The sequence below is a fragment of the Vitis vinifera genome, chromosome 14 (genome assembly GCF_030704535.1).
Source record: "Vitis vinifera cultivar Pinot Noir 40024 chromosome 14, ASM3070453v1".
NCBI classification, from domain to species: Eukaryota; Viridiplantae; Streptophyta; class Magnoliopsida; order Vitales; family Vitaceae; genus Vitis; species Vitis vinifera.
Genome location: NC_081818.1, coordinates 7,380,416 through 7,452,504, shown reverse-complemented (window position 1 = coordinate 7,452,504; position 72,089 = coordinate 7,380,416). Strand labels below are relative to the sequence as shown.

Genomic DNA, 72,089 nt, shown 5'->3' with positions numbered 1-72,089 from the left:
AAAATTGTAAAGTAGTTAAAAGATTATCCATCTTCAATATATTGAACAAACAGATTTCCATGTATAGCCATGAAACAAAGTCCCAGCAGATGTGCACCCTACCACCAAACCAAAATCCTACTAGAGGGTCTAGATCCACACTAACACCAATTCAGTACATCTTCCAAGGCTTCAGAAACACGGTAGGATATGGGCTCTATTTGGATCTCAGAAACAACTAGGTAAAACAAAAATGGAAGGGCACAACCAATTCATGCTGTTTGATTGTGATGGAAAATAGGAAGGCGATTAGGAGAAAAATGTGGGAAGTAAGGGAAAGAACAGGGCAAAAGAATAGAGGGCTCAATTTGGTGCTTTATATTTTCTTTCTTTGTTTTTTCCTTTCTTTTCTCTTTCCATCCCTTTACCATTCACTTGCAGTTTATGACAACCAAACAAAGCCCTAGTGAAGAGGAAGTTGGAGAAAATATGGCCTTTTGAATCCACCTTGATATGTGAGGATTAACCAAGTTGAAGGCTAAAAGGGTCAAGTGAGGGAGAAAGGTTCAAATTAATTTTTAACACCTGTCATGTACTTCAGAAAATGGTACCTAAATACACAGTTCTAGTCCCTAGGGTTATACAAGTTCAACAGAAGCAGCTCCAGGGATCAACAATTTCCATGATGGGTAATGTGTGCACTCTTACAGGTATAGATATTTCATCTAATCATGCAACATTTTTTAGGCTGGCCCCTCAGTGAGGACACTAGTTAGTATGTCTATAACTTATTTATTAGTGGTGGGAGAGGATGTCTACAACCATTAAATAATGGCTCACTTCACTTCTGCCATCACTTTCTTCTTTTCATTCCTTTGTTGTAAGCAAAAAGGGGCTTTTGAAGGATTTATACATTGGTTTACATATCTGATCCATACCCACACTCTGTTAATAGATCTTAGAGGGTCCCTAACTGTGTAACTTCTGTAAACTGAAGGCAGTACCCATCCTGCATGCTCCTATAAGACCCAAAATGTGAAAATTTGACTAAAATCAACCACAAGCAAGTGAAGGCCTTTCAGTTTTAGAGACTCCAAGGTTTGAGTGTGAGAAGCCATGACAAAGGGAGAGCTAAATAGCAGGATGCAGTCAAGAGGAGATGCACTACTTGATATTATCAATGCCACGAAGAGTTTGTCTTCAATATTGTGTCCTTTAAGAGTCAATATTTTCAAGACATCTAAGCCGCTAATGAATTCCCAAATTTTCTGATGATGTATATCAACATGACTCAAGGTACATATAAACGGGAATCCAAATGTGTTGCCCCTTGGTGTGGACAGAAGAACATCTACTGAATTCTTGATTGAACTTGTTGTCAAATACTCCATTGTACAAGGAAAACCCTGTTACTCTATGAAGATTGCAAAAAGGAAATAATGTAATGGATGTTGCCAGAAGATTGTAGTGGCAGATCTTCATGATCCAATGATCACTATAGAAAATAGAGGATAAAATGTAAAACACTAAACAATCTCTATGTTGTGGTGGATTTACAGGCCCAAACAGTAGACGACTTAAATATATATCTGGTTTTACGAATGCAGATGAGTATCCTATATTTACTGGTTTTGGAATTAAGTTCATGTTCATGCTAATGCACAAATCTATGCAGCTGGACCTATCCACTTGATCATCCTATCTACTCTGCAAGTAAATGACTGTCTGCCTGAGAATTATAAAAGCATTATACCTTCTTTATCATGATCCAACCCCCATCCAAGAACAAAGATAGAGCCTCAGAGCTGCATATCAATGAACCAAAAAGAACAGTGCTGTGACTTCATTGCTTGACAGATTCTACCATAAAACCAGGTAGTGATAATGAAAAGAAAAAACATTTCAAGCAAGGAAAAGTTGTGAGGTTCAAGGTCACAAGGATGGATTTGAAACAAGCAAGCCATTCAACATACTCGCTTATTGTTCTGAGCTACACTATTGAAAGGATGAGAGAATGGTGCTAGGTGAGACCATAGATAAAGAAAGAATCAATTCCGTGTTTCCTCATCAGCCACTCATGAGCTCCTTTTTAACAGGAGCTGGATTCCCTTTGGAATATATACCTTAGAGGGTGTTCAAAACTAGATCTCAAAGAGGGTGTGCAGGTGAAAGTCTTCGGCATGTCTTTCATGCAAACTATTACAAGTTTCATCACCAGTGTTTCATGTCGTTTCATAAGGCATTGATCCTCATTCAATGCATTTGATCCTCCATCAAATCTACAAGACAAATATATCAGTACATATAATTTATAACCTACTCTATGCCCCATGTCAGCCATAGTCTCAAGTATATAACTTCCTTTACTTCTACGTGCAGTGCCAATATTGCAACCATGGAACTATCCAGTACACTGTTTATCTCCTGTCAAGATTATAGAAACGGTTATAGGAGAGATTATATGAGAAATCATAGGAAAGATTTTTGGAAAGATTGCAGGAGAAATTTTGGTAATATTTTTTATTTATTTCATTTTCTTTTACTGTTATAGGCTAATAAATACCCTTGTAGCTTCATTCAGACTCTACAGAAAATGAAATAAATTCTGTTCTTTTCAACAAGGTATCAAAGCACAGTTATCCTAACATCACCATCTCTCCTTGATGCCTAGCTGTCCACTTTCATCTTAAAACCTCCCTACCTTAATGCAAATTTCTTTTTTCTTCTTTTCGAAGTCTCACTTGGATCTTGGTACTTGAATTGTTTCTCATACATCATGGGTGAACATATGCCAACCAAAGACTCGGTTTTCTATGGCTCTGTGATTAGTGTCAAATTAAGTGGACTTATCTCCTATGGTCTAGGGTAGTAGAAGTTTTCTTCAAGGCATGTGGTAAAATTTCTAGCAAAGTTAGTTGATACTAGGGAAGAAGCTAAAGCACAAATTCTGACTTAGCTTTGGAATAGTATGGAACTAGAGGTATTTAATAATGTCTCGTCTCAATTCTGCTAAAGATATTTGGAATACATTAGCTGAAATATCTGTCAAAAATGTCTCTCTTATTTATGAACTCTATCAAAATTTCTTTTCCTGCCAGCAAGGTGATAGATTAGTTCAACAATATTATTAAAGGGCATGTGGGAATAGTTGGTTGTCATTAGGTCTTTACCATAAAGGATAATCCTAATGGTATTGTTGATAGATTGAAGGCTTGTTTGGTGGCCAAAGGAGTCACTCAGGCATACAGCCTTAACTGTATTGAGACTTTTTCTTCTATGGCTAAATGGAACTCAATACAAGTTATTGTACCTATGGCAGCAAATCTAGACTGACCCTTTTGCCAACTCGTGTAAAAAATGTCTCCTTTTGCTGATTTATGACACTCAACGGGTTTCTCACTTGCATGCAATCATACCAATTTTGAAATATCTCAAAGGAACTCCTGGTCGTGGTCTTCTCTATCAATCCTCAGGACATCTATGTATTGAAGGATACCCTGAGTCTGATAAGGCAGGATCTCCCCATGATAGAAAATCAACAATTGGCTATTGCATTTTTTTTTTTTTTTTCCTTTTTGAGGTAATATCATAACCTAGAGGAGCAAAATACAATCAGTTGCAGCGCATTCTAGTGCAGAGGCAGAGGCAGAGGCAGAGTATCGGGCAATGGCAAATACAATATGTCAGTTGGCTTGATCTGGATCCATGATCACAGTCGCAGATTCTCGAACTGATGCACTAAAGTCGTCCCAAACAGGAATGATTGAGTGCAACTGTACTTGTTTAATCTTATCCAATTCACTTACATCTAAACACTTCCCAATTACATGTTCAAGATAGATGAGGGTAGGTTATAAGAAAGGAAAAAAAACCTTTAATTAACTAATGGAGATCTGAACCTACATTCCAAAAGAAATCATGACAATCATGAACCCCCAAATTACGTCAACGAAATTAAGAAAATGGAGCTTCTTTACCTAAAGCAATTACATATAGCAGGCATCAAAGATTTTATAAGCACTCTGAAAACCAAGGCAATTTAAAAAACAGTGTTCTTGGACTCTTACTCCCACTCCTGTTCTTGCTTTCCCTCTCTACCCTGGTTACATAAGTCTAAGGGAGTTTCAAGCTACCGACTTTCACTGACAAAGTCTCACAACACTGCTCTGCAACCAAGCAAAAGACTAAATAAGACACTAGTACAATATTAGAATTTAGACACAACAGAAAGAGTAGTTAGCCTGCCACACAACCTACAAGATAGGAACTGTACTGACTTCTTTCACAATAATGGCCCATTTCTCATCTCAGGTCATTAGATTCCACCCATCTTAAAAAAATTTAAACCAACAATCATTTTCATTGTTGTCCTGTATCAACTTCCATATGTAATAGAAACAATCTCACATCCAAGGCCATCCTTAGACTATATATTCCCATGCCATTCCCTATTCCTATGATGCATTTCCATGCCTATATTTTCTTTCAACAACCAAATATTTCACCTTAAAGTCCCAACTATGATTGCTCTAACACTTAAGCATTTCACAAACATCATGCATTCATCTTGAGATCAATTACTGGGAGTCATATATCTAACTATGTTAAGATATTGCTGTAACATTCTCAGGATTAATATTTTTCTATCTTAAGAAATAATACTAACAAGATGTTCATAAGTTAAAGTCATAAAGGAAACAAGGGCAATCAGAGTAGTGCCTTTTTTTCTCTCTCTGTATCAAGCATAACAGCTTTTTATGACAGTTGACAGAACATTCCATTAATCATTTTAATGGATTCTTTCATCCAGCAAGTATAACAATGCTGCAAGAAATATAACCAATTTGTGAGGGAGTTCATCATTAGAGGGATTTCAAGCTTTGCAATAAGTTTTGCAAAAGATCCCTTGACTAAAATTTTCGACAACCACCCAGCCACACAGACTTTATAGGCTGATCTTCTCTTGATATAAAAATGGTATACAACTTTCATTTTTTTTTTGATAAGTAGTATACAACTTTCATTTTAATGCATAGCATATGACACCTTGAGTCAATAACTACTTTAAGATCCATGTAAACCTCTTTGCTGAATATGACTCTCCCACTTTAACTTTTTTGAATCTAGCTCTTATACAGGTTGCTTCATCAAAACTTGATATCATGTGAAAGTTTAAGATCTAGTATGGGAAATACCTGTTGTCTTTAGGAACTCTAGGTAGCCTGCATAGATTTTTTAATATCTGTGCGACTAGGACAATCTGAAGACACATGTCCTAACCCACCACAATTATAGCATTCAACCGTTTTTCCCTTTAAATTACCCCAATCCTTTTCCTTAAATGAATTTTCAATTCTTTTTCCTTTCTTTGAGTCTTGTTTCCTAATGAGATGGGGTCGCCATTAAAATTGAATAAAATCGGAAGATCAATAGGAGAACTTAAGTCCAAACAAGAATGAGACAAATTAAACAATGAGGGAAGTGAGGCAAATGCTTGGGTCCCTTACAACATTTTTAATGGGGTTAGTCCTGACAAATTTCATAGGATAGCCACATGTAAACACGTTAAGGAAGCTTGGGACATCCTTGAAGTAACCCATGAAGGCACTTCACCTGTGAGGTTGTCTAAAATCCAAATGCTGACCTCCAAATTTGAGAGCATTAGGATGCAAGAGGATTAAACTTTCTCTGCATTCCATTTTGAGCTTAGTGATATATTGAACCCTTGTATTAACCTTGTGGAGATAATACCTGAGTCCAAGACTGTAAAAAAATTTCTAAGACCTCTCCCTGAGAGATTTAGACCCAAGGTTACGATCATAGAGGAAAGCAAGAGCATCGACTCTATGAGGTTTGATGACTTGTATGTTCGCTTTAGACCTATGAGATGTCCCTACTTGATGATTAGAAGCCTCGGGAAACCATATCTAAGGCTTCTAAGAATGGAGGACAAGATACTGAAACTTTGAGCCTGTAGGAATGGAAAAGCTTGTTTTAATGTCTAAACGAAATTGCATTCCAGACCTATTCTCCTTGCATCTTTAAGAAGAATTCCATACCCTCTATCATCCATAGTAGATTAACAAGGTCAGAAAAAAAATTTCACAGCAAGGAAGCAACTCAGAGGAAAAAGAAAAAAAATGGGAAAATGAAAAAGAAAATAAAATGAAATTACCTGATAAGAGCGTATACAAGAACTAAGTCCAGAGAACAAGAGACGACCTCCACTTCCGCTGGGTGTCTAAGATTTAGATAGGGTTGGTTTGTTTTTCCTAACCTTGTTCCTTTGATATTAATATATTATTAAGTAAATTGGTCACATTTAATATTATTAAGTATAATTTTGTTTCTTTTTACTTAAGCCTTTAATGCAAATTGTTTTAAGACTTATGTCATTTTTAAAATTATTTATTTTTTGTTATAATTGTAGGAATGAATGTCACCACATTAATGTTAATTAAGTATTATTTATGACTTCCATTAATACTTATTAATGGAAGTCATTAATGTTATTTATGAGTTTCATTAATATTCATTAATGGGGATATTAATGGAAGCCATTTAGAAAGCCTATAAAAGGGCTTCCCATCCTGAGAAAAGAAATTCTCTTCCTCTCATTCTCTCTGTTTTTCATTTTCTCAACTTTCTCAACTCTCTTCTTTGATTTCTTCTTCCCCATTATATAGCAAAGTAAGATATATTTCATCTTTACTACTTTGATTTGCATTGTATTTGTCTTTGTTTTACAACACGTTATCAGCACGAATTGCTCTAAAGGTAATTCTCGTATCTTAAACTTGAAGTTATTTATATAAAATAAAATTTTACATATTTATATTATTGTTGATTTGTTTTGTTACATATTCTTAAAAGTTATAAACAAATTATTTGATTTTGTTTATAATCAAAGTTATAACAATGCTATCAAGTTATTATAATTGATTCTAATAATATTGTTTTGTCATATATTTGAAATTATTTGACAATGTCGAATCTCACAAAACTCAAATTTGTGGCACTGGACATTTCGAGAAAAAACTCTCTATCTTGGATCCTTGATGTTGAAATACATCTTGATGCAATAATCTTGGAGCTATGATCAAAGAAGGAAATCAAGCATCCCTACAGGATCACACAAAAACATTGATTTTCTTTCGTCATCATCTCCATGAAGGTTTAAAAAAAAAAAAAAAAAAAAAAAAGGTTTTTGATGAAAAATCACTAGTCTCATCCAACTAGATTTGAATCGTTCCCTGAAGTGAATACAATATCATTCCAAACTCGTGAACGTGGATGAGAACGTGGTTATGGTCGTGGAAGAAATCCTCGATACCATGGTTCTTATAATAATAATTCTTAGAAAATGAAAGTCTCATTGCACCACCATAAGTGGAACAATACGAAATGGAACAATACTGAGGCAAAACAAGAAAATGGGAAGCGTTTACAAGATAAACCTCCTAAGAACCATGAGAATAATTGTTATAGATGTGGTATTAAGGGGCATTGGTCACATACCTGTTGTATGCCCAAACATTTGGTCGACTTTTACCAAGCATCAATAAAAGCAAAAGGAAAAGAGATAGAGATGAACTTTATCGATGGTGATGGATTGGACCTAACCTACTATGATATTAATTTATTTGGAGGTCCCAATGAAAAAACAAACCATTTGATAAATGATAAGAAAATTAACATTGACTGATGTTACTTTATATATGAAATAATATATTATTATGTCTTATATTTACATTTGATTTTCTTTTGTTATTTACATTATGCCTTGTTTTTTTAGTTATATCTAAAATCTATGTGTTATTTGGTCTCAAGATGAATGAGGATGATGTATGTCTCGAAGACTGTGCAACCACCCACACGATTCTTCGAGATAAAAGATATTTCCTCGAATTGACATTAATAAAAGCTAATGTAAGTACCATATCTGGTACTACAAACTTAGTTGAAGGCTTTGGAAAAGCAAACATAATGTTGCCAAATTGAACTAGATTCCATATAAATGACGCTCTATATTCTAGCAAATCCAAAAGAAATTTGCTTAGTTTTAAAGATATCCGCAGAAATGGATATCATATTGAAACTATGAATGAAAATAATGTAGAATATCTTTACATTACTTCCATTATATCTGGCTAGAAGCTTATAATGGAAAAACTCCTGGTTTTCTCATCTGGGTTGTATCATACAACTATAAAGCCTATTGAATCATATGCTGACATGAACCAGAAGTTCAACGACCAAAAGTTTTTGTCCTTTGGCATGACAGACTAGGTCACCCAAGGTCTTCAATGATGCATCAAATAATCGAACACTCACTTGGGCATCCACTAAAGAACCAGAAGATTCTTTCGCCCAATGAATACTCATGTGCTACCTGCTCACAAGGTAAATTGATAATCAGACCATCTTTTATTAAAGTCATACCTGAGTCACCAGTCTTTTTAGAAAGAATACATGAGGACATATGTGGGTCTATCCATCCACCATGTGGACCATTCCGTTATTTTATGATCTTAATAGATGCTTCTACTAGGTGGTCACATGTTTGTCTCCTTTCTACACCTAACGTTGCCTTTGCTAGACTCCTTGCACAAATAATAGGATTACGAACACAATTTCCAGATTATCCAATTAAGATAATACGTCTTGATAATGCTGGCGAATTTACTTCTCAAACATTCATTGAATATTGCATGTCAGTAGGGATAAATATTGAGCATCCTATTGCTCATACTCATATCCAAAATGGTTTAGCAGAATCCTTCATGAAACGTCTCTAATTAATAGCTCGACCATTACTAATGAAAACCAAATTACCTACTTCCGCCTGGAGACATGCTATTATGCATGCTACAACTTTAGTCCGTATTCGACCTACAACTTACCATGAATACTCCCCTTTACAACTTGTGCTTGGAAAACAACCAAATATCTCTTACTTACGAATCTTTGGTTGTGTAGTATATGTACCAATTGCACCTACATAATGCACTAAAATGAGTCCCCAACAAAGACTTGGGATTTATGTAGGTTTTGATTCTCCATCTATCATAAGATATCTTGAACCTTTCACAGACGATATTTTTACAGCCCGCTTTGCAGATTGTCATTTTAATGAGAGTGTTTTCCCGTCATTAGGGGGAGAAAAGTCGATTCCTGAAGAACGACGAGAAATTAGTTGGAAGGCATCTACTATGACCCATCTTGATCCTCATACAAATCAATGTGAACTAGAAGTTCAAAGGATCATTCATTTGCAAAATCTTGCAAATCAATTACCAAATGCATTCATTGATACAAAGAAAGTGACAAAGTCACATATCCCGGCTACAAATACTCCAGCACGGATTGATGTCCCTATAAGACTGTTAACAAATGAATCTAAGATACGCCTGAAGCATGGTAAACCTGTCAGCTCAAAGGATGTAACTCCCTGGAAGAAGAGAACCCAAGAAAAACTTGGCACTCTAGAAGAGGCCATCAAAATGACTGATCAGTTTAAAATTGATAAATCTATAGCCTTAGAAGAGGCACAAATAATGCAGAAAGCCCCTAAAGAGGCACATATTGAACAAGAAGCCCCTGAAAAGGCACATATTGAACAAGAAACCCCTAAAGATCCACATATTGAACGAGAAACCCCTGAAGAGGTACAAATACCTGAAAATTGTGAGATCTCAGTAAGTTATGTACACACGGGAGAAAAATGGGATCGAAATAATATTGTTATTAACAATATTTTTGCTTTCCAAGTGGCCTCTGAAGTCATAAGAAATTATGAAGATCCCAAACCACGAAATATGGAAGAATGTCGACATAGAAATGATTGGCCAAAATGGAAAGAAGCTATACAGGCAGAATTAAACTCATTAACAAAACGAGAAGTTTTTGGACCTATAGTCCAAACACCTGAAGATGTAAAACTTGTTGCGTACAAATGGGTATTTGTACGAAAGCGCAATGAGAATAATGAGATCATAAGATATAAAGCGCGATTAGTAGCACAAGGTTTCTCGTAGAGACCTAGTATTGACTATGAGGAAACATATTCTCCCGTCATGAACGCAATCACATTTCGTTTCTTAATTAGTTTGGCAGTCTCAAAAGGACTGGATATGCGTCTCATGAATGTTATTACAGCATATTTATACGGATCCATGGATAATGATATATATACATGAAAATCCTTGAAGGATTTAAATTGCCTTAAGCAAATAATACAAAGTCTCGTAGCATGTACTCAATCAAGTTACAACGATCTTTGTATGAATTAAAGCAATCTAGACGCATGTGGTACAATCGCCTTAGCGAATACTTGCTAAAAGAAGGGTATGTGAATAACCCTATATGCCCATGCATCTTCATTAAGAAATCAGAAACCGGATTTGCAATGTATGTTGATGACTTATATCTTGTCGGAACTCCTGAAGAGCTCACAAGAACAACAAATTACTTGAAAAAGGAATTTGAGATGAAAGATATTGGAAAAACAAAATTTTGTCTCAGCCTGTAGATCAAGCATTTTCCAAATGGAGTCTTAGTACATCAATCAACATATATTAAGAAAGTTTTGAAGCATTTTTACATGGATAAAGCGCACCTTTTAAGTTCTCCAATGGTTGTCCGATCATTTGATGTGAAAAATGACCCATTTCGTCCTTGTGAAAAGGATGAAGAGTTACTTGGTCCTGAAGTACCATATCTTAGTGTTATTGGTGCACTTATGTATCTTGCCAATTGTACACGTCCAGACATTGCTTTTTCTGTCAATTTATTAGCAAGATATAGTTCCGCTCCAACTCGAAGACATTGGAATGGTATCAAACATATATTGCATTATCTTCGTGGAACTACTAATATGGGTTTATTTTACTCAAGGGAATCAAAGCAACAATTGCTTGGATATGCAGATGCAGGATATCTTTCATATCCACATAAAGGTAGGTCACAAACAGGGTATGTGTTTAATTGCAATGGTACTACTATTTCATAAAGATCTATCAAACAAACAATGGTGGCCACATCATCAAATCATTCAAAAATACTAGCAATTCATGAAGCAAGTTATGAATGTATATGGCTAAGATCTATAATCCAGCATACTCGGGAATCATGTGGACTCTCCTCTATCAAAGGTGACCCGACAATATTATTTGAAGATAATGTTGCATGCATTGCACAAATAACAAGGGGTTATATTAAAGGAGATAGAACTAAACATATTTCACCAAAATTCTTTTATACACATGAACTCCAGAAGAGTGGTGAAATTGATGTGTAATAAATATGCTTAAGTGATAATCTAGCATATTTATTCACAAAATCATTACCAACCTCAACATTCAAGAAGTTAATACACAGGATTGGAATGCGTCAATTCAAGGATATCGACATGAGGGGGAGTATGCTTGTAAAAGGGTGTTAGTGTACTGTATTCTTTTTTCCTTCGTCCAGGTTTTCTCCTACTGGGTTTTACTGATAAGGTTTTTAACGAGGCAGTCCTAATATACCAAGAAAAGAATATTGTACTTTTTTTCCTTCGCTAGGTTTTTCCTATAAGGTTTTTTACTAGCAAGGTTTTAATGAGTCATATTCTTTCAATGTGGTGGACAGCCAAGGGGGAGTGTTATAATTGTAGTAATGAATGTCACCACATTAATATTAATTAAGTATTATTTATGACTTTCATTAATACGCATTAATGGAAGTCATTTGGAAAGCCTATAAAAGGGCTTTCCGTCTCTTGTAATATACATCCCGAGAAAAGAAAGAAATTATCTTCCTCTCATTCTCTCTGTTTTTCATTTTCTCAACTTTCTCAACTCTCTTCTCTGATTTCTTCTTCCCTATTATATATCAAAATAAAATATATTTCATCTTTACTACTTTGATTTGCATTGTATTTGTCCTTGTTTTACAACATTTTTAAAATTTATCATTTTTTAAGAAAATTGTATCTTAATGAAAAAGTATAAAAAATATATATATATAGATATACATATATAAAAGAATTCATGAAAATAAATAAGACAAATAAGGGTTAAAAGGTAAAATAAAGATGTAAACTTACAAATAAATTAATTATTTTTACTTATTACTTAAATTTGTTTTTAACTTTAAGTTATACAATTAAGTTATTTTACTAAATATACTTAATTTACTTAATTATTTAAATTAATTTTTTAAGTTATTTTAAACTAGTGTTAAATATGAAGTTGAGTTTTTTTCTTTATGTCCTAAAGCAAGTTATTTGAAAACTTAAAATTTAAGTCATTTTTAAAATTATTTGTTTTTAAGCTTATCATTTGTTAGATTTTTTTTTTTTTTACTTTTATCTTGACCGAAAAAGTCACTTTTTGTCATTTTTGAAAATTTTGTATAAATATTTGAATGAAAAAAAAATTAATAATTAGCAAAGTTATAAATAAAAAATAAAAATCAAATATAATTGAAATAAACCCTCAAAAAACTTCTTTCTAGCTAAGCTCAACCCCTTTAAATCTGAATTTTTTTCTTAAATTATTGCCTAAAAATGAGATCAACAACATAAAAATCACTGAATTTGGGTAAGAAATTGATCTAAAATAAAACCACAAAATTCCAAAACTAAAACCAAAATTCTACCTTATATAACTACTATTTTTGCTTCATAATTTATCAAATTCTTAATGAAATTTAATTAGGGACATTTGTGTTTTGGACCTAGTTGGGCCCAAAAATTAAGCTTTTGGTCCATATAAGTTCACTATTTAAGCCCAAGACCTAGAGGAAGTGTGAAAATTAAGAAGAAGGATATGAATTTTTTATCTTTCCAAAAATGACCTTTATTGACTATGAAAAAAAAAAAGTAAAAAAACATTAATTTAAATTTTATTCCTTTTATAAACCTCAATAAAATTTAATTTAATTTAGTAATTTGGAAAAAAATACATCATTTTCCAAAAAAATAAAAATAAATTATTATTATTATTATTTAAAAATCAAACATCTTGCAAAAAAATAATAAATTTTCATAATAATTATTAAAAAAAATTAAGATAAAAAAGTTTGTCAAATATTGTGGTAGAAAATACTCAAAATAGCTTTGAAGGGTATATTGGTATTTTCATATTTTATATCCTTTATATTAATTATGCAATTTTTATGAACCAAATCTTAATTTTTGGGCTCAATTCCGTCCAAAACACAATTGTCCCATTTAATTATTTATATATTCCTTATTAAAAAATTAAAATAAATAATATTAAAATCATAAATTTGGATTGTAAATGAATTTCAACCACTTATCATATGACAATTCCACTTCGATGAAAATTTTAATTAAAAATTCAAAACATAATTCTTATTTTTCTAAATACCCACTTCCAATCAATTCTAAAAAAAAGGATTCATACTCTTTTCTAAATTAAAAATTAAAAAATTAATGAATTAATTTCAATAATAGAACCATAAATTCCAAGGTACAATACATGAAAACTAGTGTTAATTTAGAAAAAATTTCACATTTTCTTAGTAATCAAACAAAAATTAAAATTTTAATTATTATCTAATTCTCAATTTCTTAATTAATTAGATACTTAATCCTTATTAAATTTTCATTATAGTAATAAATTATGATGTTTTTTAATATTTAGGAATATGTCAAATTATTCTTCTTCTTTTTTCAAATTACTAGATTTGAAATTTTGAAACTAATAAAATAAGAAAAAAAATATATATAGTAATTAATTTTATAAATATTTTTAATATGTAAAATTAGATAAATTTAACACTTAATAGTATTAGAACATTAGTAAAAATAAATAACTTAATATTTAACAATATTCAAATGCTAGTTAAATAGAAATAACCCAAAAAAGAATTTAATGCAGATATATTTCCATGTCCAATAAGTGATCCAATAAAAAGAAACTCCAAAAATGCAAAATCTTATACAATTTTACTAGTGTTTGTTATTTTATCAATTATTTTAAAAATAGTGTAAAATAAGTGATAAATATTCAATAAGGGTACAACTCGAGTGTCGTGGGTTGAGTTGATGGTTAACTTAAATTAAGCAATAATCAACTTAAGTCAAACCCAACCCACCTTCTAACCCAATGTACTTAATCCAAGTCCAATCCAATATCATTTTTTTTAAAACTAAGGTTGAGTTTGGATTAGTTGGATTAAATTCAAGTTAATCGAGTTGTATGATTGAAAATTCATTATAATTTTTTTTAAATTTTTTTTACATATATTTATATCAAAATTTAAATAGTAAATGAGACAAAATTTTAAAATAATAAAAAAAATTAAAAATAAATATATATATCTTCTTTGAAAAAATGAAAAATATATAATATAATTATAATTGAACATTTTTCCTTTAAAATCTAAAAACAAAATGAATTGTATTATATAACATAATATAAATTATAAATATTAAATTTTGTTCTAGTTAGGTTTGAGTTATCTGAACATTGGCTTGAACTCGATCAAAATTAAGTTATGATCAACCCAAACCCAATATGAGTATTTAAATTGGGTTCTAATTGAGTCATATCAACCCGTCCAAATTGCACCCCTATTATTATGTAGTTTTACTTTATATAAACCTAAATAATTCATATAGAAAGGATGCTTTTCATTTATTTCCTATACCGGTTTGGTGATGGATGTGACTCAAAAATAATCAAAATTTTGGCTCTACTATTATTAGAGGCAAAGTTGAAATAGGAATTCTCACTTTATCTCATGCATTAAAGTGTCTAAATTTTTGTTATACATAGAGTTGTCCAAGTGCCACATGATGCTTAGGAGAGTCCAAAGTCTGCACAAAAACAAAATGGGCTTCAGCTTCCACCATTACAATGGTCTGAGGCAAGACAAAGACCCAAACAAACCATTGTAGCCATTAGCATTAATAACAACTACCCCTGGTTCAGCTGCAGTATGCATGTTCTTGTCAACCACCACTTTCTTTCCAATAACTTTTATCTCAATAATTATTCAACAAATTTGAAAAAGAGGACAAGTTACTTTTATAAAACAGCCGATTCACCCCACCATAGAAAAACCGAAACCGAGTGAGCAGCACAAGTGTTCTCTTTTTCCCCTGAAAACCAGAAGCATCCAACATAGCTTTTCAAGACAAGCAACCAATATCCATTTCATCTTGCATTAAAATTTCTTCAAATACATCATACACATACCCATCCAACCCTTTTAAATTGCCCCACAACCCACTATCCCAAAAAGAGAGAAAGTGTGCACCCATCAATGTTCTGGTCATCCACCACTAACCCCACCACTGATATTAGGAGAACACATCAATTTAGCTTTTGACAAACTAATTCCCTTAGAATTGACCATGGCAAAAACCCAAAAAAAAAAAAAAAAAATGAAGTGCCTGTAGTTTTCTTTCCTGGGCATCATCATAATCACTCCTCCTTTGACAAAACTGGAAAAAAGAATAGAACAGTGTCACCATCGCATCTTCCATGATTGTTCTTCCAATAAGGAGTTAGAAACTAGATTTGGAGTAAGATATTCCCAGGATGGGGGACCAAGAGAAGCACCATAATAGGGTTGTATGTCGATGAGCATATGCATATGTGATCACATACTCTTTGTTCTGATCTATGAGGGAGCATCGGATTCAGGCTTGACTAGTGTTGATGGTTCAGGTTGGTGTGTCCGGAAGATTGCCGAGGCCAGTGAGATAGGCATGATGCAAAGTGCCTTGGACTGAAGGAACTGCATGGCAGCTCCCACATCTTCTTCCATCAGCTTAGCTACTTGTTGTTCTGTTCCATCTGTTGACCACTTCTCCCAAGCTTGCTGATTGCTTCCACCCTCAGTGCCATCTCCCTATCTCACACAAAAATCACCCTTATATGGATGGGAGAAAGAATTGAAAATCTTGCAGATGCAAGAAAAACAAAAATAGCAAGTAATGAACTAATTTATAATGGTAAAGAAAATGTGAAGAGGTATAAATTGTAGTACCCGAAATTTACAAGTTGAACATGGAGTTTTATTACCTCAATTGATAACAAGGGAACATCAGCTACCAGCTGGGCTACTGCACCTGCTCCACCAAGTCTGCTCATGCTCAAAACCTGTTTAAATTCAACAATGAAAATTTATAAATATGACAACAAATAAAAATGCAAATAAAAGCACTATAAGTGAATGTGGTGGTGATAGCATTACCGTTTGTAGAATTATTATACCCATTCATATGGTTTCATCGTATAAGTATTACACCTACTCATATGACTTCATTGTATGACTATCATATCTATTCATATGACTATTGCATAATTATTACACCTAGGCAATGTGACTTCATTGCACGCCAGTGGTTTCAGCATCAGACAGAACTCTATTCATTTGACATTGTAATTATTTCATATAAAGACTGCTTAAAAGTCATCAATGATTTCTAGAATTTTCAATATGATTTGGCCCCACAATGAAATAAGGGGAATGTTAAGACTTTGGTAGACATTTATCAAGAAGCTGGTGACAATATGATTTCACTAAATGCTCTGCAAATATTTGGAGAAAAATGAAGGATTTGCAATTATATATATTAAAACACAGGATATAAAAGATTTCTCATATGGTTTTAGGCCTTTGTCACAGGCTGTCAAGTGTGAAAATGAGGGGTTTCCCACGTACAGCCACTTTTGTGATGTGGGTGGGGTCTGTCACCAGTCCACCCTTGCGGGAATTCTGTAATTGCACCTGCACTAGGTAAATGGCCTCTGCTCTTCCCTAGATCATAGACCTATTGGTAATTGGAACGCGCATACCTTGACTTGAAGCCGTAAAAACTTCACATAATCCACAATTTCATCAAGCATAGCCGCTCTATCAGTCTGTGCAAACAACAGCAATATATCAGTATTTTTAACAGATTAAAATACTCAACTTTTTCCCCCCTTTCCACAATGTGGCAGCCTCTACTTTTTCTTTCCTAAGATTTTGCCCCATGAGGATATGGTTAAGAAGCAGTAAACCATATGAAAAAGAATGTTGATTATCAAACACAAGTCATTGGATGGTTGATATTGTTTGCTAATCAAAATGGGAACCAAGCAAAAGAGCCAATCTATTATTAGCAGAACATATTTCAAACCTTTCCTGTCAAGACTTCTTTTACCGGTCCACAGAGCATGTGCAAATGGAAAAGTTGTCGTGAAATATATGAAAAACTTGTATCTATAGGGGAAAACAAAGCATTTGAGTTCATTAAAAACACTGGTTTACTTGATTGCATGATCTTGTAAAGCAATGAAGATGACACCTACAAAGGTAGCAACCATAAAATCACTTGTACTAAATCAATGATGACATAAAATATCCCCCAGACAACTACCAGACAAAATAATTCAGAAACCAATTGCCAGAGGAAGGAATCTAAAGCATTAATAAAAGTTTTAAAAAATGAAATGCGGGATTATAGACAATGATTGAAAAGGAAATAAAGATTAATACAATCAGATTGAGAATGGGCCTAAGAACAAAACAACTGCACTGAAGAGTCACTGACCTTGTTGGCACTAGGAACCAATTCCTGCAAAGCCTTCATTCTCTCTGCTATCCTTTCTCTACGTAACTGCATCAGAAGAGAGAGCATAATGCTGGTATGCAGTAGCAATGGACAGAAAACAATGGCATATTGACAAGAAGTGAAAGAAATAGAGAACTGTTATCAATGTGACAGCTGAAACCCAAATATTATTGGCATAGAAGATCTCACTTAGGTCTAAATAAATGTTGCCATCAGCAACATTAGTGACAAAGAGGCATGGCCTCTTGATGCGTGTGCATCCTCAATTTTTCCAGTTAATAATGCATGATTAGAGAGTCAACCATGTTGGCAACTACCCTCAGTTTATCTATCTCGAATCAGTAAGTTTGCAAATTGATGCACAAATTTTTTCTTTATTGACCTTCGTACATGTAAAGTTATGCATTCTTTTTAATTTTCTGATTTAACTCTTCCACCTTGCAAATATAGCCATTTTGTCAGATGTTTTGGAGAAGGGAGGAACAAGGCAATAGAGTAGATAGGCTAATATTTTCCCTCTGACACAAGTGGTTAGTTTAAGCAACATATTGGCCCATTTTTCTAGTGTATAGATTTAAAAACCGAAAAATGAACAGGCATGATAAATACTAAACCAAAAAAAAAAAAATTGTTCTTCCTCATGGTATGACACAATCAGAAAATCTTACATAAAACAATAAGCACTAGAAATTAAGCATAATTCTCAAACACATAATTTTTTGTTTTGTTAGTGATATATTTCTAGTTTACCCTCTCAGCAATACTGTGGGGATCTGTGGCTTGCCCTCGTCTTGCTCGCACCCTAGGGCGGATGGCAGGAGGATGTGGTTGAGCAGCAACTGCACTAGAAGTTGGTTGGCCATGAAAAGGCTGAAAAAGGATTCAACAAACAATATGGATGACAATTTGAAATTGGAAACACTTTTCTCCCCATGGTCAAAAGAATAAAATAAAAGCCACTGCATAGAATAGATAGAAGATATATATAATTCCGTACTCATGGAAATGCTTCTTTTCTTTTACAAATGATCTGATCCATGTGTATTTAAACAAATTTAATGCATTCTTACCATGTTGGGTTAATTAAGCCTCTAATTTTAATACAATGACATATTGATATGAACCCCGTTAAAACGTGACAATCTAGCTACAAAACTAGCTGAAATACACTACAAATAACACTGCATCAATATTGGGCAATTTCTGTTGCTGAAACCCTGCATCATCTCATCATAATCTCGAAACAAGTTTCTTAAAATTGGGTCAAATATATTGCTTGTAGCATGCAGGTTGGACAGAAATCTCAGCTGCCTCGTATTATTATAACAAGGAACATTTTGTCTTGAGTGCATAAAACTTGATGAAATGCAGAGACTACACAAGTGAGTCTAAACAAAGTGCATGTGAGCCAACTAGGAATCACAGGTTACTAAAGCAATTCAAAATTTTCGGGCATTTCCAAATTAGGCCGGCATGCAGCAATTGACACGACACAAGTTTAAACTAAGACCACAATCAAAACATGAGTTTGGATGAATCAATCAAACATGACAGCCATCTGCTGAAGACAGAATATTGACCAGGTCCCACAATGTTGTGAACTGTCGGTTCAATTCCTGACCGAGGTCAAATTTCTCAAGTCAGATAGGAATATATTTTTCATCACCAATGTCATGAGACAGCTAGTGTAATACTTCTATATCCCCACATGACATGGTGATGTCGGTATTTGATGAATAATTTTAATGTCATGCCCTATAACATTTTCCATTAAAAAAATACCGATGTTGTATATTACAATTAGTTTTGTTGATTTACTTCTCCAAACAGACACATGAACATTATAAAAGAAGAACTCCTCGGACAAGCAATTTGTATTTATACATAGCATTTTCTCATATAGATGATCCTAGAAATACTGAAAGGTAAAGTAGAAATGGTTCATCACTCAAGGAATAATTGCAAAATACTCCACACGGTTGAAAAACCCACACGTGCACGGCACATTCCGCGAGTCAGAACTGTTGTGCGGCTTTTCACAAGTGAAAGGCTTTTCCACGCGCTCTCTCAAATCCGTGGACGACACTGCACTGAATAAAGCCCTCTATTTCCCTCTAAATCCCAAACAACCCCTCATCCTTTCAGCTTTTTTCACACCAAAGCCTCCAATTTCCCAGAAAATAAACCAGCACACTGAGGGCATTTTTGTCCCAAAGGACTGCTGAATCCCTAATTCGAAGCATGGTGATAGAAAAACAAAAAAGGCAAAGAAACCCCACTTTAGAGTTGTTTCTTTCTCCACAGAACTTCATTTTCTAGGAGAAATTTTTGATGGGTATGGAGGAATTTTATTTTTTATTATTATTTTTTTCTGAGCAACCAAACAAGATGTTAAGGGCAACATAGTCATAAAAATTGAAAAGAGAGAATAATTGAACCTGAGGAAGGTGTGGGGGAGGAGGAGCAGGGGCTGGTGGTGAAGGGCGGAGTGACTGTGGCTGCAACTGTCCAAAAGCTGGAAACAAGTTTGTCAGATGCACCGATTCTCTCTCCTGTCAACACAATACAAACAAATAAACAAAACACCTCCAAAACAAGGAAAACTCTGTTTGTTTTCATGGAAAATGTTTTACCCTGTCACTCAAGTCAACTGACAGGAGGAAAATTAATCATAACAATTTCAAATCTTTGATTTACAAGAGGCTGTAATTATTGAAGGCCATGCCCAGGTCCCAAACAATAAAGTACCGAATATTCGAAATTCTGATTTTTCTCTGTTCTTTTTTTATGCCTTTTAACATTTTCTCACCAACCAAACAGGGCGAAAGAAAGCTTTTCCAAAACAAGGACCAGCTCCACCGGAAAACCCATGTTCCGAGATTCCCACATGACAATTCTACCCCCAAAGGAGCACAAAAATGACAAAGGAAAAGCAGATGCCAAGAAAACGACAGGAGGGCAAACAAGTCCACTCGCTGAGAAAGAAACTCACAGTGATTCCACATGAAGAAGAAGCAGCAGCAGCAGCATTATTGGTAGCACCACTTTGATCCCTGGCTTTCAAAAACCCATGTTCCAAATTCAACCCCAAAGGCATACCCATACCCATACTCATATACCCAGAAGCAGCACCACCACCTCCACCACCACCACCACCACCACCTCCTCCACCACCACCTGAGGCCAAGGCCAAATTCCCATCGTGGGCTCCAAAGGCAGGGTCAGAGTAAGAAGGGACGGCCAAGATTTGCTCGAAGAAGTCATCAGCCAAGCCCTCATGTGGGTTGTTGCTGTTGTTGTTGTTATTGGCCATGGCAGTGGCGTGTTTGTTTGCAGTAATAATGGTTGAACCAACAGAAAATTTTAAGGTTAAGAGGGAAGAGGAGTTATTACATTTTACATTTGGAGGAGAGGCTCCGTGCTGTCGTCCTTGGGTCCTTGGGTGTGTTTGATTTTGTAGTGTGTTGTTGAGGTGAGTGGTGTCTGTGTTGAGAGAGAGAGAGAGAGAGGGAGAGAGAGATGGAGAATAGGAAAGTGGATTGTTTACGTGTGGGTTGGGGATGAGTGTGCCTACTGCCACGCGCTCACAGCCCTCTCCCATCTGCTTAAATGCTAATCAAGTTGTATTTTGTGGAAAGTTGAAAATTATTGGACTCTAAAGAAAAAAGAGGTATTTTGGTATAAATAGTATTATTTTATTTTCAATCGATCTAAACATACAGGTAGTATTTGCCACGTTAGAATAAAATTTACAATAAATGTTTTTATTCATATTATTATTTCTATTAACTTATTTATATATAGTAATAAATGACAAATCAAATATGTTTGTTTTTTTAGTTTTTATTAGAAGTAATTTGTTTTTTGACTTTAAGTTATTTTTTCATGACTTATTTTGAATTTTTTATTCAATGAAAAAATTGAAAGGATGTTTGTTTTTTTAATTTTTTTTACTGAAAATAATTAATTTTCAGACTTTAAATTGCTTATTTTTTTACTTTTAATAATTTTTTATAAATTTTTTACTTAATAGAAAAAAAATTAAAATATTTAGTTTTTTTTTAAATGAAAAAAGTAATAGTTGATTTATAATTATTTTTTAATACTTAATAAAAATAAAATACTATAAAAATAAACAACCTTATACTCACTATTAAGCATTAAAATTATATTTAGAATTAAGTAAAAAACAAAAATACAGCAAAATATTTAGAGCTTCTTTGATTGTTGTTTTTGAAAATTGTTTTGAAAAATAGTTTTTGAGAACAATTTTTAAGAATAGTTTCTTGTGTTTTCAAAAAAAAAAAAAAAATTATGTTTGGGAACTGAATTCTGGAAAACAAATTTTATTCTCAAAAATTAAAAAAAAAAAAAACATGTTTGGTTGATAATTTTCATATGCGTAATTCATTTAAATTAAAAAAAAATCCATTTTAAAATTTTTTTTTAATACCAGTTATAATTTTTTTGAACAAATGATGACTTTGTCATCATGTGAAAGTATATTAATTTCAATAATTTAAGGAAACAGAAAGAGTTTACGGGTGGAGGTGTGGTGGTTGGGTGGAACTCACCTTTGTGGAAACACAAAAAGCAGTTAAGAAAACACAGAAAAAAAATACGAAAAATAATTTATTTTTTAAATAGTGAAAAAATAATAAAAACATGAATGAAACACACCCTTAACTTTTTTCTAAATAAAATAATAATAATATTTACCTTTTTAATGTTTAATAGAATAAAAACTACAAAAATAAATAACTTAATACTTAATACTATTAAACACTATTTAGATTTAAGTGTTACGAGACTTAAGTAAAAAAACAAACATCACAATGCGTTGGATGCCGATTTATACACTTAATTAATGGCATGGGTAAGTGAAATTATATCTTATGATTTTAATTTTATATGTGATGAAACTTTAATGAAATTAAGAAGATTTCAAGTCCGACAACTTTCCCTTTTTTTAGCTGAAAACTTGACATCAAAACTCATGATTTTTAAAGGATAATACTAGTACTTTACTTAAGTCAGAAGTTTAAAATCAAAAGTCACGTGTTCTAAGGGTAATATTGTTATTGTAAAAAATTTATTATAAACTTTAACATAAAAATTAGTTAAAAGTCATGATTTCTAAAAGGTAATATTAGTATTATATAAATTTTATTATTATTATATATATATATATATATATATATAAAAGCTTTTTATATAAATTAAAATATAATAATTATTTTTATGTAAGGAAAAAAAAAATAAAAAGGAAAATGGATGAAGAGAAAAAGTTAAAGGAAAAAAAAATTAAGTTAATAAATTATTTTTACATATTTTTCAAATTCATTTTCCCTTGTTTTCCATTATATCAAGATTTAATAATTTTAAAATATATAAATTTACAATTGATTTTAATTATATTTGATTTTCTATCATATTTTTCATAATAAAATCAAATATAAGAAAAATATTTTCCTTAATTTTTTTTCTTTATTTAATACTATCTAAAAACTAAACATGACCTAAAAAAAATGTTTTCAACTTCTCAAAATTCAATCCAAACATCAACTTAATCCTTTTATAATTTTAAAAATAAACACAAAAGAGAGAAATAACCCCACAAAGTGTTTGTTTTTAAATGAAAAAAACCAAAATATTTGATTTTTTATTTTCAACTAAAAGTAACATGTTATATCAACCAACATAATTAAATCAAACATATTTTCAACACGTTCAATTTAATTATATTAGTTTATATCAGTAAATTATTTTTAATTGAATGAAAAAAGTTAAAATATTGAATGAAAAAAGTTAAATATTTTAACTTTTTTTATTCAGTCAAAAAAATAAACAATATTTATTATCGTTTTATTAATAATTGGACTTGAAAATGTTTTTATATTATGAATATAAGTATGTAATTAAGTGTATTCATAAATAAATACAAAGAGGGGCAAGTCCCAAAAGAGTGGTAGGACAAGTTGGGGGGAGTAGTTTTCATAGGGATGGAAATGGTGATAATGAAGAGTCAATCATTTCATAATAAATGGGGGACAAATGCACCAAATGCTTAAATTCATGTATTTGGAGGACATCAGATGGTGGGAGGGTCCAGCTCCTCCTTATGTTTTTCTCATGCTGATGTGCCCTCTCTTTAATCCCCCTCTGAATAAGTAAATCATGAATCTAACAATAAGAACCCCAATCATTATCAATTGAAACTCAATCATCAATCATTCCCTTCCTGAATTTTTGTTCACAATTTCATAATTACTTTAGAAGATAATTAAAAATAAAAAAAACAAAAAAAAACAGAGATTAAACTTGGACTAAAGTGAGCAAGTGGCAACAACCAACGACACCAAAGAATTGAAAAGGTAACAAAAAAAATGAAGGAAAGAGCAATATTTTTCTAGTATAACTCAAATTGCGGATATAGTGGAGTATCAATTCATTATATATCCGAAAGGATATCAATGAAAAAAATATCATATACATATTTTTTTATTACATGCTTTTATAGCATTCGCGATCGGATCTATTTATTTATACCCTCATTTATCAATTACCGATCTAGATCACATCTTTCATGGGTATCATATCATACTCTAGAATTTTCCCATAAGTCTATTTGATACTTTTGATGACAAGGAAAATATTAATAATGTTAAGCCATTTAAAAATGAAAGATTCTAATATTTAAGATCGATCCAATTGATTCAACTAATAAAATTCATTTTGAAACATCCAATAATTATGGGCATAGAGATATGGTGGTTACCCAAAAATTCTATAGGTTGCCATAGGTTATATTTTACCAAAACAACACTAGTTTAGTGTTGATAGAGTATTATATAATGTTAGTGTGGGAATGTTAGGCCCAAAAAACAAGGGTCATCATGCCCTAAATCCAGACAGATGTTGAGATGTTGAGATGCCCCACCTGGGGGATTGCATAATGGTGATGGCAGCAAGATGATAAGATAATAGTCCATTACATGTCAACTTTACTGTGGAACCTCTCTAGAAGACTCTACCTAAAAGCAACAGATTAAAAATTATATTCAAATCTAGCGGCTGGACAATGCCAATAATGATTGAAATGCCAAGGAAAGGAAGATTTCTAGGGAAGCTGCTGAGGGAATTCATAAAACAATCATGGGTTAATGAACCATGAAGCATGGTGGGTCTAGGTTGTTTGAAGGAAAATTTCTCACATAATTGATCTAGACTAGAACTCAATTATTATGTTGTACAAACCCCTGAGAAACAACACTAAAACCATGGCCAAATATATAGAGTAAATTATAGTTCTACAACCTCATAAACTCTCCTTTTTGCTTGAGACTTCCACATCCTTTTCCTTCTCTTCACTTAATGTTGCAGGTGTCTCCACTGGGGCCTCTGTGACGGAAGCAGGTTCTTTTTTCAGCTCAGTTTCAAACTCCTTTGCTGCCTGCAACATCCAAGATACGCATTAAAATGGCCGGGCATGGTATTATGAAGTCAAATATTATTCAAACATTTTGATAATAGTAGGTGGAGTAGCGGTTTTAAGCAACATACAAAAGTAGCAAAATACCTAATAGACAAATCCAGACAATGAAACCTTGTCAATCATGTCTGGACGAAAGCCTCAATAAAGATGAAACCTTTATCGTTTCTTTTCCTTTTCCCTCGTTCTTTTGAAGTATAGAGGATTGATAAGAAGGGGTGTTTGGGTCCCATTAAAATTTAATGAGCCCTTTGTCTTCTATGTAGGATTTGAAACACACTCACTAGTAGTGCAATATGTAAGACATCAGCAAAAGTCAATGAGATGTCCAGACCAATTAGGGCATTCACCACTTGTACTTAAATAAAACTCATGTCTACAATATATTTATGCAGGAAGAAGCTATATAGCCCTTGTCACTCACATATCAGACATGAACAAGCAAATAAAAAACCAAAGAAAAAGAAAATGCTTAGTGGTAATCCTTCCATTAAGAAAGTAAAATAATATATTGGGATTTAAAGAAAAGGACAACCACCAAAGCCAAGTCTATCAGACAACCTAGTGTGGGCATTTCAATATATATATAGATCAGAAGAAGATAGCAATTAATAATAATAATAAATTCAAGAGCAATTATTATTATTAAAAATAATAATAATGTGTACAGCACTAGAGTACCCAGGCTGTGTGCACTCAGAGGGTCAGACAACCATGAAAGTTATTTTCCTGAAATAAATTATTGCAGATGCTTATAAATGGTCAAGGTGTTTGCTTTTGAAGACAGAGGGCATAAGCAGCCACCTACATCAAAATGAAAAAATAATAATAATTTTGGTTCAAAAATGAATTCCCACATGAAGAATTTCGAACATAAATTTATAATGTCAAGATTCCAGGTAACAAGGAGAGATCAAAATGACAAATTATTATTTTGTTGCAAAAACGAATTCCCATATAAAGAACTTTAAACATAAATTTACAATGTCAAGGTTCCAGGCAACAAACGGAGGTCCTGCAATTTCAGGACAAGTTTTCAGCAAGTTTATATCCAACTGCAAGGAAGTCAAATACTGCTATTCTCTGAGAAGACCATGAGTGCCTTCACCATTTCTGAAGAATACCAATTAAGAAACCAAATATTCAAAGAGGAGAACGAGAAATGCCTTTTAGCTTTTGGACTTTCAACAGCACAAAAGAAAAGAGAAAAAAAAAAAAAGAAGGTAGATGTTTTCCAGTTGCATTTTGAATGGAGATTTGATTTTGAATATAGGTTATATCTTTGTGTTAGTCTCAAAACGAGTGCATGTTCTGTTATCAAACAGATGGATAGGTATTTTCCAATGTGTGCTTTATGTAAGATGTTGATGCTTGGCATTGCTGGGGACACCTTTATTTTACCATCTAGAAGGAAATGTCTTACTGTGATGAAGTTTGCATTGCCCAACAGAAGCTATAGAAAGCTACTCATACACACAGAATCAAACTTTCCTTATCTGGCCAAAAAAGAATTAATAAAAATGTTATGGGACAAACCTTCAATTCTGTTGTTTCTAGGAAATCGTTTCTTGGCAGAACAGGATGTAGAAGACTAGCTTCAAAACTCACCCTAGATTTCTTGTGTTGGAACCCAAGGTTGTGATGGGACCCCAAAATTAGGCTAAAATGTTGACCGGTAAGTCTTCAAGGTTTAATTATACCAACTTTAATAGGTCATTAGGGGACCAAAGAAGTTGAATAGGGAAAAAAACTGAGTCCGCTAGGTCAACCCTGTGAGTAGACCAAATGAATGAAAAGGTTACTGCTCCTGGCAATTGACCCACTGGTGAATCAGTTGGCCAACCAGCCACAGAAATAGAGGGGGATGCACTGCATTTTATTCATCAAAACCATAAAAAATACAATCTACAATGATTTGCCTTTTTATTCTACTAACTCCGCAAATAGGAATAGAAACTAACTTCCTAAAAAATAGGAAGCACCCTTTATTCTCTCACATGTCTAAACAATAAGAATGCTAATAGGAAGAGATCGAGGTTGGGGTGTGTAGGGCTTATCAGACTCTGTTGACAGAAAATGAGGATTGAAGACCGTGCATTGGGGGTTTACGGTTTGGAGTACTGGGGGGAGAAAGGTCTAGAAGTTTAGAGGTGCCTTTTTCGAAAGAAGTGTTTGAAGCCCTGTGCAGCCTCACTAGCGACAAAGCGCCAGGTTCAGACAACTTCACCCTGGTGTTTTGGCATTTTTGTTGGATTTTACCAAAGCTGAGATTATGGCTTTCTTTGAAGAATTCTTTCATCTTGGCATGTTCCAGAGGAGCCTAAATTCCACTTTCCTAGTTCTGATTCCAAAAAAAAGGGGATGTAGAAGAGTTGAAAGACTTTAGACTGATCAATTTGGTTGGGGGACTGTACAAGCTGCTCGCTAAAGTTTTGGCAAATAGACTGAAGTTAGCTGTAGGGGAGGTGGTTTCTAAGAACCAGCATGCCTTTATTCAGGGTAGACAGATCTTGGACACTGTGCTTATTGCTAGTGAGGCTATAGATTCTAGGTTAGAGAATAATAACCCTAGTCTCTTTCTAAAATTGGACATTGAGAAAGCATATGACCATGTCAACTGGGATTACCTTCTTTCTATTATGTCTAATATGGGGTTTGGTCAAAGGTGGATTAGTTGGATCAAGCAGTGCATTTCCACAGCTAGCTTCTCGGTTTTAATCAACGGAACTCCTTCGAGCATTTCCACAACACTAGGGGCTTGAGACAAGGCGACCCCTTATCTCCTTATCTTTTCATCTTGGTCATGGAGGCTCTCAATCAGCTGTTGTTCAAAGCCAGACGTGGGGGCTCCATTGAGGGGTTTAAGGTGGGAAGAAGTAGTAGAGAAGGGAGGGATTTGCTCCATTTTCTATTAGCTGATGACACTCCAATTTTTTGTGAGACCAACAATGACTAACTGAGATACTTGAGTTGGGTGTTTATGCGACTCGAGGCGATTTTTGGTTTAAAAGTGAATAGAGATAAAAGTGAGGTTATTCCCGTAGGAAGGATTGAGTCTTTGGAGGATGTTGTTTCAGTGATGGGGTTTAGAGTAGGGAAGCTTCCCACTTCTTATTTGGGACTTCCTTTGAGTGCCTCTTTTAAATCTTCAAGGGTGTGTGATGTAGTGGAAGAGAGATTCAAAAAACGATTGTCTATGTGGATGAGACAATATCTCTCTAAGGGGGGGAGGCTTACCTTGATCGAAAGCACCTTATCAAGTCTTCCAATTTATTTCATGTCTCTCTTGGTCATTCTACAGAACGTGTGTGCAAGATGCGAAAAGATTCAAAAGGATTTTTTGTGGGGCAGTGGTGCCTTAGAGAAAAAACCTCATTTGGTGAATTGGAGTTTGGTTTATGCTAATAAGGAGGGAGACTTAAGAATTCGTAGTCTTGTGGCCCTAAACAAAGCTTTCCTTAGGAAGTGGAGTTGGAGATTTGCTGAAGAAAGGGAGTCCTTTTGGAAACAAGTCATCATAGGCAAATTTGAGTTAGAGGAAGGAGGGTGGTGTTCGAGAGGAGTAAGAGGAGTCTATAGTGTGGGGATGTGGAATGCCATAAGAAAAGAATGAGAGGGCATTCATTGTAGATCCCGCTTTATTGTAGGGAATGGGAAAAGGGTTAAGTTTTGGAAAGACTTGTGGTGTGAAGACCAATCACTAAAAGAAGTTTTCCCTAATTTATTTCTGTTAGCGATTAAGAAAGAGGAGTGGGTTTCAGAAGCTTAGGAGGAGGACAGGGAGTTAGGTAGTTGGAATCCTCGCTTTTCAAGACATTTTAATGATTGGGAGATGGAAGAGGTAGAGGGCTTGCGTTGGAAACTTCAACCTTTGGTCATGAGAAAAGATGTAGAGGGTATTTTGAGTTGGAAAGAAAGTAGGAATGACATTTTTTCTGTTAAATCCCTTTGCTACTCCTTCACGAGGGCCTCAAGTGATTCTTTCCCTTGGAGTATTATTTGGAGGTCTTAGGCTCTAATAAGGGTGAGTTTTTTTGCTTGGGAAGCATTTTGGAATAGAATTTCGACCATCCACCAGCTCAAAAAAAGGGGATGGAATATGCTGAATAGGTGCTACTTATGTAAAGAAAAAGAGGAAACCAGTGACCATCTAATTTTGTTTTGCAAGAAGGTTAGAATGTTTTAGAATTTGATCTTCTCCCTCTTTGGTGTGCAATGGGTTTTGCATTCCTCGATTAAAAGGAATTTGCTTGGTTGGCATGGCGCTTTTGTGGGCAAGGGAAGAGAGAAGGCATAGAGGGCCGCCCCTTTATGCTTAATGTGGAAATTATGGAAGGAAATAAATGAAAGAGTATTCAATGATGTCGAATGATCCGACCAAGCTATCAAATATTCTTTTTCGTATACTTTTGTGAATTGGGCTAGAGTGTATTTAGAGAATCATTCGTTGTCTATGATTAATTTTATAGAGTGGTTGTTTGTCTAGTAAAGGGAAAGGTTTTTTGTCTTCTATTTGCCTAGTTTCTTGGGCGTTTGTTCGTATACTTTATGTGTACTGTTTTTGCCGCTTCTAGGCGTTTCTAATACAAGCTCTTATTTACCTATCAAAAAAAAAATATTGGTGTCCATGGGACGAAAATGAGTGCTCACAAGCATATAAGAAACATCAATTTATACAGTACTATATTACTTTAACATCTAAATGTTATATAATGGTTATCACACCATATATAAATAATGGAATTACTAAATCAAAACAGAAGCAAAAATAAAATTGCACAGTACTATACCATTTCACTTTCTAAATATAATATAATGGTTTACATAACACATTCAAATAATGAATTGCTATAATCAACCAAAAGCACAAGGCAACCTGTATAATTAGACTTAGAAACCATTGGTTTTGAAATATATATATATATTTGAGCTAGAAAAAGGATTTCAGAAATACACATTCTTTGGTTTTTCAAAAATACATATTGGGGCATTTTCTAAATACTTCACAAAACAAGATGGATAAATTAAGAAATTGAAACAGAATAATTGTGTTATATTTATAAATAAATGAACAAAAATTCAGTTAATTAAAATGGTCTAGAATCTCTAGGTTCTTTTCTCTGATTTTTTAAATAGTGACTAAATTACAGAAATGGCCACAAAATATATATTCTTCAAAGTTTTTCTGTGGGGAGCCTGTACGGATATATTTTTTTTTTTGATAGGAAGCCTGTGCAGATATTTTAAACAGGTTCAAGTTAATCTAAAGTCACTAGCACATTATATCATGCAAATTTGAGCTTTTAAAACTAAGCAGGTTTAGGTTGGTTAGACATGATGGATCTAGACTTGGAACCCTTGACCTTGAGCAATCTAGCAGCCTGTGTTTCCACCCTTTTTTATTTTTTTTCCCCTTTTCTTTCCCCATTTTTCTCCTTTCTCACAGCCCACATCAGTTTTGTTCAGTAGATGCGGCGTGACATAAAGGTGTAAACTGCCATATTCCCTCAATTGAGCAATTTCATCTGCCAATCTCCTATAAAAAAATATATTTCGATAACCAATAATTGAAAAAAGAGGCTCAAATTTCACTCTTTGGCTCACCTAAGAGATAGCTATCAAACTATCATACATAAAAGTTAGTTTGGACAAGAACTAGTTAAATACTCATTTCAAAAAGCAAGTATAAGGTCTTGTTAATGGGGTCTCTTCCTCCTATTGTCATGAAGCCAAAAAAAAGAAAGAAAGAAAAAACACTAAGCCCCAAACTCCATCATGGAACACACAAACATATGCTATATTCTTTTCCTGAGCTCTCTATGCTACTTTTTTTGCCATCTATTCAACATGTTTTCCTTTACCATTTCCAATCACTTATCCTCAATCCAAACAAAGAAGCAGTGGATTCCAAAATTGATCTATACAATATAACTGCAAAGCAAAACTCAATACTCTGACAACCAGCAGAGGAACATAATCAATGCCCAAAACTGACGTAGCTATAGAAATAGCACATTTCATGGACTCACCAGCTGAAAAAAGGAGCTCTGTGAACATCTAGAACTGGCTCAACCCAGCAAAGCCTTACTTTAACCATTCTGCTTTACTTAGGCTCATATCTTGTATCAAGCAATGAGAAATTGTGATTTTTTTCATGTTATGACCTTAAGTTCCCAATCCACATGCCAGCAATTCAGCTTTATCTAAGGTTATGTATACAATGCATTACAGGGCATAATGTCTTTTCTCACTGCCTCAATCAAATTTCTTTTGGCCTTCCTCTGGCCTCGAGCCCCTTCAATTTGAATCAAGTCACTCCTCCTTATCAGGAGATTCCCAAATTAAGCCAAACAGTGGTTTAAAGCTCGCATCCCAAACCCCAAGAATCCATTAGATTCATTGCCCTTCTATGTTTTTTTTCCTAAATTTTCTCACTTACAGAAGAAATGATCAAGATTTTCCACCTAAGTTCCATAATCAAAACCTAAGTTCATCTCCTAATAGCCCTAAAAAAGAACACAAAAAATTGAACGAAACACAGGAACCGACCTGTTGAAAGCTTTTGACAGTCTTTCCAATGCTGCGGCCGACCTCCGGCAACTTCTTGGGGCCGAAAACGAGTGCTGCGACGCCGGCGATGACGACAAGCTCCGGCACGCCGAGACCAAACAAGCAGGTACAGGTAAGACGCTTCTGGGTTCGGATTCGGGTCCGGCTCCGAGCCACAACCAGAGTCTTGGCGTTGAAAAAATTGGAGTGAGAAGAAGAGAAGGAGAGGGTTTGCGTGGGTTTTGGAATTGAAGAGAGATAGAGGGCGGCCGCCATTTTCTTCTTCTCTTCTCTTTCTCGTTTCCTTGCTTGTAAATCTTGAACAGAACAGAGTAAGATAATATCATGAATGCGGTGTCCTGGCCCTTGGAAGCATGTGTACGTTGTGGACCCATGTCCCTTTTTTAAAATAAATAAATAAAATTAAATACGTATTTTTTAATGGCGAAAATATATAAGTTTTTATTTTTCTTCTTATTTCATAGTTAGATTACAACTCAGGTACTGGATCGGGCTAATAAGTAATCTAAGCCTGAAGTGACAATCAATCTCAACTAAATTCAACCCAAACTTTAACTCAAAATATTCAATCTAAGTATAACTCAACCTCATTTTTTTAAACTCGAGTTGAGTTCAAGTTGTTTATGTTAGACTCAAATTTGTCAGGTTAGACTCGGATTAATCATGTTGAATTCAAGTTGGTTGGATTATATAATTTAAAATCCACTTGTAATATTTTTCAAATTTTTTTAATCATTTATATAAAAAAAAAAAGTTAAATAGTTAAAACAAAATTTCAAAATAGCAATAAAAGAATAAACATAAATTTATATATTTTTCTAAAAAAAGGAAAAAATATATGATATAATATAATTTAATATTTTTTTCTTAAAAATAGAACAAGAAAATGAATATTATTACATATGATAATATGCATTATAAATATTATAAAAAATTAAATCAGGTTTGGGTTAGACTCAAAGTTATCTAAACCTTAACTCGAGCCTAATCTAAATTGAGTTCAAGTTAAAAAAAAAAAAAAAAAAAAAAAAAGCCTAACTCAAATTCAACCTAAGTATTGAAAATGAATGTCCAAATTTACTCAAATGTCGAGTTGAGTTGGGTTTGGGTCCAATCAAGCTAGATCGGGTCAACCCATTCAAGTTGCACCCTTATTTATAGTAAAATCCAATATGAAACAAAATATTTTTTAATATTATTTTAAATACTTTCTTGGAAGTAAACATGTCAAAATTGATGCATTTTACTTCATAAATCACTTAAGTGGATAAACATGACTATCATATTTTTTTAATAAATAACATATAATATTATTAATTTATAAAAATTATATATGTAATGTTAAATTTATTTAAAGATAATTAAAAATGAAACTCAAAGATATATTGCCTCAATAAAATGACAAAGCTTAATTCTCCTTTAGTAAAGCAACAAATTTAGAAAAAAATTAAAATAAAAGTTGGATTAGTAACATAGAACTATATAAATTGGACCTACAAGTCTACAACTACTTAAGAATAAAATTTTAAAATTTTAAGAATTAGTATGATTTAAAAATAATTTTTTTGTTTTTAAAAATAGAAAATGTTAAATAAATAAATTTCAAATCAAATTATACTTGATACATAAAATTTATTAATCTATAAACATAATTTGAAAATTAAAAACCGAAGTCAATGACATTAAAAAGTTGATTAAAACTCATTTTGAATAACTTGGGTAGTTTCTTCTTTACATATAATAATATTTTTTTAAAAATTTTCGATAGGCTGAATAAAACTTCAAATCAAGTCAAATTTAAATGGTGTTTGGTAAATCAATTTAATAATTTAATGTTACTTAATAATTTAATTAAATATATTAAATATATTAAGCATGTTTGGTAAAATAACTCAATATTACAATTTAAAATTATTTTTAATATTAAATCAAAATAATTAACTTATTATTATCTCAAATCCATTTTCCCTACGCACATTAATGAGAGGGTATTTTAAAATTATGATTCTATTGTAAATAAAGTGGTGAACGACCACATTGAATAAAATATTAATGGTTATTTATGAACTCCATTTACTCATCTTTAAGATGAGTAATGGGAGTTCATATGGTGAAGCCTTTATCCCATGTAAGAAGCATCTAGAGAAAAAGAAGTTTTCATTCTTCCTCTCATCATCTCTTTCTTATTCTCTATTTCTTTCATTCTCTCAACACTTCTCTTCTTTGATTTCTTTCTCCCCTTTATATATATTATTAAAGTAATATATAGTCATCTCTACTTTTATTTGAGTCACATTTATTTTCGTTTTACAACATGTTATCAGCACGAATTGCTTTAAAAGTAATTCTCATATCTTAAACTTGAAGTTATTTATATACAATAAAATTTTACATATTTATATTATTATTGATTTGTTTTGTTAAAGGTTATAAACAAATTATTTGATTTTCTTTATAATCAAAGTTATACCAATGCTATCAATATATTATTGATTCTAATAATATTGTTTTGTCATATATATGAAGTTATTTGACAATGTCAAATCTTACAAAACTCAAATTTGTGTCACTTGACATTTCGGGAAAGAACTATCTATCTTGGATCCTTAATGCTGAAATACATCTTGATGCAATGAACCTTGGAGCTACGATCAAAAAAGGAAATCAAGCATCCCTACAGGATCGCGCAAAAGCATTGATTTTCCTTCGCCATCACCTCCATGAAGGTTTAAAAAATGAGTATCTTACGGTAAATGACCATTTTACTCTATGGAGTAATTTAAAGGAAAAATATGACCACCAGAAAACTATGATTCTCCCAAAAGCTTGGTATGATTGGATGCACCTGAAATTGCAAGATTTTAAAACTGTTAGTGAATATAACTCTACACTTTTCAAAATCAGCTCTCAATTAAAGTTGTGAGGAGAAAAAATCATAGAAGAAAACATGTTAAAGAAAACTTTTCTACGTTTCATGCCTCAAATGTGCTCCTGTAGCAGCAATATCGAGAGCGTAGATTTACAAAACATTCTGAATTAATATCATGTCTTCTTATTGCTGAACAAAATAATGAGCTTTTGATGAGAAATCACTAGTCTCGTCCAACTAGATTTGAACCATTCCCTGAAGTGAATGCAATATCGTCCTAAACTTGTGGACGTAGACGAGAACGTGATCATGGTCATGGAAGAAATCTCCGATACCATGGTTATTGTAATAATAATTCATTAAATTCTCATAAAAGGAAAACCTCATTGCACCACCAAAAGTGGAATAATAGAGGCAAAACAAGAAAATGAGAAGTGTTTACAAGATAAACCTCCTAAGAACCATGAGAATAATTGTTATAGATGTGGTATGAAGGGGCATTAGTCGCGTACCTGTTGTACACCCAAACATTTGATCAATCTTTACCAAGCATCAATAAAAGCAAAAGGAAAAGAGATAGAGATGAACTTTAACGATGGTGATGGATTGGACCTAACCTACTATGACATTGATTTCTTTGGAGATCCTAGTGAAAAAACAAGCCATTTAATAAATGATGAGAAGATTAACATTGATTAATGTTACTTTGTATATCAAATAATATATTATTATGTCTTATATTTACATCTGATTTTCTTTTGTTATTTACATTATGCTTTTTTTTTAGTTATATCTGAAATCCATATGTTATTTGGTCTCAAGATGAATGAGGATGATGTATGTCTCGCAAACTGTGCAACCACGCACACAATTCTTCGAAATAAAAGATATTTTCTCGAATTGACATTAATAAAAGCTAATGTAAGTACCATATCTAGTACTACAAACTTAGTTGAAGGCTCTGGAAGAGCAAACATAACGCCACCAAATGGAACTAGATTCCATATAAATGACGCTTTATATTCTAGCAAATCCAGAAGAAATTTGCTTAATTTTAAAGATATCCACAGAAATGGATATCATATTGAAACTATGAATGAAGATAATGTAGAATATCTTTACATTACTTCCATTATATCTGGCCAGAAGCTTATAATGGAAAAACTCCTGGCTTTCTCCTTTAGGTTGTATCATACAACTATAAAGTCTAATGAAGTTGTCGTGAACCAGAAGTTCAACAACCCAAAAGTCTTTGTCTTTTGGCATGACAAGCTAGGTCACCCAGGGTCTTCAATGATGTGTCAAATAATCGAACACTCACATGGGCATCCATTAAAGAACCAAAAGATTATTTCTCCCAATGAATACTCATGTGTTGCCTACTCACAAGGTAAATTGACAATCAGACTATCTTTTACTAAAGTTTAGAAAGAATACATGGGGACATATGTGGGCTTATACATCCACCATATGGACAATTCCGTTATTTTATGATCTTAATAGATGTTTCTACTAGGTGGTCACATGTTGTCTCCTTTCTACACGTAACGTTGCTTTTGCTAGACTCCTTGCACAAATAATCATATTACGAGCACAATTTCCAGATTATCTAATTAAGACAATACATCTTGATAATGTTGGCGAATTTACTTCTCAAACATTCATTGACTATTGCATGTCAGTAGGGATAAATATTGGGCATCTTGTTGCTCATACTCATACCCAAAATGGTTTAGCAGAATCCTTAATCAAACGTCTTCAATTAATAGCTCGACCATTACTAATGAAAACCAAATTACCTACTTTCGTCTGGGGACATGCTAGTATGCATGTTGCAGCTTTAGTCCATATTCGACCTACAACTTACCATGAATACTCCCCTTCACAACTTGTGCTTAGAAAACAACCAAATAGCTCTCACTTACGAATCTTTGGTTGTGTAGTGTATGTACCAATTGCACCTACACAACGCACTAAAATGGGTCCCCAATGAAGACTTGGGATTTATGTAGGTTTTTATTCCCCCATCTATCATAAGATATCTTGAATTTTTGACAGATAATGTTTTTATAGCCTGCTTTGCGGATTATCATTTTAATGAGAGTGTTTTCCTGTCATTAAGAGGAGAAAAGTCTATTCTTAAAGAATGACAAGAAATTAGTTGGAAGACATCTACTATGTCCCATCTTGATCCTTGTACAAGTCAATGTGAACTAAAAGTTCAAAGAATCATTCATTTTCAAAATCTTTCAAATCAATTACCAGATGCATTCATTGATACAAAGAAAGTGACAAAGTCACATATCATGAGTGCAAATACTCCAGTACGGATTGATGTCCTTATAGGATAGTTAACAAATGAATCTAAGATACGCCTGAAGCGTGGTAGACCTGTCGGCTCAAAGGATATAACTCCCCAGAAGAGAAGAACCCAAGAAAAACTTGGCACTCTAGAAAAGACCATCAAAATGACTTATCAGTTTTAAATTGATAAATCTATAGCCCCAGAAGAGGCACATATTGAACAAGAAGCCCCTAAAGAGGCACATATTGAACAAGAAGCCCCTGAAGAGGCACATATTGAACGAGATGCCCTTGAAGAGGCATAGGTACCTGAAAATTGTGAGATCTCAGTAAATTATGTACACACGGGAGAAAAAAGGGATCGAAATAATACTATTATTAACAATATTTTCGCTTTCCAAGTAGCCTCCAATATCATAAGAAATGATGAAGATCCCGAATCACGAAATGTGGAAGAATGCCGACATATAAATGATTGGCCAAAATGGAAAGAAGCTAGACAGGCAAAGTTAAACTCATTAACAAAATAAGAAGTTTTTGGACATGTAGTCCAAACACCTGAAGATGTAAAGCCTGTTGGGTACAAATGGGTATTTGTACGAAAGAATAATAAGATCATAAGATATAAAACGCGATTAGTAGCACAAGGTTTCTCGTAGAAACCTGGTATTGACTACAAGGAAACATACTCTCCCGTCATGGACACAATCACATTTCATTTCTTAATTAGTTTGGCAGTCTTAGAATGACTAGATATGCGTCTCATGAATGTTATCACAACATATTTATACAGATCCATGGATAATGATATATACATGAAAATCTCTAAAGGATTTAAATTTCCTGAAGCAAATAGTACAAAGCCTCGTAGCATGTACTCAATCAAGTTACAACGATCTTTGTATGGATTAAAGCAATCTGGATGCATGTAGTACAATCGCCTTCTCGAATACTTGCTAAAAGAAGGGTATGTGAATAACCCTATATGCCCATGCATCTTCATTAAGAAATTAGAAACCGGATTTGCAATTATTGTAGTGTATGTTGATGACTTAAATCTTGCTGGAACTCCTGAAGAGCTCACAAGAACAACAAATTACTTGAAAAATGATTTTGAGATGAAAGATCTTGGAAAAACAAAATTGTGTCTCGGCCTGCAGATTGAGCATTTTCCAAATGGAGTTTTAGTATATCAATCAACATACATTAAGAAAGTTTTGAAGCATTTTTATATGGATAAAGCGCATCCTTTAAGTTCTCCAATGGTTGTTCGATTACTTGATGTGAAAAATGACCCATTTTGTTCTTGCGAAAAAGATGAAGAATTACTTGGTCCTGAAGTACCATATCTTAGTGCTATCAGTGCACTTATGTATCTTGCCAATTGTACACGTCCAGACATTGCTTTTTTTGTCAATTTATTAGCAAGATACAATTCCACTCCAACTCGAAGACATTGGAATGGTATCAAACATATATTTCGTTATCTTCACGGAACTACTGATATGGGTCTATTTTACTGAAGGGAATCAAAACAACAATTGTTTGGATATACATATGTAGGATATCTTTGAGATCCATATAAAGGTAGGTCACAAACAGGGTATGTGTTTAATTGCAATGGTACTACTATTTTATGGAGATCTGTTAAACAAACAATGGTGGCCACATCATCAAATCATTCAGAAATACTAGCAATTCATGAAACAAGTCGTGAATGTATATGGCTAAGATCTATGATCTAACATATTCGGAAATCATTTGGACTCTCCTCTATCAAAGGTGACCCTACAATATTATTTGAAAATAATGTTGCATGCATTATACAAATAACAGGGGGCCATATTAAAAGAGATGGAACTAAACACATTTCACCAAAATTCTTTTATACACATGAACTCCAGAAGAGTGGTGAAATTGATGTGTAACAAATACGCTCAAGTGATAATCTAGCAAATTTATTCACAAAATCATTGCCAACCTCAACATTTAAGAAGTTAATACATAGGATCGGAATGCATCAACTCAAGGATATCGGCATGAGGGGAAGTATGCTTGTAAAAGGGTGTTAGTGTATTATACTCTTTTTTCCTTCGTCCAGGTTTTGTCCTACTGGGTTTTATCGGCAAGGTTTTTAACGAGACAATCCTAACATACCAAGAAAAACTTAAAGAATTATAAGAATATTGTACTCTTTTTCTTTAGTTAGGTTTTTCCCATATGGTTTTTTACTAACAAGGTTTTAATGAGACATATTTTTTTAATATGGTGGTCATCCAAGTGGGAGTGTTGTAAATAAAGTGGTGAATGACCACATTGAATAAAATATTAATGGTTATTTATGAACTCCATTTACTCATCTTTAAGATGAGTAATGGGAGTTCATATGGTGAAGCCTATAAAAGGCTTCTTACACCCCATATGAGAAGCATCCAAAGAAAAAGAAGCTTTCACTCTTCATCTCATTCTCTCTCTCTCTTATTCTATCTTTCTTTCATTCTCTCAACACTTCTCTTCTTTGATTTCTTTCTCCCCTTTATATATATTATTAAAGTAATATATAGTCATCTCTATTTTTATTTGAGTCACATTTATTCTCGTTTTACAACAGATTCCACATTCTTAACTCATTTGTTATAATAAATATTTTATAATTGCCTTATGTATTTACAATACACAACATATGGATGTTTTATCAACAAATTTATTATTTAAAATTAATAAAAGAAAATATAAGTTAAAATCAACATGATAAATATTAGTTAAAATCATAGTAAATTTATTGATTTAAAATAAATTTTAAGCCAACTTTACCAAACAACCTTAACACTTAAATAAAAAATAAGTAATAAATTTTAAGTTAACAACTTAAGAACAACTTAACTTAAAGTCAATTTAACTTATTAAGTTATAAGTATTAAGTTTCACCAAACACTCACTTAATGTGTTAGATCATTAACAAGTTTAATAATTTTTAAGAATAACTTGGAACTCAAATAGTGGTCGAATTAATTCAAAAAATTTATGAACAAATATATATATATATATATATATATATATATATATATATATATATAAACAAATAAATTCCAAATTATGCAAGACTTAATGTGTTGGATTCATTAATAAGTGCACTCATTTTTAAAAATAATTTAAAACTCAAATAGTGAAAAATTGTTCCTCGATGACTTTATTACTATTATTATTATTATTATATTTTATACATTTTCTTCTTAAAGAAATAAGCTTCAAACCATGTGAAACTTTGTATTAAATTTATTAATGAGTTTAATAATTTTTAAAAATAATTTGAAATTCATAAAATTGATTAAGTTAATTACAAATTAAATCAAAGTATTACAAAATACTTTGTCTCCATAATTGAATACTAAATTTGTGAATGTAATGAAAAATATGACTTATTTACATATTAAAAAAGTTAAGTTTTATTTTTAAAAATTTATTTTAAATAAAATATCATTGACAATTATTATTATTTATTTTTAACTAAAAAATCAGTTATGCTCTTACAAAGATATTAATATCCATGTTATTATAACATATATTAAAATAAATTTTTTAATACAAAATTATAATTTATGATTTTATTATAATGCTACTATTTATATTTTACTAAAAATCATTTATTTTTAAAATTTATTTGTAATCACAAAAGTATTTTCATTTTTAATAAGACTTGAATTAAATTTAATTAATATTACATAAATTGAATTTACAATGTTTTCAAAAAATTAAAATGGAAAATTTATTTTTAAAGAGAAATTATTCAAATAAGTGTTTTTTTTAAGTATTTTAGAAATAACTTACCAAATACCCTTATTTTTATAAAATATTTTTAAAAAATATTCTTTAAATTAAAAACCAATTCTAAAAATAAGTATGGGACAAACATTACCAAACCAACCATTAAATTTTCATCAAGACAAATTTAGACTTGCTAAAACTTGAGGAAAAACACAATTATCACACCTTGATGATTTGATATAAACAATTATATCTTATAATTAATTAACATGAAATAAACATATTTTTATCTTTTCCAAAGAACAATGCTACAATATCAATTCAATATCTGTTGAACTTGTAATCTCGATCGTTAAAAGTATACAATGAATGTAGGGAATTGGATAGAGATACAAATATATAAGATTAGGACAAAAAAATGAGACTACATCCAAATAACTAGTAAATAGATTCAAAATATAAAAGAATAGAAGAGGTATAATAGGAATGAAACATAAGTTGGCTCTAAGATTGAATTGTATACACAATTGTTTCAATTTTTCATTTCTAACCGATACAACGAGACCTTTTTGGAAATTTACCCTTTTTATCTTTTTTTGACCTCATTTTGATAAAAATACTTTTATTGTTTTCTTGTAAAAATAATCATTTCTTTTAAAATATATTATAAATATTTGAAATAGTTAAAGACATTTATATTAAAAATGGTTACTCTTCATATAAAAATACGAAAGGTCACAGATATGAGAATTATTTATCCCTTTTAACTGATTAATTATTTTCTAAATTCTCACATATAAGAGAGGGGTAGCATTTGGAACATCGCCGGCTTCCATGCCGAGCGGTCGATGTCCAATCTTCACATGCGCTCTCTTTCAAGGCTAGCATTTGATACGCTCTTACACTTCAAACCAAACTCCATTCACCATATCAAACAGCTTCACGCCCACTTGATAACGAATGCTGTCAGTTCACCCCCTCTTCTCGCCAAACTCATCCACCATTACTGCGCTTTCTCATCTCCGCACTACGCATACACATTCTTCATACACTTGCGCTCTCCAAACCTCTTTCTCTTCAACACTTTGATCAAATGCCTCCCACCCAGCAGCTCTATTCTCGTTTTTGCCGACTGGGTCTCTCGGGAAGCCTTGGTTTTCGATGATTTCACCTACATTTTCGCTCTTGGAGCTTGCGCTCGATCACCGTCTTTGTGGGAAGGGAGGCAGATACATGCCCGGATACTGAAACAAGGTGTTTGGTCCAATGTTTTGGTGCAAACTACGGCCATACATTTCTATGCAAATAATAACGATGTGGCTTTGGCAAGGCTTGTTTTCGATGAAATGCGTAAGAGAAGTAGTGTTACATGGAATGCGATGATAACAGGATACTGCTCCCAAAGAGGAAAAGTTGTATGCTATGCACGCGATGCGTTGGTGCTGTTTCGGGCCATGTTGGTCGATGCTTGTGGCGTAAAACCGACGGATACTACTATGGTTTGTGTTCTCTCCGCGGCTTCTCAATTGGGTGTGCTTGAAACCGGTGTTGGTGTGCATGGTTATATAGAGAAGACGGTGTTGGCTCCTGCGAACGATGTTTTTGTTGGTACTGGGCTTGTTGACATGTACTCCAAATGCGGGTGTTTGGGCAGTGCTCTGTGCATTTTTTGGGGAATGAAGGAAAGGAATGTCTTGACTTGGACGGCGATGATAACTGGGCTAGCCAGACATGGGAGAGGGAAAGAAGCATTAGAACTTTTGGACGAGATGGTGGCCTATGGTGTGAAGCCTAATGCAGTGACTTTCACTAGCTTGTTTTCTGCTTGTTGCCATGCTGGGCTTGTGGAGGAAGGCCTTCAGTTGTTCCACAGCATGCGGAGTAAGTTCGGAGTGACGCCTGGAATTCAACATTACGGCTGCATAGTTGACCTTCTTGGCCGCGCTGGGCATCTGAAGGAAGCCTACGATTTTGTAAGGGGAATGCCAGTGGAACCCGACGCCATCTTGTGGAGGAGTTTGCTAAGTGCATGCAAAGTTCATAGGGATGTTGTGATGGGTGAGGAGGTTGGGAAGCTGCTTCTGCAGCTCCAGCCACAGCAAAGTTTTGCTGATTTGGTAGCTGCTAGTGAAGACTTTATAGCATTGTCGAATGTTTATGCTTCTGCAGAAAGGTGGGAGGATGTGGAGACGGTGAGAGAGGCAATGAAGGTTAAGGGGATAGAAACTAAACCTGGCTGCAGTTCAGTTCAAACCAGTGGCTAAAGCTTCTCCTTGCGGGGCTTGTAGCTACTAGGTATGGAACTCATCATACACATTGGAAGTCCAAGGGAACTGCCTTACAAAACTATCACATGCTCAAAGGTGAGAAAATTGTAGCATAATTCACAATATATTTAAACACAAAGAATAGGAGTTGTTTCATACATCATGCAATGACAATATACTTTGCAAGAAATATTGCAACACAATCAATTGTTCATGAAGACATTTTCAACAAAAAGCTTCATCCTTGGGATGCTCTGCTTGTTATTGCTGGTTTCCACTGCCCTGAGGCCCATTGACAGCCCCACGGATCCGCTTTTGCAGATGCTCCAAGCTAGCCACTCGCTGCAATGATGCAGTTCGGCCCATCTTGTTCCCTGCTGCTCCTGCAGCTGCAGGATTCTGCAGCACGCTTTCAACTGAAGAAACGTCTGCCAAACCGTTATTGATTCTTGGGTCATGGGTGGATATAAGGTTATCAGAAGGAGATGGATAAAAGTGCTGCTTTGGTTCATCTTGCACAGGAACAGCAGCATCTGCTGATGTGTCAGATGGGCTTCCATCAAATGAATGCATGCCCGCCATAGATATCTCAGACATGGTTTGGAACAATGGGTTCAATCCAGTAACTCTTTTAACCGTCTCTTCAGCCATCTTCACCTGGCAATATAACCATACCACAGTATGATGTCAGTTTGCTACGTTTTGTTCACACCCGAAAAAGAAAACAGCAGGATCATTAATTTTTATGTTCAGCTTCCAAGTTGCAATAAAATCTGAGGATAGTACTTGGCTTGGGCTAAGGCAAATACTGCAAGTTTTAAAGAGTGCCTGGTCGTAAGCTCACAAAAATTTTGATGAATGCCCTACCTTTGCTCTCAATGTTTCCACATCAGCTTTTAAAACCCTATTGTCAACAGCTGCTTCATTGTACTTTTGGCTTATATCAGTAAGACGCTTCAACAAAGAAGAATTTTCAAGTCTTAATTGGGCAACCTACAAAAAACCATGAAGAAATACTTAACAGAATTCATGAAGGGAAAAAGAAATGCAGGGATGAAAAAGTACAAGGAAAAACAATACAAGGGACACAACCTGTGTCTCGAGCTCAGTCAAATGAGCCTGTTTTCTTCTTCTTGAGCGTCTAGCTGATTCTCTATTTGAGAGCATTCTGAGAAACACCAAATGAATCAATGGAAGCAAATTGAATTTGGCAACTGAAGTATCCCAAGCATGAAAATGGCCCATAAGTGGGTATGTTATGGGTTGATGCATCTGATATGTTAAGACAATTCTTCTAAGAAAATATATTTGAAAAATAAACCATTCTGGAGCAATTGAGCTGAGTTCATGTCCATGAACATGGTCTTTTATGCACTTTTATGATTATTTAAGGGGGCATTTTTCTTTTAAAAAAACATTTTCACCAACAAATTATTTGTAACCTTTTGATCCAGCAATCTTGCAGTTTATAGTGCAGGAAAATGTTTCAGTAGTGACAAATGGAAGTCAAAACAAAATTACTTCCTACAGTTAAGTGATATACAATGAAGATCTGGAACATGTCAAACTTGCTACCCCAACTTCTGTACACAAAACTACAGCATACACCAATGCCTCTAAGCTAAGTAAAATTTTCAGCATGTTAAACAACAGAGACCATTGTTACCTCCTGACACGTTTTGCATCGGCAGGGTCCATATTCTCAATTGTTTCTGTTTCTCCTTCAACTTCATCGTCATCTGAATGTTCTCTAGATGATTCACTTGTTGTAGGCCTCAACTGAGCCCCAGCTTTCTTTTGCATGGCAGGTAAAGAAGGAATTCCAAGTGGTCCACCAGCCTCCTTATCTGGTGCTCCGGATAAATCATATCCAGATCCTGTGCAGATAATAATGATTAATATAATACTTCTGATGATAACTTTATCCCTTCAAGCTACATTAAAAATAAACCTGTTCCATGGAAAAACTGTTACAGGGAAAAACCCAATTCATGCATGAACCGTTAAGGTGAAAAACCCAATACTTGCATGAAAATAGTCATGAGGGGCCATTAAAAGAGCAAAAATATCTGCATTCAGAACTGATAACAATATCATCATAACTCATGATCATAATCATCATTGTCACCAACCATTGGCCATTCCATAACTTAACTTCTTGAGGTTGGCAATGCAAGTCAGGTTGTTCCAGCCCACCAAATGCAATGAATAAAATTTCACCTTTGGAATTTCAAATCTTTCCCTTGATAACTCCAAGTCCTCTTTGGCTGTCTACTCTATTTGGTGCCCCCAATGCATCAGCCACAAGAAGAGCAAGATCACTAAAATTTGCAATGAAAATCCATTTTCCACTCCAACTTTTATGCAGTGACAAGATTCAGACCCCATGTGTATGCATGATATAGAATTCTCAACTGCCATTGTATAGATACTAATCCAGAAGTATGAAAAGAATGAAAGACTATAAATATATGGATATGCAAACCTTTACAAGGAGCTTGAGATCGCAACTGAGAAGTTTTGGAAGCCTGTGAGCCAGTGTCAGCTAAAGCAGCAGAATCTTGAGGTTTTACAAAAGATGCCTATTGACACGAACAAAAGCATTTAAGTTAACCAGAGCTGTATCCAAAGGAAAAGTGCAAGGTTTTGGATCCGTAATATAGAAAAAGTGAAGGAAGATTTCTAAAATCCTATGCTTTCAGTGCAAAAAGCAGCTGTCAGCCTTAGCTCAATTGGTAAAGGGATGATGTGAATGTCGGATTGGGGTAGACGTAGATTTTGAACAACATGTTCTTATACATGTATCAAAAAGGAAATATGAAAGTCAAATAGTAGAAGTTGTAGATCCCAAGTCGTGATTATATATTATTTATTTTAGATCAAACAAGGGATTCAATATTCATGCATGGAATAGATGAATAGTAATTGAATCTAAATAGTGAATTGAGATTTGAATGATAATAGTTAATGAGTCGTAAGGGCTCATAGTTGTAGGTTTCCCTTTAAAATGTTACTTGTGAAATGTTTTGAATTACTCTCTTTTACTTCACAACATGGGAAGCATGCAGCATCTCCCTTAAGTACTTAAACTTTGATCAAAGAAGATTTAGGGGAATTGAGTCATGTTTTCTTCCTAAATATTTGCTCTCTCTACAGTAGGGTATCAGAACACGTTGATGCATCCAGGAAAAGTGCAGGAATAGAATAATGCATTTCCCAATTTGTTGTCGAGGGAAACCTTAAACAAGCAGCTCTACAAATGAATGAAGTAGACAAGGAATATAGAAGATTTTTTCCCCATGGGTGAGTGATACAGAAAAAGGGTGACTAGGGGCTAGAAGACAGATCTGCAATCATGACCTGAATGATCTGTAGCTTATGAAGAGGAAGTGGTAACTGATCAACAGTCACCTAGGACAGGAGAATTTAGGTTTCAAAAATAAAGTGGGAGGTGATAGGGGTGATGTCTGCTGGCTAGGCATATTTTTTTATGTGAATAGGATGGTGCAAAAGAGAACAATCCAACAAACACCAAACAAACCAAATTGGCCCATTCCTCCCTGGTCCTGCCTTGGCTTAAAATCTCTGGAAGGAGCAAAACAGGGGGACCTTTTTAGTGGTCTGAAACCTCATGAAGAAAGCTAGAGGAGCTTATTCTGCAACCGTTGTTTGTTTTGATCAAGGAGACTATGGTAGATAGCAACATTCTTTTTGGATTTCATTACGAATGTGGGGAGTTCAGTTGTCAGAAGGCATTGTCTTTCCTTGTTCCTTTGCTACTAATTTATTTCTATTTTTCTGCAGGTGTTCTGTCTTGACACCCAGTGAATATAAGTTGCATCTGTTTTACATCTTCCTATGGTATGCATTTTACCTGATAGAAAAAAATAAAATAAAATAAAATAAAAGTCCAGAAGCTGAAAAGGTCGAACATTCACAAGGACTTTATATGGGACAAACAAAGACTTCAAAAAATAACAGCTCTTAGAATGAAGGTTTTACACTGCTGAAGATGACCATGACTTGAAGATCCAATCACTTCTTTTATGAATGAATGTAGGGGCTAGATTTTCAAATGAAGATTGCAGGTATTGTTGTGCTGATTTGTCAAAGTAGAAAGAAATTCTAGAGGTTTTGGAATATTCAAAGTTCAAAAAAAGTCCTGGCATATTGTTCAATGCTGATGCTGCCTTGAAGTTTCAATTTACACTCTAAACCAATGAATCCAAATCCCTTCAGATGCCAAAACTCTTAATTGCATTAAATATAAGACAACATACCATCGAAATCCCTGCACAACTGTCTCCCCACAAACACCCCAAGCTACACGCCAACTCTCATGTGCAAGTGTGCACCACCCATAAAGCAGACCAAAGAAATGAAATAAAATTGATTTCTGATCTCAGAAAAGTTGACATTCAAGAATAATTGTCAATTCATGCAAGCACAACCCAATGCAGAATTGATAAAATGAAAGTAAATTCAAAATTTGATCCTAGAAAAGCCTATATTCTAGAAGGAGTGCAAGAGCTTAAGCAGCAATCTAAATTTGCAACAATCCACACAAAATTTATGGCGGATCAGACATGCACCGCTGTAACAAGAATGTCAAGGGAATTCAGAATGCAACTGTTGCAAAACCGGAATTTTAGTCTGAGTACATTCGCAGATGGTTCAATCCGACCTGTCAAAGGACTAGAAAATTAAAATAACTGAAACAACACCCACAAGCATCAAATACAGTATCCAATTGATTCCGAGAAACAACCAAAAGCTTGCTGCTTGTTTGATTGCTAAGAAAATATTGAAAATTAAAACAAAAATCAAATCTCAGAATAAGTATTCAGAACTAGCTTGTCAGTTTTTTGGAATAAAAAATTCTTTCCTTTCCTATGATTTTTTAGGTCATTTTTCCAGCAAGCAAAAGGATCAGAAGCTATTTTCCATCATCCAGAAACCAAAAGATAAAAACATAAGATTGAACTCCCCCCTTGCTTTCATTTCATTTCTTGCAAACCAAACACACCCAGAAACAACCGAAATGCAAACGATTCCAACAACCAATCGCAAACCCCAACGCCTCCTTTGGTTGCTAAAAAGAATGTAGAAAAACAGGGGAACTCAAGGCTCCATATTGTTTGCTGAGAAAATACAGGAAAATCAAAGTGAAAAACTTTTAACCTCACAATTTTACTACAACTATTGTGCCGAGCTATGCTCCATTTTCCACTTTTTTTTGGAACAAAGAAAAGTCAAAAGACATAAAGCTCAAAATTTTCACAGCACCCAAACGGATCGTGCCGAAACCAAAAGCAACAGAAATGAATAAATACATAAATAAAACACAAGCACAGGATTCAACCATTTTCCTCGCTTTCCTTTCATTTCTCGGGAACCAAAGAGATTCAAAAGAACAAAAAGAAATAATAATAATAATAATATTAAGAATAAGAATAATTACCCGAGAGAGAGCGACAGCAGCACAAGCCAAATTGAGGCGGCTCTTGAGGAAGGCCTGGTACTCCTCGGAATCGATGGGAACGTTGGGAGGCGGATCCAACGAGGTGGCAGGGGCAGGAGGGGCAGGAGGAGCAGGAGTGGGTTTGGGATCATCGATGGGAACCTTGAGCTCGACGACGTCGTTTTCAGCAGAAGGACCAGAGGCAGAAACAGAAGAAGAAGAGGGAGGAGAGGAGGATTCCTGAAGAAAACGCTGGAAGGCCCATTCAGATGCGCTGCGGTTCATTTGGGAAGGTTCTTTCGATGATGATGGTGGTGATGCCCAAAACTGCTCCGGAATTTCATCCACTGAAAACACCCTATCCATTTTCGCTCTCTGTCTCTCCCTCCCTCTCTCTCTCTCTTTTATTCCCTCTTATTTGCCCCTTCCTCTCTCCCTGATTCCCTACCTTCCACGAGTAGGATTAGCTTTGGAATTTGGACTCTTCCAAATCAAGATAGGAAGATTCAAATTTTTAAGGATCCAAGTGGATTTTTCCTAAACATATACAACATTAAATTACGACAACTATATTTTTTTTCTTTTGTTGTAAATAGAATTAAGTACATTTTAAGATTAGAAAAATTAGGAATTTTTTCAGTTGTTTTTAAAAAAAAATTTCCTAATTTGAAGTCGAAATAAAAGTGGGTTTTTCTTTGGTAGAGATGGTGAATGGGTTGGTGGAGTATAGCTAAATTTGGTTGTATGGGGTTTCCAATTTGATAAAGGGTGGTGGTGAAGGTGTCAAAATATGGATTTCCATACACTTGAAATACTTTGATTGTGATGGTTAATAATTATTTTGAGATGCATGGTTGATATCCATACATTCTAATTGCACAGCACCCACGCAACGATATGCTTTGGATAAGCCTAACATTCCATTTCAACGTGATTTTAGGAAACCTTTTTTTAATTAAAAAAAATATTTTTTAAATATATTAAAAATATTTAATAAAGTTTAGGACATACTTTTAGAAATATGAAAAACCAATTATAATATTGAAAAATCACTCATAATATTTTATATAAAGAAATATTTAAGACTTTATTTGATAATAATTTCAAAAAATGTTTTTTTATCTAAAAAGTGTTTTTAAAAAATAATGAAAGTGTTTGACAATATTTTAAAAACGCTTTTAAAAATATGAAAAAATCACTTATAATTTATTTTGATAGTAATATTAGGAAGTGTTTTTAAACCTTTTAATACTTAAAAATTTTTTATTGTTATATGAATGATTAAAAGATAAAAAAAAATTTTAAATATTAGAAAAGTTAAAAATACTTCATAAAATTACTATAAAACGTACACAATGATTTTCCTAAAAACACTTTTAGAAAATAATATTTTCATTAAAAACATTTCTAAAAAAAACATCATTTAGATAGGTTAGAAATCTTTTATGTGTAAAATATATGAAAACATATTAAATAAATTAATCTCATAGATTAGTCAAACGTGATATGAATGATGGGTTTGCAAAAATTTCTTATGCCGTCTTCGAAAAATTTGAAGGTAATGTGAGGAATAAAAAAAATAAAATTAATAAATTATTTTTTATATATTTGTTTTAGTTGTTTTCTTTTTTTTAATAAAAAAATTAAATAAATTAAAAATAATAAAATTATTATTAATTATAATTATAATTGATTTCTTTCTTCTTCTTTTTTAATAAAAAAATCGTATATACAAGAAACAAAAGATTGGCACAAGCCAAGTTCATTGGATTGTCCAAATACGGTCCACAATCGGAAGGTCAATAAATTGTGGCTGACGTACACATGAGGAGCAGGTAAGAAGTTTCTCATCCTAAGTAGTCTCCTAGTTGATATGAAGAGACGACTTTTCAATACCCGAAGTTTCCCATTGGATGGATTCCGCTGGACGCGGCGGCCCAATGTGGATAAATATTGAAATGGGCCCACAAATAATAGTGGGCCCAAGGGAGAATGGGCCCCCACCACTTTTTGCTTTGAACGCATAAAGGTCTGTTTGGTTGGCTTGTGTTTTAAACTTTTAATCTTATTAGAAAAGTTGAGGGGCATGGGGGGACACTTTTGGAGGAATAAATGGCCTTTATTGCATCATGTTTCTATCAAAATAGGATAGGAATAACTAGAATGGGAATATATATATTTTTTGTCTTTCCACTTGGGAACAAAAGATCATGCGATTGCTGCTTTGAATCAAATAAATATATTTTGTGTTTCTTTTTTTTTCCTCAGTAGAAAAAGTCAGATGGTATTTACTTTTTGGTTAAATAGAAAAATTTAAAATATTTAATTTTTTTTTATTAAACTAAAAGTAACTTGTTGATGCCAATAAGTATAGATAAAAAGTTCATTTTAATTATATTAGTTGATATTAATAAGTTACTTTTAGTGGAATATAAAATATCAAATATTTTTGTTTTTTCTATTCAGCAAAAAAACGAGCCTTAGATTATACCTATTAAATATATAATTTATACCATTGAAAATCAATCATGAAATTTAGATTATTGGATGATGGTATAAATATATAAAATCGCAATAAAAAAGATATAATAATAAATAAATGAGATTAAAATACAGAGTGATGGGCTTGGATTTGGATGTAAAATAATAAAACCGAAAATATGTATGTAGGCAAGTGTAGTTTTAACCTAAATTCATGAATGTATTTAAGCAATTATAGTTTATATATATAACCAAGGTTGATTAAATATTCATCAATAAATAATATTTACAAATAAATACATCAAATACATTATCTTATAACATATGATTATATTAATATATAATAAATTGTAATGTGTTATAATAATATAAGATTGCTCTTTAATTTTTTTAATATTTTGTAATTAACTTAAATGCTCTTTATTTATTTATTTATTGTAATAATTATCTAAAAAATTATTATAATAACTTTAAAGACTTAAAATATTGAAAATTGATGTGCCCTTTACTTTTTACAAAAAAAAAAAAATCACGTTGAATTTATTATTTTAAATATGCATAACTTTTATGAGTGATATTTTAATCATATTAGATAAAATAATTTAAATTAAATTCGGGAGTTTTAAGAAGAGTTTGTCAATAAATTATTTGTTTTAAATAATTTGGAGACGTTTTTAAAATTAATTAAACACATGAACTTTTAGTTTTATGTTTATGACCACTTCAAATAAATTCTTTTAAATATATAAAATATCAAAAATTAATTTTATCATTAATATTTAATAATTAGTAATGATTTGTATTATATCATTTCATCTGTGTGTTATCATTATTTTTAATACAAAATTTAAAGTCCATGAATAGTTTAATTTATTATTTTAAATATATAAATTTGTGTAAATTATGTTTTAATCATTTTAGATAAGATAATTTAAATAAATTTGAGAATTTTAAGATTTAAAAAAATATTTTTTAGATATTTTAAAATTAATTAAAATAATATATAAATATATGAAATGAAGTAAATAACTTCCATCACAATTATCTTGTAAACGTTGTGACAATTATCTTTACAACTTCTTCTCCCTTTCCTTTGTCCATTTTTTCCACATTGACAAGATTTCGATTGCGATGAATAGTAAAATAATTAAATAAGAATAAAGATCATTATCCATAAATATTTAAAAATAAATTTAAAATTTATTTATTTATAAAATAATGTGAATCATTAAATGCAATACAATTTTTTTTAAATGAATATAAAATGATCAAATCAAATACAATTCTCAAGAATGAATATAATAGAATTACAATCCTTTCATGATTAAATCCATATAAAAAAAAATGATACTATTGTAGCCTTAAAGAAGTTCGCAAATACAACTACGAAGATGAACACCAATCTTTTACATTTATGATTACTTACATACACCATTTGTCCACGAGGAACTCCATAAAACCAAATAGAATCAATAAAAAATAAATAAAGTTTTCCAAGATCAAGAGAAGAGTGTTTTTTATAAAAAAAATAAATAAATAAAGGTCATTAAGTTGGTTTCAAAAGAGAGAATGAACTAATATCAACATACAGTGTTTGGTATATAGAGAATGAAAATGAATATTTTGTTTTTATTCCTATTTTTTTTATGAATGAAAATGAATTTGGTGATTTTATTTATAATGTTTTGATGAATCGAGCAATTCAATATTGCAATGATTATTTGTTTTCATTCTAATGTTTGATAATAATACGAATAAAATGAAAAATAAATAATACTCTTACACAGAATTTAAAATAAATTTTTTATTTTCATTTAAAAAAATATTTTGTTGAAAGTTTTTTTGTTATTAAATAATAAGACTAAAAAAAATAATCTTATTAGGGATGAAAAAGCATAGGCTTGATGAATGAAATCTAAGGGTAAAATAATAGTTTAAAACTATTTTTATATTTTTTTTTTATAGGATACATGAATCAGAATATTACCTACTTGCCATGAATTGAAATCCTACTTATAAGTGGGATTTGATTTCTAGCTAAATAATTTTTTATTCAATTCCTAATTCATAAAATTTATCTAAATATAAAAATGAAGGAGGGAATGAATGAGATGTCTACTCTCACTCTTCGTTCCCACAAACCAAACATCATTTGAAAGGAAAATTATGGTTCGATGGGAAATAGATAATTACACAAAATTTCTTAAATAGTTAGAATAAATTTAGTTGAATATAAGTAATATAATAATAACTTATAAGATTTTTTTTAAAAAAAATATTAACTAAATCAACTTTCATAAATCAATTTTTTTTAATCATGAAAATCGGTAACAATATTTAACTTTTATTAAATGGGAAACTTTACATAAACTATTTTTTTTAATTGAAAAATAAGAATTAAAATTATTATTATTATTATTATTATTATTAGACAATTGAGTAGATAATAAAGAAGTTTTTTTAATTTAAATTTGGATTGAAAAAAATAACTTAATCCTAAATAATGGATATTTGTGTTATTTATCTTTGATCTCCATTATCACCAAAACATATGCAGGACATATTTATCAATTCATTTAGAACATGCATTTATTCACATGGAACATACCCAAATCCATTTTTGAATTTTGGTTGAAGATGTATGGATCTTCTAAGACTGAGAAGGGGAACCACCATCACTGGATTCTCTCTGCAATGGGAAGCGGGAGAGATTAGGGTTATGTTCTATTCAAAAATGTGATATCTCAAAATGAACAGACCCTTGACCTTTTATACCCTCCTTTCTTAGGGATCATACTCATTGGGCTATTGGGCCTCACGAGTCTTAGGCCCATCATCTAAGGCTCGTGATGGCGTTTGGACTCTACACATAGGTAGCTCATACTCTTGAACGAATAGAAAACAAATAGAAAGAGGTGAATAGCTTAATCATGAATTATTGTTAGATATGTGAGTCCATATCTTAATAATTTGCATTTATTTTTATTCACCAACATTTATCTAAATAATTTTTTGTTGAGAGAAATAATTAGAAGTAAACATAAATTATTATCACTTTTATTAGAGAGGAAAAATTATATCATCTTGAAATATTATTTTTAAATTAAATTATGATAGTTTTTTAAAAGAGAAAAATGATCTAAACCATTTTTTATAATTTTTTTTATGTGTTTTCATATTTGGAAATAAATAAAAAAAATCATCTATTTTTTTTCATAATGATATTTAAGTTCTCATGTTAATGTTATTTTTAATTAAATTATGATTTTTTTTTTTAAAATCGATTTTTATAGATTATAGTTTAAAAAAAAGATAATTAAATAAATTTAAAATGGAAAATAATGATAGGACCTAAGTGCATATAAATAAGATGGTATGGATATTTTAAGATAAAAAATCAATAAACACTACACTCTTTTATATATATATATATATATATATATATATATAGTATAAAATTTTGAATTATACAAGTTTCAATATATGTATACGTTATAATTAATAAATAAAATTAATCCGTTGATTTTAAATCTATTTTTTATATTCTTGATTTTTTATTTTATATCTATTTTTGTTCTCCATTTTTATTTTCTTACATTTTCTTTCAAATTTTTCGATAATGGATGGAAAGATTTCCATTGTTTTCTTCATACTTCTTTCACCCTTTTAAATTTTTTATATAATATCTTTTATTATAATTTTTATTAATTTAAGGATAAAAATAAAATAATAATTTACCTTGCGAGGTGTAGTACCCCTGAATATCAACTCAATTTTGTTTTTATTGAGTGTACGGTGCTAAGGATCCTTCTTTAGTCAACCTTTCTTCCCAACCCTTAGAAAAGCAAAGTAATAGGCAACCACATGATTACGGGAACATCATTCCCAACTTGTATTATTCAACTCTACAAGATACAAAATTGTCTTCCCAAAGTGTCTCAACACTTGGCTTGAGTCAGAATACAATGCTTAGAACCCTTAAGCATTCAAAGACATTCTCTATGCTCTCATGCTTTGTCTCAGAGATGCAGGAGGCCCTTTTAAAAGACTCAGTCTGCAATTTACAATTTGAATTTCAAAACCAAGGAGCCTGCCTGGTGGTTATGCAGTTGCCACAACCGCCCATGATTGCTTGCATAACCACCCAACTGGTGAATTGCTTGCATAACAACCCAACTAGAGACACTCTTTCAGTCTAAGGTGTCTCTTCACACCAGCCATTAGCACCACAGCCATCTACCAATCCCTTGTAGCTGAAATATTGTCCTGATCACTCACTTGCTGCCATTAGCTAGCTTCCATTCGAACCAGCAACATGTACCAACCAACTCACCAGGTGTTTGGTGCATCAATGTGTCTTTCCTACATTGATGTGTGAGCCTATGCCATGTCAAAGTGCCCATGGCCTGGGCATGTGTCTAGTTCCTTTTATTAGGTCAAGCTCCACAGCAACGAGCCATGACATTGCGCCCATGGTTGTTTCTTCCTGGTACACAGGGCATTGCATCTGTGTCATGCATAGTCCTCATGGGCCCGAGTTAGCTGCGTGACTAGTGCCCCATCAAACCATGGCGTTGTGCCCATGGCTTTTCCAATTGGCTTGCTGCACAAGGCTTGGGCACCCTTGTGCCAGCGCGGGGAAAAGGTAGGCCGCACTAGGCCCCATGTTGTTGCGGTCACGGGGTACACTCCACACATGTTGTGGACGCTAGGTGTGTGCGCGGGTATCGCCTGGTGAGCTCACGGTGCCTGCTTGGCACACACGCGGTGCTTATCTGGTGCGTGCGCGGTGCTTATCAAGTGCGCGCGCGGTGCCTATCTGGTGTACGCGTGGTGCCTGTCTGGTGCGTGCGCGCGGTGCTTGTCTGGCTCGCCCGCGGTGCGTGTTTGGCTCGTGCATGGCCTCCTCATTTTAACTCCTAGGGTTTGAACCACCAAACCTCCAGGCCATTATTGCTTTTCGTCTAGACTCTCATGGGTGCAAGGCTTACCCATGAGGCCCTTTCCTCCAACAATGGGTCAAGAGGTTAAGGGGCTGACAAATCCACCCCCGCCAACTAAAGTTAACGCCCTCGTCGACTTAGTTTGCTAGTAAGGCTGGACCGCCTCCTCAAATTGCCACAAGGTAACATCCTTCTCCCATGTAGCTTCTGCTTCCGAAGTCCTCTTCCACTAAACTAAGAAATCAGTTCGACAATTCTTTCCATTATGTCCCATGGTCCTATGACCCAAGATCTTCTCCACCTCTTGATCAAATTGCTTCATGACCAAAGGAGAAGCCCCTTTTGTCTGCACCCTTTCTACATCCAGATCCTCATGGTATGACTTCAGAAAACTGACATTGAAAGTTGGGTGAAGCTTGAGCCTCTCAGGCAGCTTTAACATGTAGGTCAGCTGCCCCACTTGTTTTATTACCTCAAATGGTCTATCATACTTAAGAATTAGACCATTCTACCTTATCTTGCTGCTTATTTTCTTCCATATTTGAGGAATCAATTTCAAGAGGACCCTGTTCCCAACTTGATATTTTAAGGACCGTCGATCACAGTCAGCATACTTCTTTATCCATATGGCTGCCTTTTCTAGACTGTTCGGGGCCTCATCAAACATCTCATGCCAGGACTGAGCCAATTTAGATGTTGTAGGACTATTTCTTCTTGCCTTTTGCTCGGCCACCTCCAAAGGCATCCTTGGTTGCACCCCAATAGCCAATTCGAAGGGACTCATCCCTGTTGTTGAGTTCTTTTGCAGATTGTAACACAATTGGGCAGTGTCAAGCAAATTAACTCAGTTCTTTTGTGTTGCCATCACACAGTGCTTGAGGTATTCATCCGGTAAGGCATTGATCCTCTCTATCTGCCCATAAGTTTGAGGGTGATTAGCTGTGGAAAACTTCAACTTTGAACCCAAGAGTTTGAACAGCTCTACCCAAAAACAGTTTGTGAACTGTGCATCCCGATCACTCACTATGTCTCGAGGTAACCCAAAGTGTTTTACTACATGGCTAAAAAACAGCCTAGTCACGTCCTCCGCAGGGCATGCACCAGGAGCAGGTATAAATACATAATACTTAGAAAATCTATCCACAATAACAAAGATAGATTTGAAGTCACAAACCATTGGAAATTTCGGTGCTGAAATCCATGGAAATGCTCTCCCAAGGTTTTTCTGGAATGGGGAGGGATTGCAACAACCTTATAGCCTTCTTCCTCTTGATCTTGTCTATATGACAAACCAGGTAGGATTTCACATAAGCCTGCACATCCTCACCCATCTTTGACCAATAATAAGATATGACTAACAATGTCACAATCCTTTCTTCATCGGGATGGCCTGCCCACTTTGCATCATGAGTTTCCCACAACAATTCTCTTTTCAAGCCGCCAGTAGGAACATACCATCTTCCTCCTTTTGCCACAAGGAGGTCTCCCTCTAACCAATACCTCTTGATCATACCCTCCTTAACTTGTTGTCTTAGCCTGCCATATGCAGCATCATGCTTTATGACATGCTTGATTCTCTCATTGAATTCAGAGATGACTTTTAAGAGGTCCGAGATATAAACAATCACTTCTTTTCTACTCAGGGCATCAACCACCGTGTTATGCCTTCCTAGTCGATGCAACCATTCAAACTTGAAGTCGGCCAAGAACTGTTATCATCGGGCCTGTTTGGGACTCAACTTTTTCTGAGTTTTGAAGAATGTGTTTACCATATTGTCAGTGATCACTGTGAATATACTCCCTAACAAGTAATGTCTCCACTGCTACAAGCAGTGAATCACAATTGTCATCTCTCTCTCATGAGTGGAGTATTTCTGCTCAGCACTATTCAACTTCCTGTTCTCAAACGCCACAGGGTGCCCTTCCTGCACCAGGACCCCACCCAAGGCCTTATCTAAGGCATTCGTTTAGACTTCGAAAGGCAAGTCCAAGTTTGGCAATCACAACACTGCTTAATGGCGATGGCTTCCTTCAAGCCTTCAAAGGCCATCTAACACTACATGCTCCAATCCCCCTTGTTGTCCTTCTTCAATAGGTCAATAAGGTGAGACATCATCTTTGAATACCCCTTAATGAACCTTCTATAGTAGTTGGCCAAGCCGAGGAAGGATCGTAACTCTGTCACTTTGCTAGGGACTGGCCACTCCTTAATAGCCTACACTTTGCCTTCATCCATCCTGATCAGGCCTGCATTGATCTTGTGTCCAAGAAATGTGATTTCCTTCTGAGCATACTCACATTTCTCTGGCTTTACATAAAGCCTGTGCTCCCTCAGCCGCTAGAACACCAATCTCAAATGTCTTTCATGTTCTGTTAGAGTCTAGTTGTATACCACAATATCATTCAGATATACCACCACAAATGCATCCAAGTAATTAAACAGGACATCATTCATTAAATTGCAAAAAGTAGCAGGAACATTAGTTAGTCTAAATAGCATTACCAGAAACTCGTATGAACCATACCGAGTTACATAGGTGGTCTTTCCCTCATCTCCTGCTGCAATCCGCACTTGCCAATAACCCGATCACAGTTTCAACTTGGTGAAGTAGGAGGCTTTTGACAATCTGTCAAACAGCTCGGCTGCCAAGGGGATCAGGTATTTGTTTTTTATGGTCACTTTGTTGAGAGTCTTATAATCCACACACATGCGTAGAGAGTCATCATACTTCTTTTAAAACAACATTGGTGCACCATATGGAGCCCTTGAGAGCCGGATCAGGTCTGCATCCAATAATTCTCTCAACTGTTTGCGTAGCTCCAATAGTTTTGTAGGAGACATCCTGTAAGGGGCTTGAGCCGAGGAATTTGTTCAAGGCAACAATTCAATCTTGTGGTCAATAGGTTGTCAAGGTGGAAATTCCTTAGGGAGTTCTGCAGACATCACATCTTTGAACTCCTTCAAATTTTTTACCACTAAATCAGGGACTTCCATAGACTATCATTCCTTTATCTCGATTAAAGCTACAACATATGTATCATGACCCCTCTTCAATCCCTTCTTTAATTGGATAGCGGACAACATCTTAGGTTGACTCTTACTACCATCCTTTGCCCTTAAGGCCTACACGAAACAAGACTGTCTTTCTTCTAGCACCACCAATCCACCAAGATGTGGGATCAAGGCCACCTTAGCCTTCAAAAGGAAGTTTACACCAAGGATAAAGTTAAAGTCATCCAAGAACACACAAAGTAGGCTACACGTACCCTTCCAGTCACTAACTTGCATGGGAACATTCTTGGCTACCTTGCGATTGACTGCCTTGAACAGAATAGTATCCTCTTTCAATTTCAATCCCAACCTGGTTGCCTCTCTGGTGGCCATGAAATTGTGAGTGACACCACTGTCCATCATAGCCTTAACATGTACACCATTCAAAATTATAGGCACATGCATTAGGGACTTTTGGACAAGAGTCTCATCATGAAGGACATCCAAGAGTTGCAGTGGATTGACTCTAGGAGGGGTCTTTTAGTCAAATTCTCCCTTGTCGTTTGCAGACACAAGGGTTGAGAATTTCTCTCTTTTGGGGCAATCCCTGGCTTGGTGTGGGCCATTGCAAATAAAGCATCCTGCCATTTGGGTGGACTGTTGCACAAGTTTTATGGTCTTTTCCATCGGTTTCACCCCTATAACACTTTTCTTATTTTGTTTATTCCACCTTGACTTCTTAAAAGTCTTGCCCTCAGCCTTAGCCTTCTTGCCTCCTTCTGACTTTGGTTTCTGCATAGTGGAGATGGCACCACCCATTTTGTAATCCACCAAGCAATCTGCTTCAACCATTGTAGTAGGGAGATCACAAACCCCTTGCCTATGAAGTTTTGTCTGAGCCCACCCTTGCAATCCAGACATGAAATTGAAAAACTTGTCTTCCTCTAACATGTTCTTTATATCTAACATCAAGGAACTGAATTCCTTGACATAGTCCCTCACTGATCCAGTGTGTCTGAACCTTTTTAATGATTCACTGGCCACCCAAGCAATGTTGGTGGGGAGGAATTGATATTTCAATTCCTTTTTTATAGTCTCCCAAGTGGTGATTTGGGGCTTCCTAGACTCTGTATCATCCTCTATTCTTGTTCGCCACTACAATTTGGCATCACCAGTCAAATACATACTGGTAATGGACACCTTTTCGCCATCAAGAACACGAGTAGCCTTGAAGAACTGCTCCATGTCCCATAATAAATTCTCCAACTCCTTTACGTTCTTGTTACCATTGAAGCCCTTAGGCTTTGGGACTCGGACTTTAGGAGGGGCTTCAGGGCCTAAGGAGCATCCCTGCAACACAACCTTCTTAAAGACTGCAATGCCTTCTCCATAAGACTGCAAGGCGCCCTTGAAGTCATCCACCACAGACTAGATCTTTGCTTTCAAGCCAACAAATTTCTCTTCAAAGAATTTGTCATGGGTTTCCAGCAAACTCCTCTACACTTAGATTTCCCCCACAATGTACTCTACCCACGAAGCCACAATGCCATCTTCACGTGGCCATTCTCCCAACATATCTTCCATCCGAGCAATCATTTCCCACAAGGCTTCCGTTGCACTACCACCAACCATCTCTGGTGCAGACTCTGATACCACTTGTCACACTCTTGAATATCAACCCTTTTTTTTTTACTGAGTGTAAGGTGCTAAGGATCCTTCCTTAGCCAACTTTTTTTCCCAACCCTTAGAAAAACAAATTAACAAGTAACCACACGTTTATAGGAGCATCCTTCCCAACTTGTATTATTCAACTCTATAAGATACAAAATTGTCTTCCCAAAGTGTCTCAACACTTGGCCTGAGTCAGAGTACAATACTTAGAACCTTAAGCATTCAAATACATTCTCTATGCTCTTATGCTCTATCTCAGAGAGATAGGAGACCCTTTTAAAAGACATAGCCTGCAGTTTACAATTTGAATTTCAAAACCAAGGAGCCTGCCTGGTGGTTATGCAATTGCCACAACCGCCTATAATTTCTTGCATAACCACCTAGCTAGTGAACTGCTTGCATAACCATTCAACTGGTGAACTACTCGCATAACCACCCAATTGGAGACATTTCTTCAGTCCAAGGTGTCTCTTCGCACCAGCCATCAACACCACAACCATCTACCAGTTCGTTGTAGCTGAAATGTTGTCCTGATCACTCACTTGTTGCCATTAGCTAGCTTCCATCCGAACCAATAACATGCACCAACCAGCTGACCAAGTGTCTGGTGCATCAGTGTGCCTTTCCTACCTTGATGTGTGAGCCCATGCCATATCAAGGTGCCCATGGCCTGGGCTTGTGTCTAGCTCCCTCTGTCAAGTCAAGCTTCACAACAACGAGCCATGACATTATGCCTATGGCTGTTCCTTCCTGGTGCACAAGGCATTGTGCCCCTGTGCCATGCATAGTCCTCATGGGCTCGAGTCAGTTGCACGTCTAGTGTCCCATCGAACCATGGCGTTGCGCCCATGGCTTTTCTAGCTGGCTCGCTGCACAAGGCTTAAGCGCCCTTGTGCCAGTGCAGGAATGAGGTAGGTTGTACTAGGCCCCGTGCCATTACGGCCACGGGGTGAACACTGCACATGTCGTGGAGCCCATGTGTGCATGCTTGAGTGCTGTTCGTGTGTCCTAGGCACATTCAAGGTCGTGCCATGGTGCCCCCTTGGTGCGGTCAAGGTCTTTCCTTGGTGCCTCCTTGAGTCACCTACCTCCCTTAAAGAGCAATACATGTCATTTTCAAGATGTTTGGGAGGAGACATTACACCTACTTGAGGAGACATAATGAAATATTTAAATAATTATAAATTATATTCCAAAATAAATCTCACCCTCCATTTGCACCCCTCCATAGCCCACATAAGCCTAGTGGGCGCTAAGTGTGCGCGTGGGTGTGGGTTGGTGCGTGTTTGGCTCGCGTATGACCTCCTCATTTTAACTCCTAGGGTTTGAATGACAAAACCTCAAGGCTATCCTTGCTCTTCGTCTAGGCTCCCATGGGTGCAAGGCCTATCCATGGGGCCCTTTCCTCCAACAGTGGGTTAAGAGGCTAAGGGGCTGACACGAGGCCACTATAGTTAAACCAATGCCAACATCTTTTTAGCGCCATGTTAAATTATTGGCCTGGTCCGGACGGTGGATCTAGTACAACTTAGCCCAAAAGATGCAATTGGGCTGGTCTGGATGGGTGGGCTTGAAGCCGGCTGACAGACAGCCCTATCAGCACCTGTTATCTTCTTCTTGAGCAAATTCCCTCCATCGCTTCTCCGATTTTTCCACCGTACCTCCGCCGCCGGAGAAAAAAATCCGGCTACCTTTCACCTCCTATCGATGTTGCCTCTTCACATTCTTGTATTCCTTCCATAACGGAAAGTTTGCTATCAAAGAACCAGAGAATTTTCCCGAGAAACAATCGGAGCGTAAATGGATTTCACCTTAACCTCTTCTCCATCCATCAGTGCAAAGCTCTCTCCACCGTATCGAAACTCTTCACGTCCTTCATTCTTCACATTCAATTCATTTTCCCCTGCCAAAAAGCACCGCGCCAGAACTAGAAGATTCTTAGTGAAATCCCCAAACAGAACTCGAAATCTTTTGCCAATAGCAAGTGTTTTCCATGCAATTAACTTTCCAGATGATTCTAGAAGCTCAATGTCTGAAAAAGAAGAAGAAAAACCAGTGGTTTCCACGGTAAAATTTGAGAAATCGGTGGGAAATTTAGTACAGTGCATTGCAAGGCCAATTGTGTTTGCAGTGTTTTGCATTGCTGTTGGATTTTTTCCAACTGGGAGATTTCAGGTACCTGCAATTGCCGCTCCGGTGGCAAGTGATGTAATGTGGAAGAAGAAAGAGAGTGGGAAAGTTTTAGAAGAAACAAAGGAGTTGAAGTCCAAGGATCACAAGTACTCGGATTGCACGAGGAGTTTGCTAGAGGTGGTTTCGGGTTTACTTAGGAGTATAGAAGAAGTTAGGTCAGGTAAAGCTGATATGAAGAAGGTAGAGGCGGTCTTAAGGGAGGTTAAATTGAAGAAAGAAGAATTGCAAGAGGAAATAATGAATGAACTGTACGCTGAGTTGAGGGAATTGAAGAGAGAGAAGGATGGTTTGTCAGATAGATCGGAGGAGATTGTTGACATGGTGGTGAAAGCAAAGAGGGAGCATGACCGATTGTTGGGGAAGGCAAGTGGTGATGGGAAGAAGATAAAGGAGCAAATTGCAAGGTTGGAGGAGAGTATGAGCCGGTTAGATGAGGAGTATGCTAAAATATGGGAAAGGATTGGAGAGATTGAGGATCGGATTTTGAGAAGGGACACGATGGCTATGAGCATTGGTATAAGGGAGCTTTCTTTTATCACAAGGGAGAGTGAGCAATTGGTGGCGAGTTTTAGACGAGAAATGAAGCTGGGGAGGACCAACAGGTAAAATTACCATCATCATTTGGTTCCATGTGTGAGTGTACCTAGGTTTAAATAGGATCTTGACTTGAAATACTTAGAGAACTGATCAAGGAAAAAAGTGGATTGACTCTTATATTTATAAATTGAACAATGCAGTTGATAAATATGAAATGATAGGGTTATATTTCGATTGCTTTTATTTGCTACTTTGATCTTTCTAGTTATGCGAATGTATTGGCTCAACAAAGGGTGTGGTTCACCATTGATAGGTTCTTTGTCAACCTCCATGAACAAACAGTTTGGTATAATATGCTTATTTTAGTATGACTTGTTAGGGTCCTTGTATTTTTAGTCAATATTGTGGGAGCTAAAATGACAGAAATCCTGGATGGTTTGCTAAGAGGGTTTGGTTTTTTGTTGTTGCAGATGGATCTGATTGCTATAATATGTCAAGTTTAGTGGACTTGTTAGGGTATTGGTGTTTTAATCTACACTGCAGGACCTGAAATGACTAACATCCTGGATGGTCTGCTAAACTTGCTGAGTTTGATTTTTTGATTTACCCCACATTACATAAGTGTCCTAATTGGATAATCTTGCACTTGTGGCTGCCCTAACACATATACACACACATCTATATATATATATATATATATGAAGGTTTTGTAGAAGAGAGATGGAAAGAATTCAAGGTAGAAATTCTTTTCCTTAATCTCTTACCTATACAAAGACTCATATATATACAAAAAATCCTAGCACCTAAATAAAAACTTTCCTAACCTAATTACAACAAATCTCTTTGATTACGGGATTATCTAATTCTCTCTACAAAATCATGACTTTCTTAATTTCATTCTTTCATACTCCCCCTTAAGTTGGTGAATAGATGTTTTCCATTCCTAGCTTGGATATACTTGCTTGAAACTTTGTAATGTTTATAAGCTTTTTGTGAGTATATCTATAAGTTGGCGGTCAGTAAATACATAAAAAGTACAAATTAACCCACTATCTAGTTTCTCCTTAATAAAATATCTATCCATCTTTATGTGCTTTGTTCAATCATGTTGCACTGGATTAAGTGTAATACTGATTGTAGATTTATTATTTCAGTAAAGTCTCATTGGGCCATCCCATTTAATCTTTAAATCTTCTAAAATAATCTTCAACCATAGTAGTTCACAAACTTCTTAGGCCATTGCACGAAATTTTGCTTTGGCATTGGATCTTGCCACAAACTCTGTTTCTTACTTTTCCATGTTACCAGATTCCCACAAAAAGAAGTGCAATACCCAATGGTTGATCTTCTATCAATTATAGATCCAACATAATTTGCATTTGTGCATGCTTCAAGTATTAGTCCTAAGTTTCGTTTAAATAGGATCCCTTTCCTAGAGACCCCTAAGGTACTGTAACACTCGAATAGCAGATTGTAAATGAACCTCTTTTGGACTGTGCATGAACTGACTAATGACACTCACAACATATGCTATATCTAGTCTTGTATGAGAGAGATAAATAAGTCTTCCTACCAGATGTTGATACATCTTTCTATTTATCGTGACATCTTCTTTAGCTTCTCCAAGCTTATGATTAGGATCTATTGGTATGCTTGTTAGTTTACACGCCAACTTTCTTGTTTCCTTGAGAAGGTCCATTACATATTTCTGTTGAGAAATAAAAATTCCTTGATTAAAATATGCAACTTTGATTCCTAGAAAGTATTTCAACCTTCCTAACTCTTTAATCTCAAACTCCTTGGTCAAACATTGCCTCAAAGTTTGTTTCTCCTTTTCATCATTTCCCATTACAATGATGTCGTCTATATATAACAGAAGAGCTGTAACTCCCCTTGAATTTGAATGCTTGATGAACAACGTATGATCTCCTTGACTTTGTCTAGATCCCATGTAGAAGAGAGATGGAAAGAATATAAGGTAAAAATTCTTTTCCTTAATCTTTTGCATGTACAAAGACTCATATATATCCAAAAATCCTAGCACCTAAATAGAAAACTTTCCTAACTTAATTACAACAAATCCCTTTGATCACGGTATTGCCTAATTCTCTCTACAAAATCACGACTTTTCTAATTTCATTCTTCCACAGTTTTATATCACAAATCAGGTCAAGTTTAAGGTTTTAGATTTATTTCCTTCTTCTTGTTTTTGCTTTCTTGGATACAATATCATGTAGTCTACATACCATTCTTTGATCATCATGCTGACTCCAATGGTGGCAGGGACTGATTAACAGCAGCAACTAAATTTCCATGATATTGTATTTTGTTAATTGTTTTCTCATAAAAGAAACTGTGCTCATTATTTTCCTTTAGTCCTGTGTTTTTTAAATCAGTTGGGATCATCTAGGAATGTTAACTTTCTGAAATTACAAAGCAGAAGATCTCTCCAGTTGAAGTTAACTTTTTGCTGAAGTTTGGATGGCCACTTAGACACGCTGTATGTTAAGTAAAATCTGTGCTCATAAACAATGGGATTGCTCTATTTACTTGGGTGAGTACCCATAAAAAAAAAATAAAATGGCTGAGTTTAGGTTCTAGCACATGCAAAGCCTTTTCAGTTCTTGGGCTGAATTATTGCAACATGAATGCCATGTATTTGTATGATTTAAAAGCACCATACCATATATTACACTAAGTTTCTATGAATATGATAATATAAATCATAATTGAAGAGTATTAACTGGACGAAAGATGGTATTAGAGAAGTAGGATTAATTTTTCCCACTTCCAGCAAAGAGGGGAAAAACACTAAAATGGAAATAAGGAAATTTGGAAGAGTTTTATATACTTAAATAATTAGTCATAATAAATAGAAAATTGTATGATTGAAAATGGAATTTATTGAGAAGTTGAAAATTATTAATTGAACACCCTCTTGCCTGCAATTGGAAATATCTTGTTGCTCTAGATTTCCGATTCTTATTTGATGTAGTTTTACATCCTCATATACATTCTAATTATATGATGTTCCTCCATTGTTTCAAAAAAGAAAAAAAAAAAGGGAAAAAAAAAGTAAAACTTTGCACATGGAGAAAGGCATTGGCCATTTTTCCCAAACAGTCATTCCTTTCCAGTTTGTGGGAGGTTCCAAGTTCAAGTCCCAATGGAGACGAAAATTTACTTATGAATATACATGGGCTGCGTGGATTTAGGCTTTTTACAAGAATGAGTTTAAGCACCAAAATTACTAGCTGATGTTTTAGCGATTAAAACCTTTTATTTTCAAAAGATACATGATATTGCAACTCACTAATCTGGTCAGAACTAAGTTGGTACTGCATTCTATGTGCTATAGTAAACTTAGCGTCTTCGTGTGGAATAGCTAATAGAGTTTCAATCATTTTGGAACTATGAAAAATTATAGATTTGATGTTCATGGAATCACTGAAGTAGAATCTTTTCTGCAAATTTTCTTATGCTTTATTTCTATCATATTAGTTACAGCATCTTCTGTTATTGTCTCTTAGTAGCATTTTCTTTTCTGTTTCAGATCTAAATTGGTGAAGTTCCATTAACTCATAATGGCTTTAATTGTTATTGGTTACAGTGTACCACAAGGCTCTGCTACCAAACTTTCTAGGTCTGACATTCAGAAAGACTTGGAAACTGCACAAAGAGAATACTGGGAACAGATGATTCTGCCTAGTATTTTGGAAATTGAAGATCTTGGTCCTCTCTTTTATCGAGATTCGATGGATTTTGTTCTACATATAAAGCAGGCCCTTAAAGAATCAAGGGAGATGCAAAGGAATATGGAGGCTCGTGTAAGAAAAAATATGAGGAGGTTTGGGGATGAAAAGCGTTTTGTTGTAAACACACCAACAGATGAAGTTGTGAAAGGTTTTCCAGAAATTGAGTTGAAGTGGATGTTTGGAGATAAGGAGGTTGTAGTTCCTAAAGCTATTAGCTTTCATTTGTTCCATGGTTGGAAAAAGTGGCGGGAAGAAGCTAAGGCAGATCTTAAAAGAACTTTGTTAGAAAATGTTGACCTTGGTAAACAGTATGTGGCCCAAAGACAGGTATTTTTTTTTATCAGACCAAAGATAGGTATTTTGTGAAACATATACTTTCATGTATTGACTTTGTGATAACATTATCACTGTTTCATCCTAACTTGGAACATGGGGATCATCCGTATTACCTTATATTTCTCTATGGATTATACATAAGTGCTTTGGGTCTGCCAATTGATTTCATATTCAAATTTCACCTAGGATTGTTTAAAGATAGCAAGATGTAATGTTCTTTAATGTGCTCTTAATGTTGTCAGCAATATACATCATTCCTTGTAATTTTTCTTTGATGTTGGGATATTGCTGATTCTATTTTGTATCTGTTACCTAAAAATCATCTATATCAAGTATTTGAGCACCTCCCTTTCATCTTTGATTTTCATCAATTCGCCGTCTTGACGGCAAATCAACTTCTTAATGTAAAATGGATTTGTTCAGTATCTGGTGTCCCTTGGACTTGAGAATTGTTGTTAGACATATTCTAGGGATATTTATTATTTTCTTGCTTAAAAGATTGATTGAATTTTGTTCCTGTTTGGTTATCTTTCGAAATGCTATTAAGCCCTTATGCTATCTCCTTTTCCATTGACATCTTGGACGGTTAATCAAGGTTTTGTAAGTTTGAGTTCTTCCATTATGTTCTAGTACTCATTAACTATTCTAGTAGTAACAGTAATTCTGTATTTGTCCAGAATGACACATCCTCAATGTATTTGAAGTGGTTAAAGAGGACAAAATTGAATTTGATAAGGGTTAGGCCAATTATCAAAGTAATACCTGGCTTCCCTCAGCTCATTCTATTCTGTATAAATACCCCCAACTAGAATTCACATTCTTTTTCGCAAAATTTCACTCTTATTAATATCCTCATCTCTTACTTTGGTAGGAGTTCATGGAGATTAGAACAATTTTTTCTACCAATTCCAATTTTTTGCCATTTTGGAATTAATCTAATGGAAATCTATGTAGAGCTTAATGGCCTATAAAGATTCATGTGATGTTTTAAAATAGTGTGGATTTATGCTTTGCTATAAAAATTCATATGGATGTTTTAAAATAGTTGGGATACAAGGGTTTATTGTTGTTGTAGAAATTGTGCATTGTTTATTGTTGTTATAATTGCCATTACCATTACTTTTTAGCTAGGGATGTTTTGGCAGAGAAGGTGAAGGTATGATTTGACTTTTTTCCTCTGAGGAAAATTGTATGTATTGATTTCTGTTTGATATAAAATCTCATTTCTTACTTGTGCTGGTGGCATTGTGATGTGCTGCTCTGGTTAGATCTTTTCCAAAGTTAGCAGTTTCAAAATAATAGTCATTATTGCTGTTACTATCATCATCATCATCATCAGCAGCAGCTTTAATATAGGTTGTCCTTATGTGAATGAACTTGATTTGAATTATTGCACTTCCTGTTAAATGTTTACTGCAGGAACATATACTTTTGGACCGAGATAGAGTGGTGGCAAAAACTTGGTTCAGTGAAGAAAAAAGTAGGTGGGAAATGGACCCAATGGCTGTTCCATATGCTGTGTCCAAAAAGCTAGTAGAGCATGCCCGAATTAGGCATGACTGGGCAGCTATGTATATTGCACTGAAGGGGGATGACAAGGAATATTATGTTGATATTAAGGTTACACACATGTAATTCTTGTTTTATTTCTCTCTCATGAAACTGTGTTAACATGCTTCTCATTTTAGATTCTTATTCCAGGAATTCGAAGTTCTGTTTGAAGACTTAGGAGGGTTTGATGGGTTGTATTTGAAAATGCTGGCCGCTGGTATTCCCACTGCGGTTCACCTCATGCGGATTCCTTTCTCAGAGTTGAATTTCCGTGAACAGTTTTTCTTGATAATGAGACTTTCTTATCGATGCTTGAATGGATTTTGGAAGACAGGAATTGTATCATATGGAAGAGAATGGCTTCTTGAGAAAATCAGAAATTTGAATGATGACATAATGATGATGATTATTTTTCCTCTTGTGGAGTTTATCATCCCTTTTCCGGTATTTATTTAATAAACACATAACACAATAAGCCCATAACCTGCTGTCTTAGAATTTTTTTTTTCTTTTCACATTTTGCTGCTTTATAGTTGCTCTTTTTATTTGATTCTCGCTACCTTTGCTGTTCTGTTACAGTTAAGGATACGGTTGGGAATGGCATGGCCTGAGGAAATTGATCAAACTGTTGGCTCGACATGGTACTTGAAATGGCAGTCTGAGGCAGAAATGAGTTTTAGGTCCAGAAAGCAAGATGACATCCAATGGTTCTTTTGGTTTTTCATTAGATGCTTCATATATGGATATGTGTTATTTCATACATTCCGATTTATGAAAAGAAAAATTCCCAGAATTCTTGGGTACGGGCCTTTACGTAGAGATCCAAACTTGAGGAAGTTGCGCAGACTGGTATCATTTTGCTTATATTTCTATAGTTCCTGCAATAAACTATTACATTTCATTGCATACTACAAAGTCAGTAAATTGCCTATGTCCATATAGGTTCCTGTTACGCATTTTTACTCTGGTTGTTATATTGATGATAAACCTGTAATGATTCTAATGTATACTACGTACTCCCCCCCACCCCACAATGTGTCAGTGAGAGAACTTCATGGAAAGTAGGACTTATCTACCCGTTTCCTTTTTAATCAGTTTCCTCTTTTTATTTTAATATTTTGTGTAATCTGCATGAAAAAGGTGTTTCAAAATGCAACACTTAAAAAAACTCTGATCTGAAGGAAATTAAGAAATGGAATGAGGAGTGTGGTGGGGGTTCTAACTCAGGTGCAAGTGTTTAGAGTGAGAAAAGGATGGTTTATGAGGTTAGCAGAAATGGATTTAACCAGTTGAGACAAGAATTTACTGTTATTTGGTTAAGAGTGTGGGGTGAAAATACAAAGTTATTTATCATGGTTAATATTCACAGAAGGTAACCACATTAGTAAGCTTGCACTGATAGGGAGTTGAAGACTAGGAATGATGAAGATAAATCAGGGGTTAGCACTAGAGACTATTCTCTTAGTTTTCAGAGATTGAATGTGTTAGATTTTGCAAACATTAAACACTCTGGTTAGAGGGAAGGTGTAAGGGGGTGGTGGGGCATTGAAGATTCATTGTGGATAAGTCTCTAGGGCCTGGTACGATGACTATTAATTTCTTGGAGCAGTTTTGGGAGTGATGGTGGAAGAGGTAATGGAGGATTTTTAATCAGAATAGGGAGTTTGGATGCTGCTGTCATCATATTAGTTCTGAAAGTGTGGATTTTTTTTTTTTTTTGGGAGGAAGGAAAAGAGAGAGAGGGTAAGGGGGGTTTGGGGAAGGAAGAGTGTTTCTAAAGTTATGGTTCAAAGCTACGAAGTGATTTGGGTGAGACACTCAAAATGCCCTAACACTTATAAATCCTAAATGTTGTTTTGTTGGCCAGTGACTGTTTTGATTCCAGGAATAGTGTATAAGCCAGATGAGAAGAGACATGATCACATGTAGTGCTATTCTCTTTCCTATATGTTAGCAACATGGGTCCTGGGTAGTGGTGGAGGAGGTGTGCAGGGCCTATATTCCCAATTGAAGTTTCTTTGCTAGTTAGAGTATGCTTTGCTAAGGAAATCGATTTCCTCCATTCTTTTTTGTCTTAGTGATGGAAGTTTTGGGTAGGGTGGTTGCTAGGGTAGTGGAGGGGTTCTGAATCAGATTTGAGGCATTCAGGAAGGGGGTGGATGGATAGGTTGAAAGTTAATATCTAATTTTCTGCATGCAGAAGATACAAGTATATTTCGTGAAGTGGAGTTGGATCAATTGGGATATCTGAGATGCATCCTTCTGTGCCTTGAGATGGTTGTGGTTCTGAACATAAATTTGAACCAGACTGAAATTTATTTTGTGGGACAGGAATAGGCAGCAGGAGAGTTAATCACAGGCTAGGGTGTAGAGCTGGGTGCTGCTGTCTTGTTCTCTTGAATTATCATAGGTGCATCCCTCAAAGTAGAGGGTGCATATGTAGTCATTTAGATATTTGAAAGAAGATTTTTAGGGTTAAACTATGAAAGAAACAATATCTTTCTAGAGAGGAGAATTGATTCTCATCAAAGTTATACCTTCCAGCTTATTGACCTACCTTATGCCTTTTTTTCCATTTCAATGGAGACTGGAAATATTTGGGAGAAGTATTCTAGGAAGGGTGCCAGTGGGGAGAGGAAACACGTCTAGTTGGCAGGAAGAGTGTTCTCTGTTGCATTTTGTATGCTTGAATTCAGTGCATTCCACAAAGCTCTTTCAGGCCGATGACTGTGGAGATTTAGGGTTGCAGAATAAAGGTTCTGGGGGGCTAATGATAGTTGGTAAATATGGGGAAAGGAGGGGATGGCAGTCGAGTGCTGACATAAGCTGTGAGTATTCTGTGGTGGGCCTTTTGGGTCAAAAGAGGATGGGAGGCTTTCTTTAGACAAACTACTTTGTAATAGGGCATGGTTGATAGTGCAATTTTAGTATGATGTGGTGCAGGATGATTTGATAAACAAGATCTGGGATTATTCTGTTAGTAAAAAGCCATGTTTAAGGGGATTAATGCTGGATAAGAGAGGAGAGATAATGGAATCCTGGATTTTATAGGGCCCTTATGGACTGGGAGGTGGGGTTAGTAGACACCTTCTTTGAGATCATTTATAGGAAGAAGATCCAGAGGGGGTAGTGGGTGTTGTTACTTCAAAGGGAGGGGTGTTTTAGGTGAAGTCATTGTACTGTTATTAGATAGGTCTTAAGTTGTGTTTGGTTTTTTGCCTGAAATCTGATGAGATTTGATTTGACTTAAATTTGAATAAAGGTAACTGTGATGTAATGATGAGGTTGTTTGTTTTTATTAGTGTTTGAATGTTGTTTAAGTGTTAAGTTATTTGTTTTAAT

General features: G+C 34.4%; 6 protein-coding genes across 7 annotated transcripts in view; 2 read left to right on the top strand and 4 right to left on the bottom strand.

The window, feature by feature from the left end:
- Positions 1–6,247, bottom strand: part of LOC100245260 (uncharacterized) — a 7,540-nt gene extending 1,293 nt beyond the window's left edge. The window contains exon 1 of one of the 2 annotated variants that reach the window (XM_002279675.5): positions 6,155–6,247. Coding sequence is in view for 1 of the 2 variants with exons in the window: in XM_010661574.3 (XP_010659876.2) it covers positions 3,957–3,982 (26 nt within the window). In the remaining variant the exon portion in view is untranslated. Of the gene's footprint in view, positions 1–3,956; positions 3,998–6,154 lie in introns of those variants that run through there. The other variant, XM_010661574.3, reaches the window with a different exon arrangement.
- An 8,874-nt stretch (positions 6,248–15,121) lies between these two features.
- Positions 15,122–21,236, bottom strand: LOC100262267 (transcription factor UNE12). Its single transcript, XM_010661578.3, has 7 exons — positions 20,553–21,236; positions 19,999–20,112; positions 18,311–18,430; positions 17,540–17,605; positions 16,800–16,865; positions 16,023–16,100; positions 15,122–15,849 (listed from the first exon to the last, which is right to left on the bottom strand). The coding sequence occupies exons 1-7, from the start codon at positions 21,159–21,161 to the stop codon at positions 15,619–15,621; spliced, it is 1,284 nt and encodes a 427-aa protein (XP_010659880.2). The 5' UTR covers positions 21,162–21,236; the 3' UTR covers positions 15,122–15,618.
- Positions 21,237–24,677: 3,441 nt separating this feature from the next.
- On the bottom strand, positions 24,678–32,000 carry LOC100250385 (sec-independent protein translocase protein TATA, chloroplastic). The gene is made up of 2 exons (XM_002279571.5): positions 31,602–32,000; positions 24,678–25,013 (listed from the first exon to the last, which is right to left on the bottom strand). Exons 1-2 carry the CDS (start codon positions 31,875–31,877, stop codon positions 24,879–24,881), a joined length of 411 nt encoding a protein of 136 aa, XP_002279607.1. The 5' UTR covers positions 31,878–32,000; the 3' UTR covers positions 24,678–24,878.
- A 9,335-nt stretch (positions 32,001–41,335) lies between these two features.
- Positions 41,336–43,027, top strand: LOC100267428 (pentatricopeptide repeat-containing protein At3g18970). Its single transcript, XM_002274767.4, has one exon. The coding sequence runs from the start codon at positions 41,409–41,411 to the stop codon at positions 42,822–42,824; it is 1,416 nt and encodes a 471-aa protein (XP_002274803.1). The 5' UTR covers positions 41,336–41,408; the 3' UTR covers positions 42,825–43,027.
- Positions 42,925–48,907, bottom strand: LOC100255566 (light-inducible protein CPRF2). The gene is made up of 6 exons (XM_002279484.5): positions 48,289–48,907; positions 45,313–45,409; positions 44,494–44,704; positions 43,920–43,995; positions 43,695–43,820; positions 42,925–43,484 (listed from the first exon to the last, which is right to left on the bottom strand). The coding sequence occupies exons 1-6, from the start codon at positions 48,652–48,654 to the stop codon at positions 43,089–43,091; spliced, it is 1,272 nt and encodes a 423-aa protein (XP_002279520.1). The 5' UTR covers positions 48,655–48,907; the 3' UTR covers positions 42,925–43,088.
- Positions 48,908–61,800: 12,893 nt separating this feature from the next.
- Positions 61,801–72,089, top strand: part of LOC100248755 (probable inactive ATP-dependent zinc metalloprotease FTSHI 5, chloroplastic) — a 52,834-nt gene continuing 42,545 nt past the window's right edge. The window contains exons 1-5 of the mRNA XM_002274573.4: positions 61,801–63,170; positions 66,716–67,187; positions 68,616–68,816; positions 68,898–69,191; positions 69,327–69,596. Of these exons, the coding sequence (XP_002274609.1) occupies positions 62,176–63,170; positions 66,716–67,187; positions 68,616–68,816; positions 68,898–69,191; positions 69,327–69,596 (2,232 nt within the window). The 5' untranslated portion in view covers positions 61,801–62,175. The remainder of the gene's footprint in view (positions 63,171–66,715; positions 67,188–68,615; positions 68,817–68,897; positions 69,192–69,326; positions 69,597–72,089) is intronic.

Excerpts from the sequence above, each read along its gene's own strand:
- LOC100262267 (XM_010661578.3), bottom strand. The coding sequence starts at position 21,161 with ATGGGAGAGGGCTGTGAGCGCGTGGCAGTAGGCACACTCATCCCCAAC. Across the intron at positions 18,431-19,998 it reads CTCCCCCACACCTTCCTCAG|CCTTTTCATGGCCAACCAAC; the intron begins GTTCAATTATTC and ends ATCCTTTTTCAG. Across the intron at positions 17,606-18,310 it reads CCCACAGTATTGCTGAGAGG|TTACGTAGAGAAAGGATAGC; the intron begins GTAAACTAGAAA and ends CTTCTGATGCAG.
- LOC100250385 (XM_002279571.5), bottom strand. The coding sequence starts at position 31,877 with ATGGCGGCCGCCCTCTATCTCTCTTCAATTCCAAAACCCACGCAAACC. Across the intron at positions 25,014-31,601 it reads CTGTCAAAAGCTTTCAACAG|GCAGCAAAGGAGTTTGAAAC; the intron begins GTCGGTTCCTGT and ends TGGATGTTGCAG.
- LOC100267428 (XM_002274767.4), top strand. The coding sequence starts at position 41,409 with ATGTCCAATCTTCACATGCGCTCTCTTTCAAGGCTAGCATTTGATACG.
- LOC100255566 (XM_002279484.5), bottom strand. The coding sequence starts at position 48,654 with ATGGATAGGGTGTTTTCAGTGGATGAAATTCCGGAGCAGTTTTGGGCA. Across the intron at positions 44,705-45,312 it reads ATCTCAAGCTCCTTGTAAAG|GATCTGGATATGATTTATCC; the intron begins GTTTGCATATCC and ends TTATCTGCACAG. Across the intron at positions 43,996-44,493 it reads GATGCAAAACGTGTCAGGAG|AATGCTCTCAAATAGAGAAT; the intron begins GTAACAATGGTC and ends GGTGTTTCTCAG.